The following is a 72,089-nucleotide window of genomic DNA, read 5'->3' as shown; positions in this document are numbered from 1 at the left end:
GTCAATGGGCTGCAGATTCCTCTTCATTCTCAGTCAATGGGCTGCAGATTCCCTTCATTCTCAGTCAGTGGGCTGCAGATTCCTCTTCATTCTCGGTCAGTGGGCTGCAGATTCCTCTTCATTCTCAGTCAATGGGCTGCAGATTCCCTTCATTCTCAGTCAATGGGCTGCAGATTCCTCTTCATTCTCATTCAATGGGCTGCAGATTCCCCTTCATTCTCAGTCAATGGGCTGCAGATTCCCTTCATTCTCAGTCAATGGGCTGCAGATTCCTCTTCATTCTCAGTCAATGGGCTGCAGATTCCCCTCATTCTCAGTCAATGGGCTGCAGATTCCCTTCATTCTCAGTCAATGGGCTGCAGATTCCCCTTCATTCTCAGTCAATGGGCTGCAGATTCCCCTCATTCTCAGTCAGTGGGCTGCAGATTCATCTTCATTCTCCGTCAATGGGCTGCAGATTCCCCTCATTCTCAGTCAATGGGCTGCAGATTCCTCTTCATTCTCAGTCAATGGGCTGCAGATTCCCCTTCATTCTCAGTCAATGGGCTGCAGATTCCCCTCATTCTCAGTCAATGGGCTGCAGATTCCCCTCATTCTCAGTCAATGGGCTGCAGATTCCCCTCATTCTCAGTCAATGGGCTGCAGATTCCTCTTCATTCTCAGTCAGTGGGCTGCAGATTCCTCTTCATTCTCAGTCAATGGGCTGCAGGTTCCTCTTCATTCTTGGTCAATGGGCTGCAGATTCCTCTTCATTCTCAGTCAATGGGCTGCAGATTTCCCTCATTCTCAGTCAATGGGCTACAGATTCCTCTTCATTCTCAGTCAATGGGCTGCAGATTCCTCTTCATTCTCAGTCAATGGGCTGCAGATTCCCCTCATTCTGAGTCAATGGGCTGCAGATTCCTCTTCATTCTCAGTCAATGGGCTGCAGATTCCCCTCATTCTCAGTCAATGGGCTGCAGATTCCCTTCATTCTCAGTCAATGGGCTACAGATTCCCTTCATTCTCAGTCAGTGGGCTGCAGATTCCCCTCATTCTCAGTCAATGGGCTGCAGATTCCTCTTCAATCTCAGTCAATGGGCTGCAGATTCCCCTTCATTCTCAGTCAGTGGGCTGCAGATTCCTCTTCATTCTCAGTCAATGGGCTGCAGATTCCCCTCATTCTCAGTCAATGGGCTGCAGATTCCTCTTCATTCTCAGTCAATGGGCTGCAGATTCCCTTCATTCTCAGTCAATGGGCTGCAGATTCCCCTTCATTCTCAGTCAGTGGGCTGCAGATTTCCCTCATTCTCAGTCAATGGGCTGCAGATTCCCTTCATTCTCAGTCAATGGGCTGCAGATTCCTCTTCATTCTCAGTCAATGGGCTGCAGATTCCCCTTCATTCTCAGTCAATGGGCTGCAGATTCCCCTCATTCTCAGTCAATGGGCTGCAGATTCCCCTCATTCTCAGTCAATGGGCTGCAGATTCCCCTCATTCTCAGTCAATGGGCTGCAGATTCCCTTCATTCTCAGTCAATGGGCTGCAGATTCCCCTCATTCTCAGTCAATGGGCTGCAGATTCCCCTTCATTCTCAGTCAATGGGCTGCAGATTCCCCTCATTCTCAGTCAGTGGGCTGCAGATTCATCTTCATTCTCCGTCAATGGGCTGCAGATTCCCCTCATTCTCAGTCAATGGGCTGCAGATTCCTCTTCATTCTCAGTCAATGGGCTGCAGATTCCCCTCATTCTCAGTCAATGGGCTGCAGATTCCCCTCATTCTCAGTCAATGGGCTGCAGATTCCTCTTCGTTCTCAGTCAATGGGCTGCAGGTTCCTCTTCATTCTCGGTCAATGGGCTGCAGATTCCTCTTCATTCTCAGTCAATGGGCTGCAGATTCCTCTTCATTCTCAGTCAATGGGCTGCAGATTTCCCTCATTCTCAGTCAATGGGCTACAGATTCCTCTTCATTCTCAGTCAATGGGCTGCAGATTCCCCTCATTCTCAGTTAATGGGCTACAGATTCCTCTTCATTCTCAGTCAATGGGCTACAGATTCCTCTTCATTCTCAGTCAATGGGCTGCAGATTCCCCTCATTCTCAGTCAATGGGCTGCAGATTCCTCTTCATTCTCAGTCAGTGGGCTACAGATTCCTCTTCATTCTCAGTCAATGGGCTGCAGATTTCCCTCATTCTCAGTCAATGGGCTGCAGATTCCTCTTCATTCTCAGTCAATGGGCTGCAGATTCCCCTCATTCTCAGTCAATGGGCTGCAGATTCCCTTCATTCTCAGTCAATGGGCTGCAGATTCCTCTTCATTCTCAGTCAATGGGCTGCAGATTCCCCTTCATTCTCAGTCAGTGGGCTGCAGACTTCCCTCATTCTCAGTCAATGGGCTGCAGATTCCCTTCATTCTCAGTCAATGGGCTGCAGATTCCTCTTCATTCTCAGTCAATGGGCTGCAGATTCCCCTTCATTCTCAGTCAATGGGCTGCAGATTCCCCTCATTCTCAGTCAATGGGCTGCAGATTCCCCTCATTCTCAGTCAATGGGCTGCAGATTCCCCTCATTCTCAGTCAATGGGCTGCAGATTCCCTTCATTCTCAGTCAATGGGCTGCAGATTCCCCTCATTCTCAGTCAATGGGCTGCAGATTCCCCTTCATTCTCAGTCAATGGGCTGCAGATTCCCCTCATTCTCAGTCAGTGGGCTGCAGATTCATCTTCATTCTCCGTCAATGGGCTGCAGATTCCCCTCATTCTCAGTCAATGGGCTGCAGATTCCTCTTCATTCTCAGTCAATGGGCTGCAGATTCCCCTTCATTCTCAGTCAATGGGCTGCAGATTCCCCTCATTCTCAGTCAATGGGCTGCAGATTCCCCTCATTCTCAGTCAATGGGCTGCAGATTCCCCTCATTCTCAGTCAATGGGCTGCAGATTCCTCTTCATTCTCAGTCAATGGGCTGCAGGTTCCTCTTCATTCTCGGTCAATGGGCTGCAGATTCCTCTTCATTCTCAGTCAATGGGCTGCAGATTCCTCTTCATTCTCAGTCAATGGGCTGCAGATTTCCCTCATTCTCAGTCAATGGGCTACAGATTCCTCTTCATTCTCAGTCAATGGGCTGCAGATTCCCCTCATTCTCAGTTAATGGGCTACAGATTCCTCTTCATTCTCAGTCAATGGGCTACAGATTCCTCTTCATTCTCAGTCAATGGGCTGCAGATTCCCCTCATTCTCAGTCAATGGGCTGCAGATTCCTCTTCATTCTCAGTCAGTGGGCTACAGATTCCTCTTCATTCTCAGTCAATGGGCTGCAGATTTCCCTCATTCTCAGTCAATGGGCTGCAGATTCCTCTTCATTCTCAGTCAATGGGCTGCAGATTCCCCTCATTCTCAGTCAATGGGCTGCAGATTCCCTTCATTCTCAGTCAATGGGCTGCAGATTCCTCTTCATTCTCAGTCAATGGGCTGCAGATTCCTCTTCATTCTCAGTCAATGGGCTGCAGATTCCCTTCATTCTCAGTCAATGGGCTGCAGATTCCCCTTCATTCTCAGTCAGTGGGCTGCAGATTTCCCTCATTCTCAGTCAATGGGCTGCAGATTCCTCTTCATTCTCAGTCAATGGGCTGCAGATTCCTCTTCATTCTCAGTCAATGGGCTGCAGATTCCCTTCATTCTCAGTCAATGGGCTGCAGATTCCCCTCATTCTCAGTCAATGGACTGCAGATTCTGATTCAATCTCAGTCATTGGGCTGCAGATTACCCTTCATTTTCAGTCAATGGGCTGCAGTTTCTCAGCGTGCCAAAGTTATCAGACAAGGTCAAATTTATCAATCCTTTCATTAAATGCCTTATACACAAGTGCACAACAGCTATTTTCGTATGTGCTTAATATCCTTGCCAAATAGATTTTTGCCCAACCATATCCTTGAATCCCACATCTTCTCTCCCCAATAATGTTAATCTGCCTCATACCAAAAGAACTTCTAGTATCAGTCAACCCAACTTCTATTAACCTTCATAGTGTGTGGTATGGGTGTGTTCATAGTGTATTTAGCCCTGGCACACCCTTAGTGACAGTGCATGGTGTGTGTTCTACATCCTAACTCTGTGCTTCTTCCAAGTGAGAAGCTGTTCAGTCTCACTATTCTCCTCACACCTGTGACCCAAAACTGAGAGCAGGTAAGGCAGAGGTATTTTTGGTTGAACTTTGACAGGGTCTCTAGCCGCGCTGAGAGATGACAGATAGGTCTTTGTTTTCCTGAGGATTCTCATTCTGCTTCTGTACCTGTAAGTAGTCTGACATTTCAGCCAACTGTCTATTTTTATTAATCTAACACTTTGTGTAGGTGACATATTACTGATGCAGCGCTACTGGGAGCTCTTTTATCAGTCCTGTCAAGATCTCAATGGTAGAAAAAATATATATAAATCAGGGAGAACATGTCAGCCAACAGAATTGCAGCTTTGGCCTCATGAATCTGTCTCTTGCTATTTCTACGGAGCATCGCGCGCTCCACTTCATTGTTCAGTTATATCCCATTCCAATTTCAATTTGAATGATTATTTGCCCTGTTGCAGCATCAGCCCGTGGCTCAGTGGATAGCACACTCACCACCAAGTCAGATAAGCCGTGGATTCAAGTCCCACTCCAGAGACTCGAGCGCACAAAATCCTGGCCAGCACTCCCGGTGCCAGTGCTGAGGGAGTGCTGCACTGTCGGAGGTGCCGTCTTTCGGATGAGTCGTTAAACCGAGGCCCCCCCCCCCCGTCTGCCCTCTCAGGTGGACAGGAAAGATCCCGCGGCCACTATTTCGATAGAAGAGCAGAGGAGTTCTCCCTGGTGTCGTGGGCCAACATTTATCCCTCAACCAACACCTAAAAACAGATTATGGGATGTTTGCCCTGTGGCTAAACTCTGCCCTGTGTGAGGGATTAGCCTTCTCCTGTCCCTCCCAGTTCTATGGCACCAAAATTGACACCGTTATCCATGGGAAAGGTCGGTTTCCATGGGAATTACAGAATTACATAAATACATATAAACCTTGAGATTATAAGAAGTATTTAGGCACCAGCAAGAACTGATAAAGATGTGTTTATTGACAAAATCCCATTGAAAGGATGTCTGCCTGCTAAATAATTTCCATCTGCTCCACTTAATGATTTTACCTTGCAATTTATTCCACTTAAGAGACTCCCAAATGAGGGTGAATATACCAAGTGAAACTCTCGATTAATATCCAGCACAAAGTGCAGTGCTGTCTTTAATAGAGTTTCCTACACTGCGTTTATTTAATTCTTTACACTGGTGCATAGGTTTGTATTAAGGTCACAAGAAATTGGAGCGAGTGCAGCGCAGATTCACCAGAATAATACCGGGGGATAAAAGGGTTAAATTAGGAGGACAAGTTGCATAGACGAGGCTTGTATTCCCTCCAGTATAGAAGATTAAGGGGTGATCTAATTGAGGTGTTTAAGATGATTAAAGGAGTTGATGAAGTAGATAGAGAGAAACTATTTCCTCTGGTGGGGGGAGTCCAGAACAAGTAGGGCATTACCTTAAAATTAGAGCCAGGCTGTTCAGGGGTGATGTCAGGAAGCACTTCCTCACACAAAGGGTAGTGGAAATCGGGAACTCTCTCTCCTCGCAAAAAGCTGTTGAGGCTGGGGGTCAATTGGAAAATTCCAAACTAAGATTGTTAGATTTTTGTTAGGCCAAAAAAAAAAAAGAGGCCTGGATCAATTTAGCAGTGGCCTGAACTCCCGTGCAGGTCAGGCGCGGGTCTCCGCCCTGCTAAATTTGTTGTCACTGTGCCTGTTTTGGGCCCATAAAACCGCCCCGGTACTGCTGGCACCTGTGGGTCTGCGCCAGAGTTTTAAAAAAAGTGACCTCCCTCCTGGCAGCTTGCACCTCTAACTTCACCGTTCCCAAGATGGCACCCTCCCCCTTGGTGCATCTCTTGCAGCAGAACCTCCAAGGCATCACCATCAAAAGAGGGAGTTACATAGAATGAACAGCGCAGAAACAGCTCATTTGGTCCAACTGGTCGATCCTGGTGTTTATTCTCCGCGCGAGCCTCCTCCCACCCTTCTTCATCTCACCCTATCAACATATCCTGCTATTCCTTTTGCCCTTGTGTTTATCTAGCTTCCCCTTAAACGAATCTATGCCATTTGCCTCAACTACTCCCTGTGGTAGCGAGTTCCACATTCTAACCACTCTCCGGGTAAAGAAGTTTCTGCTGAATTCCCTATTAGATTTATTAGTGACTACCTTATATTTATGGCCCCTAGTTTTGTTCTTCTCTACGTCTACCTTATCAAACCCCTTCATAATTTTAAAGGCCTCTATCAGATCACCCCTCAGCCTTCTCTTTTCTAGAGAAAAGAGTCCCGGCCTCTTCAGTCTTTCCTGCTAGTTATAACCTCTCAGTTCTGGTATCATCCTTGTAAATCTTTTTTGCACCTTCTCCAGTACCTCTATATCCTTTTTATAATATGGAGACCAGAACTGTGCACAGATCGCCAAGCGTGGTCTAACCAAGGTTTGATACGAGTTTAACATAACTTCTCTGCTTTTCAATTCTACCCGTCCTTTGGATGAGAGGTTAAACCGAGGCCCCATCTGCTCTCTCAGGTGGACGTAAAAGATCCCATGGCACTACTTCGAAGAAGAGCAGGGGAGTTATTCCCGGTGTCCTGGCCAATATTTATCCCTCAACCAACATAACAAAACAGATTATCTGGTCATTATCACATTGCTGTCTTGTGGGATCTTGCTGTGTGCAAATTGGCTGCCGCGTTTCCCACATTACGACAGTGACTCCACTTCAAAAGTACTTCATTGGCTGTAAAGTGCTTTGAGACTGTGCTGTGCTTTGAGCTGTGCAGAGCGCTGGTGAGGCCACAGCTGGAGTACTGTGTGCAGTTCTGGTCGCCTCACTGTAGGAAGGATGTGATTGCTTTGGAGAGGGTGCAGAGAAGATTCGCCAGGATGTTACCTGGGATGGAGCGCCTCAGCTATGAAGAAAGACTAAACAGGCTGGGGTTGTTTTCCTTGGAGCAAAGAAGGCTGAGGGGGGACCTGATTGAGGTGTACAAAATGATGAGGGGCATAGAGAGGGTAGGTAAAGAGGAACTTTTCCCCTTGGTAGGGGGGTCAATAACAAGGGGGCATAGATTCAAGGTAAGGGGCAGGAGGTTTAGGGGGGATTTGAGGAGGAACTTTTTCACCCAGAGGGTGGTTGGAGTCTGGGACTCACTGCCTGTGGGGGTGGTGGAGGCAGGAACCCTCACAACGTTCAAGAAGCATTTGGATGAGCACTTGAAATGCCATAGCATACAAGGCTACGGACCAAATGCTGGAAAATGGGATTAGATTGGACAAGGCCTGATGGACGGCGCAGACATGATGGGCCGAAGGGCCTCTTTCTGTGCTGTATAACTTTATGACTCTATGAGACGTCCGGTGGTCATGAAAGGCGGTTTAAAAATGAACCTCAGTGCTTTGTTGGTTTTTTATTAACCTGTGTCGCTACTTTTACTGATTTGTGTATTTGTATCCCTGGATCCCTTTGCTCCTCTACCCCATTTAGACATATATCTCCACATCTCAGCTTCCAGACTTTATTCAGCACTGCACAGTTCTTAAACCTTTCACCCAGCAATCACAGCTTATTGCATTGCAAAGAAAACTTTCTCCGCATTAAAAAAAATCTCTTCCTCTTCACTAGCAAGCGGTGGCCCTTTAAGAGCTGCTGCCTCTCCAGATTTCCCACCCGTCTGCCTAACCTGTGCCACCTGCTCTCCCTGGACACAATTATTGGAGAGCCTATTAAAATTAGGAGGTGGAGCTAACCTTGCAAGACTGGACAAGGTAGTTCTCTTTACTCCTCGCCCAAGCTTGGCCTGTTTGCATTTGTAACTGATCTTAAAAACCTCACACCTAAACAGATTCTGCTTCTCAGGCAAAATGCAAAATAAATAATTTACAGTAATTGGAATATATTGAACACTCTGCACCATTGCAGTGCGCAGTGACTATGACTTGTCACTCTTTACCTCAGTTTCATCAACTGGGCACTGCTTTATCCAACTGTGTGGTCGGCCGTTGTTGTTTATGTTTTTGTCTGGCGTTCCACAGTATTATCTCTGGGTGCAGTGCGACAGGGAGGACGAGAAACATTCTGCACTTTGCTGCAGTAGAACTCAGGAACTGCACCTCCGTGCTTGCGTATGCCCAAAGACAGCCAATGTGCAGGTGAGAAACCTCTCCCCGCCCCTCGGCATTAGGTGTCAGCCGCGGCTCAGTGGATAACACTCTTGCTTCTGAGTCAGGAGGTTGTGGGTTCAAGTCCGACTCCAAGGATGTGAACACATAATCCAGGTTGACACTCCCACTGCAGCACTGAGAGAGTGCTCCACTGTCAGAGGGTACGGTCTTACAGATAAGACGTTAAACCGAGGCCCCGTCTGCTCTCTCAGGTGGACGTAAAAGATCCCATGGCAGTATTTCGAAGAAGAGCAGGGGAGTTATCCCCGGTGTCCTGGCCAATATTTATTCCTCAGTCAACATTACTAAAAAAACAGATTATCACATTGCTGTTTGTGGGACCTTGCTGTGTGCAAATTGGCTGCCACGTTTCCTACATTTACAACAGTGACTACACTTCAAAAGTACTTCATTGGCTGTAAAGCGCTTTGGGACGTCGTGAGGTCATGGAAGGCGCTGTATAAATGCAAATGTTTACTTAGTTTGCTGAAGTAGTATTCAGGGAATCATATTACTGTGCTTGCATATTGCCAAAGGTAGCCACTGTGCAGGTGAGAAACCCCCATTGAGTACAAAATTCGGATGAAACTGGACTTTGCCGGGAGAATGGCCAGGTGCAGAACATCAGGTGGATGTCTCACCGGGTCGCGGTTCTTAAAAATGTATTAGCGGGATGTGAGCGTTGCTGGCAAGGCCAGCATTTATTGTCCAACCCTAGTTGCCCTTGAGAAAGTGGTGGTGAGCAAGGTTCCCTCTAAATTTTTTTTTGTGTGCGTGATAGCTTTAAATTTGCTGCATGGTCGCACATGCGTGGTATCTTACAGGGAACAGCTTGTGCGCGGCCTGCGTGGTACCTTCCCGCTTGCTGCGTGGCCGCGCATGCATGCAGCTTATAGGGAACATTGGTGGTGGGCTTTCCTCTAGAACCTCTGCAGTCAAATGTGGAGGTGTTGCCCATCCCAGCAGCATCCGTTCCGAAATCTTTACGCATCAAACAGGATGACAACCAACAGGTAAGCTTTAGTAACATTAATTGAGTAGAATTCGCCAATATTCTCTGGAATTCAGAAGAATGAGAGGTGATCTCATTGAAACATCTTAAGATTCTGAGGGGGATTGACAGGGTAAATGCTGAGAGGCTGTTTCCCCTGGCTGGAGAGTCTAGAACTAGGAGTCATAGTCTCAGGATAAGGGGTCGAGGGAGATGAGGAGAAATGTCTTCACTCAGAGGGTTGTGGATCTTTGGAATTCTCTACCCCTGAGGGCTGTGGATGCTCAGTCGTTGAGTATAATCAAGATAGAGATCGATAGATTTTTGGATATTGAGGGAATCAAGGGATATGGGGATCGGGCAGGAAAGCGGAGTTGAGGTAGAAGATCAGCCATGATCTTATTGAATGGCGGAGCAGGCTCGAAGGGCCGAATGGTCTATTCCTGCTCCTATTTCTTATGTTCTTTAAAACGATCAGTAAATAGTTACTTGGTACTATCAAAGATCAGATAGGTTGGTCTCTGCTTCTCCCTGTCAGGCAGTAATTTTTGTATGTTCCATCCCATAAATGATATTTTAGCTGCCCTGCCAGCAGAAGCTAATAACCTAATACTTCCTGAGGAGACTCTCAGCTGCATTAGTTGCAGATGTCTGATTGATTTTAAGCAAAGAGCCTGACCATCAGATCTCCCCAGACAGCCTCCTGGCCTGTCACTTACGTGAAGGATTATCTTGGAACTGAAAAAGTGCTCCGGAGTGCATTGAGATTACTAATGCAGATAATTCCACAGCCACTATCCAGAGCTACTGGAGGTAACACACATGGCTGCAAAAGAAAGAACTTGCATTTTTATCGCGCCTCAGAATGGCCCCAAACACTTTGCCGCCAATGAAGTACTTTTTGAAGTGCAGTCACTGTTGTAATGTAGGGAAATGCGGCATTCAATTTGCGCACAGCAAGGTCCCACAAACAGCAATGTGATAATGACCAAATAATCTGTTTTAGGTGTTGGTTGAAGGATAACTATTAGCCAGGTTACCAGGGATAACTCCTCTGCTCTTCTATCTTCTACCATGGGATCTTTCTTTTACTTCCACCCAAGAGGGCAGACGGGACCTCAATTTAACGTCTCATCCAAAAGACAGCATCCCTGACAATGCAGCACCCCCTCAGTACTGCACTGGGTGTGTCAGCCTAGATTTTATGCTCAAGTCTCTGGAGTGGGACTTGAACCCACAACCTTCTGACTTCAGAGTGCTACCCACTGAGCCACAGCTGACACCTACTGTATAAGGATTCACAAGTGTGGGAATAGCAACTAAAAACAGTGATCAGAAAACCATGGCCCCAATATTTCCTGGTCCAATCTGGCTGTAACCTGGGCAGGAGTTTGGGGGCGGAGCACAGTTATGCTGAGTCTCCGCCCCCTTTTCCACTTGTCAAAATTTCCAGCGGATTCGGAGGCGGTCGCATAGCGTATTTTCCACCATTGGGGCCCTAGCAACACTGGGTGCAAGGGATGGTGTTCAGTGTTGCCAAGGGCCTCGCGGGCGGTCTCACACGGAGAGTGATTGACTGCATTACCAAAACCCGCTTAACAGAACATGGCAATTTAACAATAAAAGGTTGAGAATGTTCCCTCGACCATCGGGCAATGAGTCCCAGTTACTCCGGGGCCCACAAACGTAATTCGACACTTACCTTTGGCCGGGCCTCTTCGGTTCCATCGCCTGTGGGACTGGACGGAGTGAACATGGCGCAGGCTCTGACCTCAAATGGCGATCAGGGTCCTATTTATGTCGTAGGACCCCTGATTTCTGTATTAAATAGGGAGCCTGAAACAGGCGGGCGCTTCGGACACCCTGCGGGAGGCCCCTTTCAAGATGGCGCCGGCCGCGTTGCGGGTGGTAATGAGGCGGTGACGCTCCCGACTCCCATTTTGAGGCTGTTACACCGCCCCATTAACAGCAGGTGAAGGGGAGTCACAATCGATGCGGTCTATCCAGGCTTGGTGTAGGGTTGCCAGCTCTGGTTGGATATAATCCTGGAGGTTCCATCACATGACTGCCTCCCTCCAATTGCCCCGCCCCCACACCCCCGCCATTGGTTGTCCATTGACACGGTGCCCCGCCTTCCCATGGCCAACTGGAAAGTGAACACTCTTTTGTTACCCAATTGGAGGGTTCTTGACTATCAATCATACAGCATTTTTAGAACTAATAACCAAAAGTGTTGAAAGAAAAGGATTTTTTTTTTTTAAATACCGCTATTATTTTTCTCCTGGGTTGCCCAAGAGATTAATCTCCAATTCCTGGAGACTCCAGGACATTGCTGGAGGGTTGACAACCCTTAGGTTGGTGCTAGGGAAGAGGGAAAGTGAGTGATGGTGTGCGCTGGCGAGGCTGAAGGCAGCAGGCTCCACTTCCCCTTCCCGTGGAACATCCAGCTGAACGGACAATGCTAAGGCAGAAGGAAGTTAATGCAGGACACGCCAAGGGTCTGCTCTCTCAATCCCTGCATCCATTCTGCGCCTGCACCTGCAGAGGACCCTGAATGTGCACCCTTTACATTTCCAAATGTAAATGTCTGATGCAACTGAGAGGAGAGGGGAGAGGAAGTTGGCAGAAAGAAACAGTAATGTAGAAGAGCAGAAACCTGAGTGAAATTGGAATTAAATGAATGAGGGCAACTAAAATGGTAGGAGATAAAGAATAATTGCATTACAATATGATTGGTTAAAGTGGGAATGGGAAATGATATTAAGTCAATGCGTTTTCGATTTGAAAAGCAATAATCTTTATGGGAGACATTACCTCTAACACCTTTATTGTCTCAGAAACTAAAATGCAACTAAAATGATATGAATTTACAATTTGAAGCAAAACTTTGCAATGAAGATATATGGCTCTTCCATTGGTCTATGAATGTGATTAGAAATTCCAAATATTAATCCGTGTATAATATTTTAGTGATCATATTACTACTTAAATCTGGAAAACTATTTTCGCCTTTTTGTTGTGGGGGATATTACATTGCATGTCAGTGAAGTATAACCCTTCATTTTTTTTCAAAATAATATTTTCACCATATCAAAAATATTTAATCAGAGTTGAGCTTTTCAATAAGTAGCTCTGTTCAGGGCCACACATTTAGCCTTGGCACAGAAAACCAAATGCCCAGCACTAAACAAACCTCGGAATCTGACACGAGATCTAATGGTAGTTTGGCTCCAGCACAGATTCAGATACACGTTCACCTTCTTAAAAACCTTCGATGGGGCTGGGATTCTGTTTTGCAGGAGAGTGAAGATAGACAGCCTTCATCTCGAGGGGGCTGGATTGCAAAGGGGTGGAAGTTATGATACAGTTGCATAAAGCTCTGGTCAGACCCTATCTGGAGCACCGCGTTCAGCTCTGGGCCCCGCACCTCAGGAAGGATATATTGGCCTTGGCGGGGGTGCAGCGCAGGTTCACCAGAATGATACCAGGGCTAGGGGTAAATTATGAGGATAGGTTGCATAGACTGGGCTTGTATTCCCTTGAATACAGAAGATTAAGGGGCGATCTAATTGAGGTGTTTAAGATGATTAAAGGAGTTGATAGGGTAGATAGAGAGAAACTATTTCCTCTGGTGGGAGTTCAGAACAAGGGGGCATAACCTTAAAATTAGAGCTAGGCCGCTCAGGGGCGATGTCAGGAAGCACTTCTTCACACAAAGGGTAGTGGAAATCTATTGAGGCTGGGGGTTAATTGACAATTTCAAAACTGAGATTGATAGATTTTTGTTAGCCAAAAAAAAGGCCTGGACCAATTTAGCAGTGGCCTGAACTCTCGTGCAGATCGGGCGCGGGTCTCCGCCCTGCTAAATTTGTTATCACTGCGCCTGTTTTGGGCCCATAAAACGGGCGCAGTGATGTTAAATTTAGACCCCCCCCCCCCACCCCTCCGCCAAAACTGAAATTGATAGATTTTTGTTAGGTAAGGGCATTAAGGGCTACGGAACCAAGGCGAGTAGATGGAGTTAAGATACAGGTCAGCCATGATCTAACTGAATGGCGGAACAGGTTCAAGGGGTTGAATGGCCCACTCCTGTTCCTATAAGAGGGATCAGAATAGTGGTGGGCCAGGCCACTTTATTCTGGGCTCCATTGTTTGGAACCAAAAGGCCAACTGCATGAATACCAGGCTGGGATTCTAATTCAGAACGGGTGATTGTCAACAATGAGAGAGGTTGTGGGCTCAAAACAGATACAGACACAGAGCGCTCCACGGAGGGGTTTAAATACAAATATGAAGAACGTATTGAACTGCCCGAAATAGCTGGGGTGCTTAACATATTGACTCCTATGGTACTGGTAAAAAGACTTGCATTTAGATAGCGTCTTTCACAACCTCAGGACATCCCAAAGTGCTTTACCGCCAATGAAGTACTTTTGAAGTGTAGTCACTGTTGCAATGTAGGAAACGCGGCAACCAATTTGCACATAGTAAAGCCCCACAGACAGCAATGTGATAATGACCAGATCATCTGTTTTAGTGATATTGGTTGAGGGATAAATATTGGCCCCAGGATGAACTCTCCTGCTCTTCTTGGAAATAGTGGATAGAATCTTTTACGCTCAACCGGAGAGAGCAGACGAGGCCTCGGTTTAACGTCTCATCCGAAAGATGGCACCTCCGACAGTGCAGCACTCCCTCAGTGCTCCACTGGAGTGTCAGGCTAGATTTTGTGCTCAAGTCTCTGGAGTGGGGCTTTGAACCCACGAGCTTCTGACTCAGAGGCAAGTGCGCTACCTACTGAGCCACAGCTGACACTGGTAGATGGTTAGTGCTATTTACCCGATGTAGGCGAGGGCTCGTGATAAGCGTGGACAGTGTAAGTAGTGCGGACTGTGTTTTAGCACTGGACATCGGTAAACATCCTGTCAGTTTTTGCTTCCTCTATAAGTGTTCCATTAAAAGAGGCTTCTACTGCATTAAGTATTCCAAGATTTTTAAAAAGCCCATGATTGTCACATGGAGCCATATGTTCAGCCTCTCTTAGCTGCGATGCACTGCATGCAGTCAATGGAAGTTGCTTCAACTCAAAAGGGTCAACTGAATGACCAGCTCAGTTTATGCCAGCCCTGAATATGACAGCATGTTTGAGTGAAGCACAGATGGCAGTAACTACCTCCCATTGGAAACAACAGGAAGAATAATGCGGATGAACGAAGAAAGGTGAAAAGAAAAAGAATAAAGAAAAAATTGGAAATGCTAGAAATCAACAAAAACAAAAGAAAGCAGAGATTAGTGTGTAAAGTTAAAGCACATGGGATTGGGGGCAAGGTACTGTCTTGGATAGAGAACTGGTTGGCAGACAGGAAGCAAAGGGTTGGAATAAACGGGTCTTTTTCCGAGTGGCAGGCAGTGACTAGTGGGGTACTGCAGGGGTCGGTGCTAGGACCCCAGCTATTCACAATATATATTAATGATCTAGACGAGGGAACTAGATGTAATATCTCCAAGTTTGCAGATGACACAAAGCTGGGTGGGCGTGTGTGCTGTGAGGAGGATGCAGAGAAACTCCAGTACGATTTGGACAGGTTGGGTGATTGGGCAGATGCATAGCAAATGCAGTATAATGTGGATAAATGCAAGGTTATCCACTTTGGTGGCAAAAACAGGAAGACAGATTATTATCTGAACGGCAATAGATTGGGAAAAGGGGAAGTGCAACGAGACCTGGGCATCCTTGTGCACCAGTCGCTGAAGGTAAGCATGCAAGTGCAGCAGGCAGTTAAGAAGGCAAATGGTATGTTGGCCTTCATAGCGAGAGGATTTGAGTACAGGAGCAAGGATGTCTTGCTACAGTTGTACAGTGCCTTGGTGAGACCACACCTTGAGTATTGTGTGCAGTTTTGGTCGCCTTATCTGAGGAAGGATGTTCTTGCCATGGAGAGAGTGCAGCGAAGATTCACCAGACTGATACCTGGGATGGCAGGAATGACATATGAGGAGAGATTGGGTCGATTAGGCTTATATTCACTAGAGTTTAGAAGAATGAGAGGGGATCTCATTGAAACATAAAATTCTAACAGGACTAGACAGACTAGATGCAGGAAGGATGTTCCTGATGGCAGGGGTGTCCAGAACCAGGGGTCACAGTCTAAGGATAAGGGGTAAGCCATTTAGGACTGAGATGAGGAGGAATTTCTTCACCCAGAGAGTGGTGAACCTGTGGAATTCTCTGCCACACAGGGCAGTTGAGGCCAATTCATTAAATATATTCAAGAAGGAGTTAGATATATTTATTGAGGCTAAAGGGATCAAGGGATTATGGGGAGAAAGCAGGGACAGGGTACTGAATTTGGATGATCAGCCATGATCTCATTAAATGACGGAGCAGGCTCGAGGGGCCGAATGGCCTACTCCTGCTCCTATCTTCTATGTTTCTATGCTTGAAATGCTCCACGGGTCACTCAGTATCTGTAGACAGGTTAACATTTCAGATGCAACCCTTTATCAGAACTGAAAACAAATAAGCAAACGTTGGGACCATGGGAACAGGAGTAGGCCATTCAGCCCCTCGAGCCTGTTCCGCCATTCAATTAGATCATGGGTGATCTGTATCTTAACTCCATTTACCCGCCTTTGATTTATATCCTTTGATACCCTTACCCAACAAAAATCTTATCAATCTGAGTCTTGAAAGCTCCAATTGTCCCAATAGTTCTGAGCGTGCCCAGAGACAGAGCAGCCCAGAGACAGATGAAAAGTCAGTTTACAAAAGTCTTCTATAATTTAAGAATTTCTAAGTCACTGGAGTGACATCCTTATTTACTGACTTTGGCATCTTTACTGAAAGATGTACAGGTAATGCAGAACGCTCCTCTTCTCAAATCCCATGCCTGACTTGAGGATTTCAATTTGAAGTTTCTGGAGTTGGTTTATTGTTTTTTAAGTTGACATTATTAAAGTGACAAGAACAACGAAAAGAAATAAAACACTAGAGTTATAATAATTTATATTTTATTTGTGGAATCAGAAAAGTAGAAAAAAATGGTAATTTGAGAAGAATTTTCAATCTGATACATCATTCCCAAATCAACATACATAACTGTTAAAGCTACAGAGAAGCAATTTGATTGTCTCATGGATTTTTCCATTGAAAGGATTGTGTTCTGCAATGTTCTAATGGATTGCTTGTGCCAACTGCATGGGTGCAATAGCAATGTTCAAATTTCAGAGTCCATGGGGGAAAAATTCAGTCTCGCCCTGTTTGGGGCGCCATTATCGGCCGTGCGCAAAGTTTAGTGCCTGGCGCTAATTATCGCCTCCGACAGCAAACTTGGCTTTTATTGCCCCTGGAGGTGATTGGAGCGCTAAATCAGGCGCTTCACACCTGTCTTAAGGCGCAAAGGCCGAGGAGCGAGGCGCTATCTCAGAGCGCTGGCGAAGCAAGGGCAAATCAAAATGAACCTGCAAAGTGCTGCTCAGTACTCAAAACTCCTTCACACAGCGTTGAATCTCTCCAGAAGTCTCTCTCTCTCTCAGAATACGTGGTGCCAAAATGTCACCAACAAAAAAAGGCAGGAAGCAGTCGCCTTTAAATAGCGCTCCCCCAGTCCCTTCCTGACTGCAAAACGCTCCCCTCAACCTGTCGTTGCTAGAGGCAGGCGGTAAGGCAGGGGGCGCCACTCAATATCTGGTCCGGGCGTTGCGCACTCGACTGACGTCACGATCTGCCGGCGCAGGAGGTCGTGGCGGTAGTGTTTAGCGCCGCCGCAAAATGTCTAGTTAATTTCGCGAGCGGCGCAAACATTGCCGCGCCAGGGCGCTAGTTGCTTTGCGGCTCATTAGCGCCCTCTTAAGGCGCTAACGGGAGTCGCAAGCAACTGAATTTTCCCCCCCAAATCTTCTACTGGGTCTTGGTGAGAGCAAATTCAGACATCAACCTTTAAGTTCAGGAACAGACCTGCAAATTCAGATGTTGGCCTACAAATTCAGGCATGAAACTCCGCATTCAGGATTGGTTCTGCAAATTCAAGCATGGTCTCAATTACAGACATCTCCGACCACTTCCTTGTGTCCCTCACCATCCTCCTACCCACTTCTAAACCCATTTCCTTCTACACCCGCTCCTGGATAAAGCTCTCTTCCAAATCCCTTCAACTGCACTTTCAAACTACTAATTTGTTCCCTGTTCCTGGGACGAGGGACAGGGTCACTGGCAAGGCTTGAAAGCTAAGCAGAGCCAGGCCTGGTTAGTACCTAGAGGGGTAACCATCAGGGAAGACGAGGTGCCAGAAGGTCACGGAAGGAGCCCCGAGGAGGGGCGGTTGGTGAAAAGGTCACGGAAGGAGGAGCGGCTGGTGAGCAGGCCCGGGCGTTGGGCTGAAGATTGTCGGACAGGAGGAATGGTGGAAATGGAATGGCGGCGCGCACCGACGCAGCGGCTTTGCTTCTCCCAGTCATGGGAGCTTGCAAGATCACATTTCGTTGTTCATGTACTTGTGCAATGACAATAAAGTTGAATTATTAATTGTCCAGCCTTTGGGTTTCGATTTGCCACAACACTCCTGCAGCTGTCAATTGACTCAACCATTCCCTCACCTCCATCTTTGATGCCCTTGCCGCCAGTAAAACCATTACCCTCCCCCATCCTGGTCATTCTCTCCAATCTTTGCTCCGTCAAGTCCAAGAGGCCACAGACTTCAGCGTATCTGGTGCACAATTGGTTTAGCCGTCCATGAGCAGATCTGCTGAATCATCTCAAGCACTATCAGGCCTCACTCTCCTCTGCCAAAATCACCCACCGATGCTCCCTTATAAGCTGCGTGGCCACGTAGCGCTCTGTAGCTCCCAGCGCAGCCAGCTTACCGGCTTTTAAATAGGAAAATGGGCCGTGCACCCAAAAAAATGTTAAAGAGAACATTGTCACCCACTACTCCAGAATCAACCTGAGAAGCAAAGACATCTCCCGTACCTTTCTTGTTTCTTTCCTATCTTCCCTCATGCCCCCTTCCAGCTGATCTTGTCCGTGAGATCCAACTCCTGTTCCCTTGACCCTTTTCCCTGCTGACCACCCAACTTCCTTTCCTGGCACCCATGCAAGCTAACATTGTAAATGGTTCCCTCTCTTCAAGTACTGTTCCCCTTCCTTTCAGAACTGCTGCCATCACACCCCTCTTCAAAGACCCATCCTCAACCCTCTGTCCTTATGCTTTGTGCCCGTTTTTGCATCCCATCTCCAACCTCCCTTTCCTCTCCAATGCCCTTGAACGTGTTATCACCTTCCAAATCCATACCTATCTTTCCCACAACTCATTTGAATCTCTCCAATTAGGATTCCGCCCCTGCCACAGCACTTAAACGGCCCTATCAAAGGCTCAAATGACATCCTCTGTGACTGTGGTGCATTTTCCCTCCTCATCCTCTGCAGCTTTTGACATGGTCGACCACATCATCCTCCTCTAACACCTGCACTCTATTGTCCAGCTCCGTGGGGCTTCCTTGCTTCCACTCTTACCTATCCAATCGTAGCCACAGCACCTGCAGCAATGGTTTCTCTTCCCACCCCGCCCCCCCTCCCTCTCCAGAATCCCCCAAGGATCTATCCTTGATCCTCTCCCTCATTTACAGGCTGCCCCTTGGCGGCATCATCTGTAGACATGGGGTCAGCTTCTACATTTACGCTGATGACAGGCAGCTCCATCACCTCTCTTGAACCTTCTACTGCCTCTTTGCCCCACCATTGGCGACCATGCCTTCATCCACTCAGGCCCTGAGCACTGGAATTCCCTCCCTAAACCTCCCCTCCTTTAAGGCACTCCTTAAAACCTACCTCTTTGACCAAGCTTTTAATCACCATTCCTAATATCTCCTCTGTGACTCAGCATCGGGATGTTTTTCTTTGTTAAAAGCGCTGTAGAGCGCAAGTTGATGCTGTTGGACCTGCAAATTTTGAAGTGGATTTCAAAATTCGGGCATAGAACTGTAATTTCCACTGCCAGGTTTCCCATTGGGAATCACATGAACAAAATAATGATCAGTAATTTCAAGGTACAGGTACCCCCGTAATTGTTTTAAATCGAGCACTACTTTAAAAGTTCAAAAATGACAAAACATCAATCAGCCTGCGATTTCTCCCAGCTCAGAAGTGAAGACCTCCTTTAACGAATAAAGAAACACTGCTTCACAGTCTCTTGGGGGCATAGTCAAAGAGGGATAGAGCGCAGGTGCTAAGAACCGATAATGAATTTGTACAGAGCATTGATCTAGAGTTCTGGTTGCTATACAATAGTAGGCAAATCTTGGGGTAGAAATCGGCATGCGCTGCACCGGTTTTTCGGGCGCAAAGCATACCAATTTAGCAGCGGGACAGCCTACGTCTAAGCTGCGCAGATGTTGGCCCCACTGCTAAATTGGCAGACCCATAAAACAGGCTTTAGGCCACTTAAATATGTTAATGTGGGGCCTAACGCCTGTGGAAAGATCACTCTACAAAATGTGATACCAATGAGCAGGGCAGTGCTCAGGATTCAGTGGGCGCCAACTAACGGCGAGTTTTTAAAATAAAAGAAAATACCAATAAACCTTTCTATGGAGCCAGGAGGAACAGGAGTTTCTTCCCCATCGCACCGACACCCTACCGCCCCCACAATCCTGCTGACTGACCCCTTCATTTCCTACATGACAACATTCAAAAGTACTTCATTGGCTGTAAAACGCTTTGGGACGTCCCATGGTCGTGAAAAGCGCTATATAAATGCAAGTCTTTCTTTCTTCTTTCTTTCATTGTTCAATCCAACTCACCCTCCCGGAGCTTACCTGAGGGCCGTTGCCTGAAATTAATTTTTCTTGTGGGCCGAGCTGCCTGTGGAGGTCAGACCAGCCCCGGCAGCTTGCCCCAAAGATGCAGATGAGGCCCCAGGCCCAATTGTGGGACTGCCTCAGACCTCTCTGTACAGGCCCAGACTAAGGACGGGGAAGAAAGAGAGCGAGGGGGTGGGGGAAGAGAGCGAGGGGGAGAGGGTGGGGGAAGAGAGCGAGGGGGAGAGGGTGGGGGAAGAGAGCGAGGGGGAGAGGGTGGGGGAAGAGAGCGAGGGGGAGAGGGAGGGGGAAGAGAGCGAGGGGGAGGGGGAGGGGGAAGAGAGCGAGGGGGAGGGGGAAGAGAGCGAGGGGGAGGGGGAGGGGGAGGGGGAAGAGAGCGAGGGGGAGGGGGAGGGGGAAGAGAGCGAGGGGGAGGGGGAGGGGGAAGAGAGCGAGGGGGAGGGGGAGGGGGAAGAGAGCGAGGGGGAGGGGGAGGGGGAAGAGAGCGAGGGGGAGGGGGTGGGGGAAGAGAGCGAGGGGGAGGGGGTGGGGGAAGAGAGCGAGGGGGAGGGGGTGGGGGAAGAGAGCGAGGGGGAGGGGGAAGAGAGCGAGGGGGAGGGGGTGGGGGAAGAGAGCGAGGGGGAGGGGGTGGGGGAAGAGAGCGAGGGGGAGGGGGTGGGGGAAGAGAGCGAGGGGGAGGGGGTGGGGGAAGAGAGCGAGGGGGAGGGGGTGGGGGAAGAGAGCGAGGGGGAGGGGGTGGGGGAAGAGGGGGAGGGGGAAGAGGGGGAGGGGGAAGAGGGTGGGGGAAGAGGGGGAGGGGGTGGGGGAAGAGGGGGAGGGGGTGGGGGAAGAGGAAGAGAGCGAGGGGGAGGGGGAAGAGAGCGAGGGGGAGGGGGTGGGGGAAGAGAGCGAGGGGGAGGGGGTGGGGGAAGAGAGCGAGGGGGAGGGGGTGGGGGAAGAGAGCGAGGGGGAGGGGGTGGGGGAAGAGAGCGAGGGGGAGGGGGTGGGGGAAGAGAGCGAGGGGGAGGCGGTGGGGGAAGAGAGCGAGGGGGAGGGGGTGGGGGAAGAGAGCGAGGGGGAGGGGGTGGGGGAAGAGAGCGAGGGGGAGGGGGAAGAGAGCGAGGGGGAGAGGGTGGGGGAAGAGAGCGAGGGGGAGAGGGTGGTGGAAGAGAGCGAGGGGGAGAGGGTGGGGGAAGAGAGCGAGGGGGAGGGGGTGGGGGAAGAGAGCGAGGGGGTGGGGGAAGAGAGCGAGGGGGAGGGGGTGGGGGAAGAGAGCGAGGGCGAGGGGGTGGGGGAAGAGAGCGAGGGGGAGGGGGTGGGGGAAGAGAGCGAGGGCGAGGGGGTGGGGGAAGAGAGCGAGGGGGAGGGGGTGGGGTAAGAGAGTGAGGGGGAGGGGGAAGAGAGCGAGGGGGAGGGGGAAGAGAGCGAGGGGGAGGGGTGGGGGAAGAGAGCGAGGGGGAGGGGGTGGGGGAAGAGAGCGAGGGGGAGGGGGTGGGGGAAGAGAGCGAGGGGGAGGGGGTGGGGGAAGAGAGCGAGGGGGAGGGGGTGGGGGAAGAGAGCGAGGGGGAGAGGGTGGGGGAAGAGAGCGAGGGGAGAGGGAAGAGAGCGAGGGGGAGAGGGTGGGCGAAGAGAGCGAGGGGGAGAGGGTGGGGGAAGAGAGCGAGGGGGAGGGGGTGGGGGAAGAGAGCGAGGGGGAGGGGGTGGGGAAAGAGAGCGAGGGCGAGGGGGAAGAGAGCGAGGGGGAGGGGGTGGGGGAAGAGAGCGAGGGGGGAGGGGGTGGGGGAAGAGAGCGAGGGGGAGGGGGTGGGGGAAGAGAGCGAGGGGGAGGGGTGGGGGAAGAGAGCGAGGGGGAGGGGGTGGGGGAAGAGAGCGAGGGGGAGGGGGTGGGGGAAGGGAGCGAGGGGGAGGGGGTGGGGGAAGAGAGCGAGGGGGAGGGGGAAGAGAGCGAGGGGGAGGGGGTGGGGGAAGAGAGCGAGGGGGAGGGGGTGGGGGAAGAGAGCGAGGGGGAGGGGGTGGGGGAAGAGAGCGAGGGCGAGGGGGTGGGGTAAGAGAGCGAGGGGGAGGGGGTGGGGTAAGAGAGCGAGGGGGAGGGGGTGGGGTAAGAGAGCGAGGGGGAGGGGGTGGGGTAAGAGAGCGAGGGGGAGGGGGTGGGGTAAGAGAGCGAGGGGGAGGGGTAAGAGAGCGAGGGGGAGAGGGTGGGGGAAGAGAGCGAGGGGGAGGGGGTGGGGTATGAGAGCGAGGGGGAGGGGGTGGGGGAAGAGAGCGAGGGGGGGTGGGGGAAGAGAGCGAGGGGGGGTGGGGGAAGAGAGCGAGGGGGAGGGGGTCGGGTATGAGAGCGAGGTGGAGGGGGTGGAGGAAGAGAGCGAGGGGGAGGGGGTGGGGTAAGAGAGCGAGGGGGAGGGGGTGGGGTAAGAGAGCGAGGGGGTGGGGTAAGAGAGCGAGGGGGAGGGGGTGGGGGAAGAGAGCGAGGGGGAGGGGGTGGGGGAAGAGAGCGAGGGGGTGGGGGAAGAGAGCGAGGGGGTGGGGGAAGAGAGCGAGGGGGAGAGGGTGGGGGAAGAGAGCGAGGGGAGGGGGTGGGGGAAGAGCGAGGGGGAGAGGGTGGGGTAAGAGAGCGAGGGGGAGAGGAGAGCGAGGGGGTGGGGTAAGAGAGCGAGGGGGAGAGGGCGGGGGAAGAGCGAGGGGGGGGTGGGGAAGAGAGCGAGGGGGAGGGGGTGGGGAAGAGAGCGAGGGGGAGGGGGTGGGGAAGAGAGCGAGGGGGAGGGGGAAGAGGGGAGGGGGTAGAGAGCGAGGGGGAAGAGGAAGAGGGGAGGGGGAAGAGGGGGAGAGGAAGTGGGGGAGGGGAAGAGTGGGAGGGGAAGAGGGAGGAGGGGGAGGGGGAAGAGGGGGAGGGGGAAGAGGGAAGGAAGAGGAAGAGGGGGAAGACGGGGAGGGGGAAGAAAGCGAGGGAGTGGGGGAAGAGAGCGAGGGGGTGGGGGAAGAGAGCGAGGGAGAGAAAGGGGGAAGAGAGCGAGGGAGGGGGAAGCGAGGGGGAGGGAGGGGGAAGCGAGGGGGAGGGAGGGGGAAGCGAGGGAGGGGAAAGCGAGGGAGGGGGAAGCAAGGGGGGGAGGGGGAAGTGAGGGGGAGAGAGAGAGAAAAGGGGGAGGGGGATGGGGTGAGGGAGGAGGGAGAGAGGGGAAGAGAGAAAGAGAGCGAAATGGGCGGGGGGGGGGGGAGTTTCACATTCTCACCACTTTCCATTTCTAAAATGACACTATAGGGAAGAATCCATCCTGACATCTCTGCAAATATACATTTTTTAATGTGCGTGACGCGCTTCAACAGAGTATCCCCACAACATGATCAATATTTACACTTGAAGTTTGGTGCCTCAACTAAAAACTTCCAAAACACGTCCAGCTGATCCGACCTGTCAATCACCTTAATAACAACAGAAAATGCTGGAAAAACTCAGCAGACCAGGGCAGCATCCGTGGAGAGAGAAACAGAGTCAACATTTCAGGTCGGTGACCTTTCGTCAGAACTGGAAAAAAGGCTGGAAATGGAAAGCAAGTTTAGGGGCTGGGAAAAGGGGGAGGGGATGAAAGAAGAAAAGGGAAGGTCAGTGATAGGATAGAAAGCACGGAGAGATAAAGAGACATTGAGAGACATGAAGAGATATTCAAGGCGAGAGGAGATGGTAATGGGACAGGTTAAGAGACAAAGGATGGCTCTGGATGGGGTGTGAATTGCGCTGGCAGAATGAAGGACAGCTGCCACGTGGGAGAGAAGAAAAAGACAAACAAAAATTGTGGATTTATGCATCGCCCATCACAAATCCCATTGGCTACCCTTCAAGACAAGCCCGCACTGGATTGGCTGCTGTGGCTGTCACTCACCGGCGGCATAAAGTTCACCGTTAAAATCCACTCGCCCCGGTTCACAGAGCAGCTGCCGGCGTTTCAGACTGTGACTGAAGTGAGACAGCTTGGTGATATTCAACAGAAATCACCACTACTGTTGTTGCATTTTAATGCATTTTCTTACCCACCTGCTGCCCGACTGTTTAAAAAAATATATTTAACTTTTTAAAAAAAGTTTTTGGGGGGAATTTATAAACAATCTTTTCACCTCACTGCAAAAATCAGAAGTCAATTGAAACCCTCCAACATTTAAATCAGGTGAAAATTGAAGGGAGTTTTAAAGTCTGATATTGGGAGCTGGGCTTGCTGTGGAGGAGCAGCCTGAGACTCACTGCCGGCAGCAGTGTTCTCACTGGTAGCTCTCAGTAAAAGCACCCGGCTTTTTTTCCCTCGCTTCCTTCGCTCTCCATTTCTTACATTTGTTCTGAACCCGCGCTGACAGAGAAACATAGAAGATAGGTGCAGGAGTAGGCCATTCGGCCCCTTGAGCCTGTTCTGCCATTTAATGAGATCATGGCTGATCATCCAAATTCAGTACCCTGTCCCTGCCTTCTCCCCAAATCCCTTGATCCCCTTAGCCTTAAGAAATATATCTAACTCCTTCTTGAATATATTTAATGAATTGGCCTCAACTGCCTTCTGTGGTAGAGAATTCCACAGGTTCACCACTCTCTGGGTGAAGAAATTCCTCCTCATCTCAGTCCTAAATGGCATACTCCTTATCCTTAGACTGTGACCCCCGGTTCTGGACTCCCCCGCCATCAGGAACATCCTTCCTGCATCTAGTCTGTCTAGTCCTGTTAGAATTTTATAAGTTTCAATGAGAGCCTCTCTCATTCTTCTAAGCTCCAGCGAATATAAGCCTAATCGACCCAATCTCTCTTCATACGTCATTCCTGCCATCCCAGGTATCAGTCTGGTGAATCTTCGCTGCACTCCCTCCATGGCAAGAACATCCTTCCTCAGATAAGGTGAACAAAACTGCACACAATACTCAAGGTGTGGTCTCACCAAGGCCCTGTACAACTGCAGCAAGGCATCCTTGCTCCTGTACTCGAACCCTCTCGCTACGAAGGCCAACATACCATTTGCCTTCTTAACCGCCTGCTGCACCTGCATGCTTACCTTCAGCGACTGGTGCACAAGGACACCCAGGTCTCGTTGCACTTCCCCTTATCCCAATCTATTGCCGTTCAGATAATAATCTGTCTTCCTGTTTTTGCCACCAAAGTGAATAACCTCGCATTTATCCACATTATACTGCATCTGCCATATCACCCAACCTGTCCAAATCATACTGGAGTTTCTCTGCATCCTCCTCACAGCACACACGCCCAACCAGCTTTGTGTCATCTGCAAATTTGGAGATATTACATCTAGTTCCCTCGTCTAGATCATTAATATATATTGTGAATAGCTGGGGTCCTAGCACCGACCCCTGCGGTACCCCACTAGTCACTGCCTGCCACTCGGAAAAAGACCTGTTTATTCCAACTCTTTGCTTCCTGTCTGCCAACCAGTTCTCTATCCAAGTCAGTACCTTACCCCCAATCCCATGTGCTTTAACTTTACAAGCCAATCTCTTATGCGGGACCTTATCGAAAGCCTTCTGAAAGTCCAAATGCACCACATCCACTGGTTCTCCCTTATCTATTCTAACAGTCACATCCTCAAAAAATTCCAGTAGATTAGTCAAGCATGATTTACCTTTTGTAAATCCATGTTGACTTTGTCTGATCCTGTCACTGTTTCCCAAGTGCTCTGCTATTACATCTTTTATAATGGACTCTAGCATTTTCCCCACTACCGATGTCAGGCTTACCGGTCGACAATTCCCCATTTTCTCTCTACCACCTTTTTTAAATAGTGGGGTTACATTAGCTACCCTCCAATCCATGGGAACTGTTCCAGTGTCTATAGAATTTTAGAAGATGACCAGCAATGCATCTACTATTTCTAGGGCCACTTCCTTAAGTACCCTAGGATGCAGATTATCAGGCCCTGGGGATTTATCGGCCTTCAATTTCCCTAATACCATTTCCATACAAATATTGAACTCCTACCTGGCCGTGGCCCAGAGCGAGTGTGCTCATCTCCTCCAATCCACACACACTGACAGCACTGCGTAGGAGCTGACAGCCGATCAAATGAAGTCTCCGCCCCCAATCCCACTGAGTCCCGTGCTCTCTGCAGCCACTCGCGCTCTGGCCATTGGCCCCCCCCCCCCCCCCCCCCCCAAGCAGCTTTCCACTGTGCGCGGCCTGGCAATTTGACTGCGCGGCACCGGACAGATCACTGCGCGGCCGCGCACCTTAAAGAAAGTTCTGATGAAAGGTCATCGACCTGAAACGTTAACTCTGTTTCTCTCTTCACAGATGCTGCCTGACCTGCTGAGTTTCTCCAGCATTTTCTGCTTTTATTAAAGACTTGCATTTATCTAACGCCTTTCACGACCACCAGACGTCTCAAAGCACTTTACAACCACTCAAGTACTTTTGAAGTGTAGTCACCGTTGTAATGTGGGAAACGTGGCAGCCAATTTGCTCACAGCAAACTCCCACAACCAGCAATGTGATAATGACCAGATTAATCTGTTTTTGTTATGTTGGTTGAGGGATAAATATTGGCCAAGATACCAGGGATAACTCCCCTGCTCTTCTTCAAAATTGTGCCGTGGGATCTTTTACGTCCACCTGAGAAAGCAGACGGGGCCTCGGTTTAACGTCTCATCCCATAGACGGTACCTCCGACAGTGCAGCACTCCCTCAGCACTGCATTGAGAGTGTCAGCCTAGCTTTATGTGCTCAAGTCCCTGGAGTGGGGCTTGAACCCACAACCTTCGGACTCAGAGGCGAGTGCGCTGCCAACTGAGCCACGGCTGAGGGAACATTGCACCCAACCCCTACCCCAGGTTTTAGAAACAAAATGACACTTAATCTTAAAAGAACAAAGTGGTGGATAAAAATATTGGGCTAGAAATTTCCGTTGCACTCCAAGTGGGAAGTGGAGCGCTAAATCAAGCGCTAACCAGTTATCTTAGGGTGCTAAAGTGCGTGAGGGGGCGGTAGTGGCAGAGCACTGAAGAACGTGCAGTGCTACTGCCATCAGAGGCTCCTTCCCTCGTTTAAAGGGAAGGGCCAATGATGGTTTACAACATTCTTCTTCTTGGTTCCTTGGGGCCAGGGGGGCCTGCATGACTTCCATTACAGCCCCAATCACTCTCAGAGTGTGGTGGGCTTAGGCATCGCGCAGCAATGAGTCTTTGGCCTACCTGACCACCACTGCCTTTAATTATCGCTGCCCAAGTGGCCGGACGAGGTGACAACACCTCCTGTTGCTGCCGTTGTTGACGCCCGGCGATGCAGCAGGGGGGCGGGAGCGAATTTCACATCCGGGGGTGGTAATGGGGCGCTGCACAGTTGATGACGTCGTGATCTACGGGGTGCTGGAGACCGAGGCGGTAAGTGTTAGCGCCAGCGTAAATCTGCCAGGGAAGTTCGCGGGTGTCGCTGAATTCGCCGTGCCCAGTCGGTAACCCCTTAGTGCTCCGTTACCATCCCCCCCCCCCCCCCGCAGGTGCTAACGGGAGGTGCAAAGCAGCCAAATTTCTAGCCCATTATCTCTTGAAATTGGAACTGCAATAATATGAGTTAACATTTCAAAGTGATAGCCGGATCCTGAGCAGGTTAACAAGGAGTTGCGGATTCCCTGCAAAACTTCAAATCTGTTGAGCAAATGTCTTTGCAGGTTTAACAGGGAACGTGTCTAAAACGGTTGTCTAAGCATTTGTAGAGATGATGGATCCGCAGTAGAATGAAGTCTCTTCCCTAAGAGTTCCATTCTCCGTCACTGAATCTCGTACAATTTGGGGTGTGTCCCCTTTATGAAAACACATGCACCTACGAGGGTTAGAATAATACAATTAATATCTGCATATCTCAAAATACTTTGCACAATGCATTACCTTTTGAAGTGACTATTATGCAGACCAACACAAGTCATTGTGAACCCTTTTGTTAAATTTAAGAGCTGGTTTACAAGCTACAGGACTTAATTGGGGCCTGTAGGTCTCTTTCCAACCCCGCCTTGCCATGCCCATGCTGTGGCAATGTGTCCCCGTGGTCCCAATCAGCTAAGAGCAATGACTGAGAGAAAGCAGTGTTACCACTAATCATTGCCTATGGATTAGCTTGCGGCAATACGAGTAAAATGTGTCTCTGAGCTGAGAAATACTGCTACTGAAGATGTCACTCAGTCTATCTTCATTTTCCATGTTATACTAAGGTGCTGTGCATTGCTGCAATTCTTGTATCATTTAATGCTCTGTTCTGATTATTGATCCAGTGCTAAAATATCGATAAACTCTCAATTACAAACACAGCAAATCAAAGCACTGATCCAAATTATTTCTTGCTGTGACTTCTCTGGGGGGGGGGGGGACTTAGCAGCAATGGGTAACTACAATTCTAGAAAGACCTGCACTGACATAGCAATTCATCACATCGCTCAGAAACACCTGAGTGTTTCACACATGAAATTACTTTTTGGCGTGTAGTGACCATAATTATGTGAGCAAACATGGAGAAAATTTACAGAACACTCGTCCAAAACGATCTTTTAAAATAATCAGTCATCTAAGGTGTAATTAAGTGCCAATTTAAAGTAACATTTTTTCAACAGCATTTACATTTTAAATTAGAACAAAAAATTTTGTTCATAATCATTTTGAAGTAAAATGATACAAACATCATATTAAATAGATGTTGTGACATATTGGTATTAATATTCCACAATTAAATACTTTTATGGTAGAGGTAATCAAAAATAAAACTTGGTATAGTAATACTAAAAAGGATCACAGAAATTTTTAACAAAGATAGAAGGTATTGACATAAGTCTTATCTTGGATGGCTAAGTTTCAGAAAGAGAGTCCTCATTAAATTTGGCTTCTGGTGCTAAACTAATGTAGTTTATATTGACTTCCTTGTTTGCATTTATTACATTTTGAATTAAAAATGCAGAAGTTAGTTGATAGCACTGCAGATATCCTGTATTGTTTGATTGTTAATCTACAGTACTGCTGATTCCCAGTATTATCGGATTGTTAATGTACAGTATTGCTGATTCCTAGTATTGTTTGATTGTTAATCTACAGTACTGCTGATTCCCAGTATTATCGGATTGTTAATGTACAGTATTGCTGATTCCTAGTATTGTTTGATTGTTAATCTACAGTACTGCTGATTCCTAGTATTGTTTGATTGTTAATCTACAGTACTGCTGATTCCCAGTATTGTCGGATTATTAGTCTCCAGTACTGCTGATTCCCAGTATTATTGGATTATTAGTCTCCAGTACTGCTGATTCCCAGTATTATTGGATTATTAGTCTCCAGTACTGCTGATTCCCAGTATTATTGGATTATTAGTCTCCAGTACTGCTGATTCCCAGTATTATTGGATTATTAGTCTCCAGTACTGCTGATTCCCAGTATTATTGGATTATTAGTCTCCAGTACTGCTGATTCCCAGTATTGTCGGATTATTAATCTACAGTACTGCTGATTCCCAGTATTGTCGGATTATTAATCTACAGTACTGCTGATTCCCAGTATTGTCGGATTATTAATCTCCAGTACTGCTGATTCCCAGTATTGTCGGATTATTAGTCTCCAGTACTGCTGATTCCCAGTATTATTGGATTATTAGTCTCCAGTACTGCTGATTCCCAGTATTGTCGGATTATTAATCTACAGTACTGCTGATTCCCAGTATTGTCGGATTATTAATCTCCAGTACTGCTGATTCCCAGTATTGTCGGATTATTAATCTCCAGTACTGCTGATTCCCAGTATTATTGGATTATTAGTCTCCAGTACTGCTGATTACCAGTATTATTGGATTATTAGTCTCCAGTACTGCTGATTCCCAGTATTGTCGGATTATTAATCTACAGTACTGCTGATTCCCAGTATTATCGGATTATTAGTCTCCAGTACTGCTGATTCCCAGTATTGTCGGATTATTAATCTCCAGTACTGCTGATTCCCAGTATTATTGGATTATTAGTCTCCAGTACTGCTGATTCCCAGTATTATTGGATTATTAGTCTCCAGTACTGCTGATTCCCAGTATTGTCGGATTGTTAATCTCCAGTACTGCTGATTCCCAATAGTCGGATTATTAATCTACAGTACTGCTGATTCCCAGTATTATCGGATTGTTAATCTCCAGTACTGCTGATTCCCAGTATTGTCGGATTGTTAATCTCCAGTACTACTGATTCCCAGTATTATTGGATTATTAGTCTCCAGTACTGCTGATTCCCAGTATTGTCGGATTAATCTACAGTACTGCTGATTCCCAGTATTGTCGGATTGTTAATCTCAAGCACTGCTGATTCCCAGTATTATCGGATTGTTAATCTCAAGTACTGCTGATTCCCAGTATTGTCAGATTAATCTACAGTACTGCTGATTCCCAGTATTATCGGATTGTTAATCTACAGTACTGCTGATTCCCAGTATTATCGGATTGTTAATCTCAAGCACTGCTGATTCCCAGTATTGTCAGATTAATCTACAGTACTGCTGATTCCCAGTATTATCGGATTGTTAATCTCAAGCACTGCTGATTCCCAGTATTATCGGATTGTTAATCTCAAGTACTGCTGATTCCCAGTATTGTCAGATTAATCTACAGTACTGCTGATTCCCAGTATTATCGGATTGTTAATCTACAGTACTGCTGATTCCCAGTATTATCGGATTGTTAATCTACAGTACTGCTGATTCCCAGTATTATCGGATTGTTAATCTCAAGTACTGCTGATTCCCAGTATTGTCGGATTAATCTACAGTACTGCTGATTCCCAGTATTATCGGATTATTAGTCTCCAGTACTGCTGATTCCCAGTATTATCGGATTGTTAATCTACAGTACTGCTGATTCCCAGGATTATCGGATTATTAGTCTCCAGTATTGCTGATTCCCAGTATCGTCGGATTATTAGTCTCCAGTATTGCAGGTTCCCAGTACAGTTGGATTGTTAATGTACAGTACGGCAGATTCCCAGTAATGTCGGATTATTAGTCTACAGTACTGCAGGCGCCTAGTACTGTTTGGTTGAAGTCTTCTGGTTGATCAGCATACACATAATGGCCAGCACCACGAATCGCCTATAAAGCAAAGCAAAAAAAAAAGTACAAATGTGTTAATGTTGACAAAGCATGTTGAACATATAAACATACAAGAAATAGGAGCAGGAGTAGGCCATATGGCCCCTCGAGCCTGCTGTTGAACAATTTGTAGTTTTCACGCTTAATACAATTTTACATAAAAGTTATTATTATGTTTTTTAAAATATTCTTGCCCTAGATTATTTGGTGCTTGAATCTTAGATCATTCTCATGGGTGATTCTCAACCCTCCACACTTTCGAGAGTGTCTATCTTTCCTTTGAGATCTAGGTAAGCTTTTGTAGCAGGACAGATAAACAATCAGCAAGCCCTGTTTGTTAATTGCTTTTGGATACTGGACTGTCTTATTCCTCGAGAAGATTACATTTCAGTCTTCAAAAGAGATAAAGTGTCCCAGAAGACCTCATTTTAAGTATTAAAAAGCAAAGCAAATAATCTAACAGTGACCAAATACAGTTATATATTTACAGTAAAACATCTTTCATCTAACTCCTTGAGTAGATAAGATCAAAGATCCCAACTCTAAGAGCCAAACTATGTTTTCGTAGATAACCTTTAAATACACACAATATTTCTCTTTTCTTTTTGGAATATCAACCTGTCTGTTCTGAGACTTTCAAACAAACAACCTCTTGACTCTCGTGATTTTTAAACGGTCTTCTCATGAGATTTTCCATTTGCTCTCTATAAAGAAAGACTTGCATTTCTATAGCGCCTTTCACAGCCTCAGGGCATCCCAAAGCGTTTTACAGCCAATTGAGTACTTTTTTAAGTGTAGTCACTGTTGTAATCTAGGGAACGGTGGCAACCAATTTGCGCACAGCAAGCTCCCACAAACAGCATACGATAATGACCAGATCATCTGTTTTTAGTGATGTTGTTTGAGGGGTAAATATTAGTCAGGGCACTGGGGAGAACTCCCCTGCTCTGCTTCAAAAAATGCCATGGGATCTTTTACATCCACCCGAGAGGGCAGACGGGGCCTCAGTTTAACGTCTCATCCGAAAGACGGCACCTCCGACAGTGCAGCGCTCCCTCAGTAGTGCACTGGGAATGTCAGCCTAGATCCTATGCTCAAGACTGGGACTTGAATCCACCACCTTCTGACTCAAGAGGCGAGAGTGCTACCCACTGAGCCACAACTGACATAGTGTAAGAAATTCAATAAAAAGAAACACGTAATTATTTAAAAGTGATTTACAGAGGGCTAGTTTAGTTCTTAGAGTTGCAATCATTATATTATTTTGTCCACTCAAGAAGTTAGATAGAAGAATGTCTACTGTAAGTATGACCTTACTTTGTCAGATTAAGTTTATTTAAAAAACTGGCTTTTTCACACCTAAAAAGAGCAGGTTGAGAAATAGAAGTTACAGAAGACAATGAAGAGAAGTTAGAGTCATAGAGTTTTACAGCGCAGAAAGAGGCCCTTCGGCCCATCGTGGAAGAGATCACAAGAAATCTGACAAAATCCAGATTAGCCTACAAAGCAAGTATTCTAAGTGAGAAAGTGTCAAGAGTGAGACTTTAAAAAGTTTAAGAAGTTCAGTCCAATGTTTATCACTTATATGTAAGAGTGAGGTCTCTGAGAACAGAGAGACTGAGGTCAGCACCCTCATGTGTACAGGGAAGGGCGAGATTAGATGAACAGATCAGAGAACTGGGTGTAGAGGTCAGTCTTTTCATTAAAGAAGTCACACAAATAGACATAAAGGCCCTGTTTTAACTCCAGGTGGATTCCCCGCTCAGGCCGGAGTTTAAAATTAGTCAGGTCTCAATTATGTCATTGGGCTGCAACATGCACAAGTAAAGAAAGACCCTGGAAAAACTCAGCAGGCCAGGCAACATCCGTGGAGAGAGAAACAGAGTTAACGTTTCAGGTCGAAAACCCTTCGTCAGAACGTCTTCGACCTGAAATGTTAACTCTGTTTCTCTTTCCACGGATGTTGCCTGGCCTGCTGAGTTTTTCCAGCGTTTTCTGTTGTTATTTCGGATTTCCAGCATCCGCAGTATTTTGCTATCGTAAAGAAGGACCCTGTGTTGGCTCCGGGTGCGTGTCCTTGCTGCCTGCTCAGGAGAGCAGGTTAAAATTGCAGATGTTGCGATCATGGCAACTTTCGGACAGGTAAGAGCCAGGGGCGATTTTAACTGCCCAGCTGCCAGGTTTCTGCTGAGCGAGTAGGGTTAAAATCGCCACCCAAATTTCTACACGGTAATTTTGCAAGGGTAATTCCTGGCAGAGTACCAAACAACCCAGTTCCCGCAGAAAAAAATAAAAGAAATGAAGAAAAATGTGCCAGAGATGGCCTAAAAAGTCTACCATGACATGAATTCCCACTTATTTCCCAATCCTTGGACGCCTAGTTGTCAAGAACGTAATTAAGAATGAACACTCTGCAAGCAAGAACATTAGAAAGTGGCGTGCTGGACGACTCTCCCACATTTTACTATTTTAATGAAGCTCTTGCCGGTTTCAGGTGGGAGCTTTCCGTGCTTGCCTCACCTCCCCCACACAACCCCCTACCTCTCCCCCCACCCACACACGGAAGTGCGATGCTTGCTGACTCCGGAGAATTACTCTACAGCAGGCCGGATCAAATTACACATTCCAGACAAACTGTTGGGTGTGTCCCGTCCTCCAAGGGGACAAATCAGAAATCTGGTACAGCTCACTTGTGGTGCAAATAGACATAGCCATGAACTGGTGCACACAGGCCTAATGGGCTCTCAAACTGACCCCAGTCTGTGTAGATCTCGAGAGAAAATCCAGTATCATTTACTTACTACTATGTTGACTGAGGAATTTGGTCTTAGTGCTTTGATCTGTTTTCCGGAGATGCCATCTATGCAAGAGCGTGCTCCATAAATCACTGTGATGGAGATGTCCTCTTGTATCTGATTAATCCTCAAAAGCATTGGCTGTTTAGCCCAACCATAAGGTATGGTCATGTTCTTGAAAGCAGTTTCACCACTAAAAATATGGGGAAAAAGCAAATGTTTTAGGATGTTCCTACAATTTTCTTTCCATTCCCTCATATACATTCCTTTATGTAACCCCATTCAACTGGGGTGGATGGCAAAGTCTACAACACTTTATAATAGCCAGCGTGTGATTGACTATCAAAAGGAATTTGAATGGAGTGTTAAGTTCTACAGATTTACCCCACTTCTGAGATAGAACAACTTAATGTGGAGAGAGCGTTAACGGCTCAATCCGTATTTGAACAAAGAATTGTCAAAACTTAATACCAACACCTCCAAGTCACACACCATCCTGACTTGGAAGTATATCGGCATTCCTTCATCGTTGCTGGGGCAAAATCCTGGAACGCCCTACCTAACAGCACTGTGGGAGTACCGTCACCACATGGACTGCAGCGGTTCAAGAAGGCAGCTCACCACCACCTTCTCAAGGGTAACTAGGGATGGGCAATAAAATGCCTGCATCCCAAGAATGAATTTTTTTTTAATTGAGGAAAGCATATCAGAGCGATAGAGTTTCCTGAGTCACTACTGTAATGGCACTAGAACTCAATTCCATGATTTTCTGTATGTCATCTTTTTACTTGAGATCCAAGCAACAAATTTCAGCATTATCAAGTTAAAACACTGCGAGTGTGACCTATTACGATGGTAGCTATTTGAAGAGTTGCTTTTGAAGTTCATCAGAAAAGCATAAATGGAGCTTCGCACAACAGCGAGCCCTTTTATTTACAATGCTACTGTAAAAGTCAGCTAACCGGGTGGTGAAGGATAGAACACTAAAGCCTAGTCTGACAAAGGGTCATCGACCTGAAACGTTAACTCTGTTTCTCTCTCCACAGGTGCTGCCTGACCTGCTGAGTATTTCCAGCATTTTCTGTTTTTATTTCAGATTTCCAGCATCCGCAGTATTTTGCTTTTGTATTACTATTAACAGCTACTTCTTTAAGACACAAAAGATTCTAATATGCTTTACACAGCCACAAAAGTGGTGTGTGTCTTCATCGTGTTTAGCGAAATTTATCTAGTCTAAAGAACAGGGTAGTAGTAAACATCAACTCAAAGACAAGTGAAAATGACAACAGTTCATCCTTAAAAACAAAATCTGAATCAACCTAAATTCCTTTCTATAGTAAATGGTGTCAGCCTCAGCTCATTGGTGGCACTTTCGCCTTGGAGTCAGAAGAGTTCCACTCCAGGGACTTGAGCACAAAATCTAAACTGATACTCCAGTACTGAGGGAGTGCTGCACTGCCAGAGGCACTATCTTTCGGATGAGATGTTAAAACGAGGACCCGTCTGTCCTCACAGGTGGACATAAAGTATCCCATGGCAGTACTCCAAGAGGAGTTCTCCCCTGTGTCCTGGCCAATATTTATCCCTCAACCAACATCACTAAAACAGATTATCTGGTCATTATCTCATTGCAATTTGTGGGATCTAGCTGTGCGCAAAATTAGCTGCCGCATGTCCTCCATTACAACAGTGACTGCATTTCTAAAGTACTTCATTGACTGTAAAGCGCTTTGGGAGGTCCTGAGGTCGGCAAAAGCACTACAGAAATGCAAGTTCTTTCTTTGTTTAATATATATTCAAGCTTAATGCATATACTTTAGAAGTGAATTTATTGTCCATTTCAATTTCAAATAATGTGTAACTACAGTACAAGGAAAGTTGTTTTAATACATCGCATTGGATACCAGAGAGTTCCATATTTTCAAAGATTTAGCTTTGAACATTTTGTAAACGAACTAAAGCACAACAGCAGTGTTACTGTGAAATACAAAGCTGGAATGTGGTACTACAGAGAAATATCTTACGGTTTGTATGCTCATTTGAATAGCCGTCATTATCCGTCAAAAGCTTTGCTTAAAAATGGCCAACACGTCATTATGTTTTAGTTGTCTGTACGAAAATAATGATGTATTTTTCCAGTTAAATTAAAGCGATGGGTATGAGTTTTAAGTAAACATAACATTGACTGTATTAGCTAGGGTCTGATTTCAAAATACAAGAAACTCTTTGGTATCCGGCACCGACAGGACCGCCGTGTTGCCGGTTGATTAAAAATTCCAGATGACGGAGCGGGTTATCTACCGAGGCTATTTTTAACAAAGAAAAATAAAAAAATCAAGAAATGTGCAGTATACAGTAATTGGGTACTCACCTACAGAATGTTGTGTTAAATGGATGGTGGAAGATGCTTGATTAAGTACAGTACTGCCAGTTGAGGGTAATGCAATGCAATGACTACCAGCAGCGTGGGAGACACACAGTACCCCTGTAAAATGGCGGATCAGAAGAGACTACCGGCAGCGCGGGAGAGTCAGACTCCTGTTATTGAGGTGTTCCGACTTCCGACAGCGCCAAGAAGCCGAGTAGTGGCAGTTTGGAGAACTACCCCCACTGACTAACTCGGCCACCACGGGAGACTCGGACTCGGCAACATTGCCGGTTATTGAGATGTTGTTTTCGGAGTGAGAATTTTGCCGGTTAATAGAGAGTTCCGGATATTTAGGTGCCGTTTAAACGAGAGTTTCCTGTAAGATGACCTTTTGGTTCAGAGCTGAAGATGGGAGGAGACCAATGTTCCCGGTCCGGAGGTCCCATGCAGACCGCTCACCGGCTTTTACATGGGAGAAACTGCGCATGTGCGAAAATTTGAATGGGCCCCGCAGCCAGTTAAAGGGGCCGCGAACCAAAAAAAAAATTACAGGGAACATTGGAGGAGATCATGGCCTAGAAATTGGGTTTTGGCTTAGCCAGGGCTTTAGCGCCGGAAGTTAGTGCCGGCGCTAAGTCCCCCTGCGCGCGCCAAAAATTCAGCAGGGCCGCGCCCAAACGGCTGCCGGCGCTACTGAAGGGTCTTTGCGGCGGTAAATCGGCGCTAACTGCCGTTTCGCGCCGCAATTCCGGCGCTGCGGCACCCGATGCGGTGCGGCAGGCTCGGGAAGTGCAGGCCTCCTCCTTCCGTTAAGGAGGAGCTGCCTGCACCCGGCCGCGGCCCGCGCAAATCTGTCTAAAAATGAGCCCGGCACCTCGGACAAGTGCCGGGCTTGCATCTGTTCCGGGGGATGGGGGGGAGAAGTCCGGGGAGGGAGCTGCGGGCAGGCGGCCGGCGGGAAAGCGGCCGGCCGCCGCGGGGCCTTTAATGCGCCGGCGCAAACTCATGCAAGACTCTGTTGCCAGAGTCTTAGTTGCGGCTGCCACGGGCGAGGCGGCCGCAACTGAATTTCGGCGCTAGGGCCCGTCGGCATGGCAACCGGGACGCTGCGCACACCGATGACGTCATCGGTGCCGGCGCAGCGCTACCGGTGCAACGCCGATTTAGGGCCCCAGGGAATTTTTAAACTGGCCATAACTCTGGCGCTAGTCCCTCTAGCGCCTCAAAAGCGGCGCTAAGGCAACTGAATTTCTAGGCCGTTGACTATTTTAGTGCAGATAAATCACAGTAAGAAATAATTTGCAGAATTTTCTGTAAGTATATGGATGTTTAACGTCCCCTCTTGCCTATTTTATGTTGGATACTTTATCGTCGATTGGCAACACTTGTATTGTGAGTTGCATATAAAAGGGATTGTTCATCAAACGCTTGGATACCAAGCTATAAAGTTTGTTCTTGTGGCGCCTGAACTCAAACAACAATAATGGATCCTATCTGAAAATTTCAATGAGTTAATCAGGAAGTGTTCAGGTCAAATCTCGGAAATATGTTAAGCACTTTTTTTAGGAGGATGAATTAACGCAATACTGTTCACGTGGGTTGAAATCGGAATTGATGTCGCAAACACTGGTCACTGCATGACAGTTTCTTAGAGTTTCATCACATATATTTTAGAATACAGTTTCTTAGGGAGTTTCATCACATATATTTTGAGCTTAACCATAAATGACAGCAATTGCTGTACCATTATGGGGTGATTAGTCAGTTCAAATCACCTTCACCACAGCAACGTCCCCTCTTGCCAGAAGACAAAGTTCACGGCGACGTCCTCAATCTCAGGGAAATCTAGGCCACAATAGTTTTAGTCGCAGGTAGAAATGGCAAAGAGAAATTGATGCTGATGGAGGTGCAGTTGGGAGGGGGAGGGGGAGGGTGAAAGATGCTGCTGGGAGGGAGGAATCATATACTGTACCAGCATAGTGTCAGCCATGGCTCAGTTGGTAGCACTCTCATCTCTGAGTCAGAAGGTTGTGGGTTCAAGTCCCACTCCAGAGATTTGAGCACAAGAATCTAGGCAGACACTCCAGTGCAGTGCTGAGGGAGCGCTGCACTGTCGGAGGTGCTGTCGTTCAGGGGGTGGACGTAAAAGATCCTATGGCACTATTTTGAAGATCAGGGGAGTTCTCCCAGGTGTCCTGGCCAATATTTATCCCTCAACCAACATCACTAGAAAAACAGATTATCTGGTCATTATCACATTGCTGTTAGTGGGAGCTTGCTGTGTGCAAATGGCTGCCACGTTTCCTACATTACAACAGTGACTACGCTTCAAAAGTACTTCATTGGCTGTAAAGCGCGTTGGGGCGTCCAGTGGTGGTGAAAGGTGCTATATAAATGCAAGTATTTCTTTTTTTTAAAGGGATACTTCAATTTAATTCAATTCAATTTTATTTGTCATATATGCAGCAGACGTGATTTTTATGAGTCCTCCCAACATTGGAATAAATACACCATAACAATGATAAAAATACTAATAGAAATACAGTATTATAAATAAAACAACAGTAATAAATAATAATAAATTATTCGTTCATGAGTCTTATGGCCTGGGGGTAGAAGCTGTTTCGAAACCTGCTGGTACGAGACCGTATGCTTCGGGAGCAGGGCGAAGAGGTTGTGGCTGGGGTGGCTAGCGTCTTTAATGATTCTCAGGGCCTTCCCCCTTAAACCACATTTTATGATTTCTCAGCAATACAACCTTCCTGAGCCATTATATACGACAGCTAATGAAGGAAAGATTGAAGTATTGTGAAAATAATGGTAACAACCACGAATGCTATTTTCATAACCCTAAACTAGCCTCGGGACATACAAGTAGTTCTGGATTGCAAGTCAGAAATTCCTGACCACAATATCACTTTAAAAAATTGAGGTCGTCACGACTAACTCTAACTGCACACATCTGTCAATGTTTCATTTTAACTCGGTTTAACTGTAGTGAAGGTGATTTGAACTGACTAAATCACCTCACATTGGTACAGCAACTGCTGTCATTTACGGATAACCTCAAAATATATGTGATGAAACACTAGGAAACTGTCACGCTGAAGAAAAAATTAACTAAAGAAAAAAGTAGCATAGTTACTTTCAGTGCTTACCTGGGAGTTTGTGCATTGCAGTGATAAATGTATTCTGTGACAGTATTTTCATCTTCACACACAGAGGAGAACTTTTGCTTGAAGTCAGGCCTTAATCGCTGCACTAGACTTGGGCCTGTGATAAATATAAGAAACATTTCACCACTGAAAGAAGTTTCATTTCCACAGTCTGGTTTCTACATTTTTGCAGCTAAATAAAATCAGTTGATTGTCAGTTTCTAATGTTGTGGTTGCTAATCAAAGGGGATTTTACAATTCATAGAATTTTTATAGAAAGAAAAACAACCTGCATTTCTATAGCACCTTACGACCCAAAGCGCTTTACAGTCAATGAACTACTTAATGAAGTGTAGTCACTGTTGTAATGTATTAAACGTGGCGGCCAATTTGTGCACAGCAAACAGCAATGAATTAAATGACCAGATGATCTCTTTTTTCGTGATGTTGGTTGTGGCATAAATATTGATCAGGACACTGCGGAGAACTCTCCTGCTCCTCTCTGAAACAGTGGCCTTGGGATCTTTTACGTCCAACTGAGAGAGCAGACGGGGCCTCAGTATAACCTCTCATCTGAAAGAGGGCACCTCCGACAGTGTAGCGCTCCCTCGGTACTGACACTGGGAGTGTCAGCCTAGATTTTCTGCTCAAGTCTCTGGAGTGGAACTTGAGCCCACGAACCTTCTGACTCAGAGGCGAGAGTGCTACCCACTGAGCCACGGCTGACACCTATACAGCAGATTAACTGGTCATTCGTGCCATTGGGGCTAGCACATTTGCCTACAAAAACCAGTGACTACACTTCAAAAAAAGTAACTGATTGGCTGTGAAGCATTTTAGGACACCCTGAAGGTTGCGAACGGCACTATATAAAGGCAAGTTCTTTCTTGCCATGATCCTATGAACTGTGAAGGCCTTTGAATAACAACAGTCCAATTAGTAACTGAGGGGGTGAAATTGGTGTCTGCCAGTAGCCTGATTGCTCTTGGCAAATCGGCACAGGATCGCAGGATGTGCCAGGATGATGAGGGGCAGGCCAGAGCCAGCACTAGCAGGCAGCAGTTGCTGGTCTGATGCTAGACCACTGCGGAAGGGTAGGAGCTAAGCGGGCAAAATGTCACTTTGCTTGGTTAGAGGCCCTTGGGGGGGGGGGGGGGGGGGGAGGGGGGATTAAACAGTGGAGTATATGCTACAAGCGTGGGAATGCCCAAATCATACATACTTAGATACTTACAGCACAGAAGGAGGCCATTCGGCCCATCGTGCCCGTGCTGGCTCTTTGAAAGAGCGACGATCTTTCTCGTAAGTAAAAAGGCACACGGAATAGATTTGGGGGGAGACAGTAGGGCAGGCACCAGGGATCCCCACAGACATAAAGACACACGTTGGGGGCGGGGGGGAAGAGAAGCCAGCAGCAAGATCTCAAAGAGCAGCGCTGTAGCAGGAGAATCCACAGGATGAGAAAACCTGGACAGTTGGGACATAGCAACTCTGCCATAGTCGACAGATGAGGCCTCAACGCAGCACGGGAATGCATGGGGCAGGCAGAGGATGGATTACACATCTGCCGACATCCCATAGCAACACTGGGGGAGATCTACTGAAACAGTCGGGTGTCTCTCCCCATCACACTTCATTTGTCCAACCTTTGTCACACATGCAAATTCTTGCACCAGACTGGCTCACATTCATAAAACAGCAACAAATTGCAACAGAACAGGTAGAGAACAGACCAATGAAGACTGCAACGGAAAATTATGAATTAAGAGGTAGCAAAACAAAGGTATAAAAACTACCAAGATTAATTAACAATCTTGTTGTGCGAGGCCCCTTGGGACGGAGCGATCATAATATGATAGAATTCTTCATTAAGATGGAGAGTGAAGCATTTGACTCAGAGACTTGGGTCCTGAATTTAAATAAAGGAAAGTACGATGGTATGAGGCGCGAGTTGGGTAGGATGGATTGGGGAACGTTACTCAAAGGGTTGACGGTGGATAGGCAATGGCAAACATTTAAAGATCGCATGGATGAACTACAGAATTTGTTCATCCCTGTCTGGCATAAAAATAAAACAAAAAAGGTGACTCAACCGTGACTAACAAGGGAAATTAGGGATAGCATAAGATCCAAGGAGAGGACATATAAATTGGCCAGAAAAAGCAGCAAACCTGAGGATTGGGAACAGTTTAGGATTCAGCAAAGGGGGACAAAGGGATTAATTCAGAGGGGGAAAATAGAGTATGAGAAAAAGCTTGCATGGAACATAAAAACTGACTGCAAAAGCTTCTATAGATATGTGAAGAGAAAAAGATTGGTGAAGTCAAGCGTAGGTCCCTTGCAGTCAGAATCAGGGGAATTTATAATGGGGAACAAAGAAATGGCAGACCAATTAAATACATACTCTGGTTCTGTCTTCACAAAGGAGGACACAAATAACCTCCCAGAGATGTCGGGGAACATAGGGTCTAATGAGAGGGAGGAATTGAATGAAATCAGTATTTGTAGGGAAATGGTGTTAGGGAAATTGACGGATTGAAGGCCGATAAATCCCCAGGGCCTCATAATCGGTAGTGGGGAAAATGCTAGAGTCCATTATAAAAGATGTAATAGCAGAGCACTTGGAAAACAGTGACAGGATCGGACAAAGTCAACATGGATTTACAAAAGAAAATCATGCTTGACTAATCTACTGGAATTTTTTGAGGATGTAACTGGTAGAATAGATAAGGGAGAACCAGTGGATGTGGTGTATTTGGACTTTCAAAAGGCTTTCGATAAGGTCCCGCATAAGAGATTAGCATGCAAAGTTAAAGCACATGAGATTGGGGGTAAGGTACTGACTTGGATAGAGAACTGGTTGGCAGACAGGAAGCAAAGAGTTGGAATAAACGGGTCTTTTTCCGAGTGGCAGGCAGTGACTAGTGGGGTACCGCAGGGATCGGTCCTAGGACCCCAGCTATTCACAATATATATTAATGATCTAGACGAGGGAACTAGATGTAATATCTCCAAGTTTGCAGATGATACAAAGCTGGGTGGGCGTGTGTGCTGTGAGGAGGATGCAGAGAAACTCCAGTATGATTTGGACAGGTTGGGTGATTGGGCAGATGCATGGCAGATGCAGTATAATGTGGATAAATGCGAGGTTATCCGCTTTGGTGGCAAAAACAGGAAGGCAGATTATTATCTGAATGGCAATAGATTGGGAAAAGGGGAAGTGCAACGAGACCTGGGTGTCCTTGTGCACCAGTCGCTGAAGGTAAGCATGCAGGTGCAGCAGGCGGTTAAGAAGGCAAATGGTATGTTGGCCTTCATAGCGAGAAGATTCGAGTACAGGAGCAAGGATGTCTTGCTGCAGGTGTACAGGGCCTTGGTGAGGCCACACCTTGAGTATTGAGTGCAGTTTTGGTCGCCTTATCTGAGGAAGGATGTTCTTGCCATGGAGGGAGTGCAGCGAAGATTCACCAGACTGTTACCTGGGATGGCAGGAATGACGTATGAAGAGAGATTGGGTCGATTAGGCTTATATTCGCTAGAGTTTAGAAGAATGAGAGGGGATCTCATTGAAACTTATAAAATTCTAACAAGACTAGACAGACTAGATGCAGGAAGGATGTTCCTAATGGCGGGGGAGTCCAGAACCAGAGGTCACAGTCTAAGGATAAGGGGTAAGCCATTTAGGACAGAGATGAGGAGGAATTTCTTCACCCAGAGAGTGGTGAACCTGTGGAATTCTCTACCACAGAAGGCAGTTGCGGCCAATTCATTAAATATATTCAAGAAGGAGTTAGATATATTTCTTAAGGCTAAAGGGATCAAGGGATATGGGGAGAAGGCAGGGACAGGGTACTGAGTTTGGATGATCAGCCATGATCTCATTAAATGGCGGAACAGGCTCGAGGGGCCGAATGGCCTTCTCCTGCTCCTATCTTCTATGTTTCTATGTTACTCGTGCCCAAATGCACATGTTGCTAAAACATTGTGCACCAGTACCATTGTATGGCTGAGAGAGGAATTTTTTTTAGAAATAGGAGCAGGAGTAGGCCATACGGCCCCTCGAGCCTGCTCCGCCATTCAATAAGATCATGGCTTATCTTCTACCTCAACTCCACTTTCCCGCACTCTCCCCGTATCCCTTGATTCCCTTCGTATCCAAAAATCTATCTATCTTGGCCTTGAATATACTCAACGACTGAGCATCCACAGCCCTCTGAGGTAGAGAATTCCAAAAGATTCACAACCCTCTGAGTGAAGAAATTTCTCCTCACCTCAGTCCTAAATGGCCGACCCCTTATTCTGAGACTATGACCCCTAGTTCTAGACTCTCCCGCCAGGGGAAACGGCCTTTCAGAATCTACCCTGTCAGAATCTTATATGTTTCAATGAGATCACCTCTTATTCTTCTAAATTCCAGAGAGTATAGGCCCAATCTACTCAATCTCTCCTCATAGGACAACTCTCTCATCCCAGCAAACAATCGAGTGAACCTTCGTTGCACCACCTCTAAGGCAAGTATATCCTTCCTTATATACAGAACCAAAACTGGATTTGTTGCTGTAATATACTATTGACTGAAACAGAATATAGCACAGTAAGTTTTCCTTACCAAAGGGCCCAGCCAATCTAACACTTGCCAATGGGTTGAACATGCTCAGCATTGCACCCACGGCTTTTATCCAGATCGGCATTGGTCGCTCCCGGTCTGTGTGGTCAAGTCGCTCTGGAAATCCCCATGGCTCAACCAGAATGAGGTGCTTCACCCTGCACAAACCACATAAAGTAAATGTATTCACTGTTATATGTCACTACGACAGCCACTTACAAACGGATTTTACTTAAGGTAACTGGGGTGTGATTTTCTGATAAAAGACGTGCATTTATATAGCGCCTTTCATGACCTCAGGACACCCCAAAGCGCTTTACAGCGAATGATATACTTCTGAAGTGTAGTCAGTGTTGCAATGTAGGAACTTGCGCACAGCAAGCTCCAACAAACAGCAATGTGATAATGACCAGATAATCTGATTTTTTTTAAGTGCTGTTGAGAGATAAATATCGGCCGGGACATAGGATGAACGCCCCTGCTCTTCTTTGAAATAGTGCCGTTAGATCTTTTACGTTCACGAGAGAGGGCAGGCGGCGTCTCGGTTTAATGTCTCATCCGAAAGACGGCACTTCTGACAGTGCAGCTCTACCTCAGTATTGCACTGGGAGTGTCAGCATAGATTTTTGTGCTCAAGTCTCGAGTGGGACTTGAACCCACAACCTTCTGACTCACAGGCGAGAGTGCCACCCACTGAGCCATGGCTACCTAAGGGCAGCAGTGGGGTTTGTGAAGCCCTGTGTCATCATGGCTCTCTCCGGCCGATCCCACAGGACACTGAAGCCTCTATAGCAGCAGTGTGAAAATTCAGACGAGATAATCCCACAGCTGCAGATGTAGAGAAAGAGGAAGAAAAGAATGAGGAAATTTAAAGAAAATAAAAATTAATAATGGCAGAAATTAAAAATGCTTTTTTGAACAGTATGTTGAAGATAAATTTTGTCAGATCATTTCAAGCTGCATCATCCGAAGTTGAACTTTGAAATACAGATCTTTATCAGTGTAGAAAAACGTGGCTAAAAACTGTTGGATAAATGGGTGGAGGCTCCAACCGGTAACGTCCATAAGTTCAATGTGATGTCACTGTTTATTGACATTTCAGTTTCAGTGTGCTTGCTACAATTAGAATCCTAGAATAGTACAGCACAGAAGGAGGCCATTCCGCCCATCGAGTCTGCGCCGGCTCTTTCGAAGAGCAATCCAGTCAGTCCCACTCCCTCGCTCTTTCCCTATATCCCTGCAATTTTTTCTCCTTCAAGTATTTATCCAATTCCCTTTTGAAGGCTACTATTGAATCTGTATCCACCACCCTATCAGGCAGTGCATTCCAAATCCTAACCAGTCACTGCGTAAAAAAGATTTTCCTCATGTCGCCTGATTTTTTTGCCAATCACCTGAAATCTCTCGTCATCGACCCTTCAACCATTGAAAACAGTTTCTCCTTATTTACTCTATCTAAACCCTTCATGATTTTAAACACCTCTATCAAATCTCCTCTTCGCCTTCTCTGTTCCAAGGAGAACAACCCCAGCTTCTCCAGTCTATCCACGTAACTGTAATCCCCATCACTGGAACTATTCTAGTAAAACTCTTCTGTACCCTCTCTAAAGCCTTCACATCCTCCCTAAAGTGTGGTGCCCAGAACTGGACACATTTCTCCAGCTGGAGCCGAACTAGTGTTTTATATAAGTTTAGCACAATTTCCTGGCTTTTGTACTCTATGGGCTCGAATTTCCAAGCCCCGTGGAGGCGGGTTTGGAGGCGGGAGTGGGGGGAAAATTGCAGAATCGGGGGGCACGAACTCTTCCCGCCCCAACCCGCCTCCATGCCCGTTTCCCAGGAAGCGGGTACCCGACCTCTGCTGGGAGCCGCCTCCCCGAGGTGGGAAGGGGATTAGTGCCAATTAACTGCCTGTTAACAGGTAGTTAACAGGCAGTTTTTGGCCTAATCCCTATTTTTAGCCCTATAGTGTGGGCTGCCCGACGGCTCCAAACCACGCCAAGTTAGTGAGGCGGGCCGTCGGGCTGAAGGGCTTGGAGGGTTCGAGATGTCCGGTGTTCAGGTGAGTGATGGGTGCATGAGTGCAGAGGTAAGTGTGTTTGGTGTGTGTAAAGTGTTTAAATAAGTTTTACTTACCTTTACTTACTAATGCAGGCTTCCTTCCTTCAGGTCTCGGGAGTCTCTCATCTCACCGGCACAGAAAGCAAAACAGCTGCGAGCTGTCAAAAGTTGCAGCCTCTGCTTTCTGTTCTGGAGAGATTTCTAACTGAGTCTGTGGAGAAGGACTCAAGTTAGAAGTCAGGTTGTCAGTGTTTGACAGCTTCACAGAGCTGTCAAACGCTGATATTTCATCTGTCAAAAGCTCTTGACAGATGAAATGTCAATCCCTGACGTTACCTGTAACCGGGTGTCCCTTAATTGGCCTGCTGGGCGGGCTCAACAAGGTCAATCAAGGGAAAATCGCGTGGGTTGGCCACAACTCGATGGAGGCGGGACTACAACCCAAAAAGTGGGAGCCCCGCCTCCATCACGTCCCCATTGACAAAATCCAGCCCTATGTCTCTAGTTATAAAGCCCAGGACCCAGCACCCAGGGAGAAACATAGGAAGATCAGAGTGAGAAACATAGAAAGAGGATACACAAAGAAGAATGAGCGAAACATGCAGAAAGAGTGAGAAATACAAGGAACAGAGTGAGACACAGAAAGTGAAACACAAATAAAAATTAGCAAAACAGGAAAGAAGGAAAAAAAACCAGAAAGAGGGAGAAACAAAGAACATGGAAAGAACCGGGAAAGAGGGAGAGAAACACAGAAACAATGGTGAGGGAGATACAGAAAGATTAGGGAGTAATAGATACAGGGGCAGAAAGAGAGAGAGAGGGAGAGAAACTACGAGAAAAGCACAAAGGGGGCGGATAAAAGTAAAGAGTAAGAAAGACAGAAAGCTCTATTGATGCTCTAAGAATTGGATTTTGAGATACAGTCTCATTAGATCATCTCACAGCCAATAGCTAGTCTTTACCAACCTCCCACCACCGTCCGCCCCGCCCTTTTTTTTTGATTGGGGCGAATCTCTGACAGGTTGGGATAACCAGCAAGAACATGGATTTTCTTTCTTCGCTATTAAATATCTTATTGTGTTTATTATGTTCGAAGTTTTATTTCTAGGGGCATACGAGGTGTCAGTGAGAAAGGAAGCCGAGTGTTGAAAGCAGCTTGAGAAATGTTTCCCATGATTAAATTGGTCGGTCTTGTACCACTTGCTGATGCGTCACTGGTGCTCGTTCATTAGTACATCTTTTTTGACTGCCTGCAGTATAACTATGGCAGTAATCAGCACTACTCAGAGATCATTCCATTAAAACAGGATTTTTTTGGTCACAATACTTTTTCCAGGTAATCCATGAATGTGATGGACGTTTTGCCGTTATAATGAAGTGTGACACTTGACACCCTTGCCTAACAAAAATCTATCTATCTCAGTCTTGAAAGCTCCAATGTCCCAGCAACCACGGCCGCTTGGGATAGATTCCAGATTTCTACCACACATTGCGTGAAAAACTGCTTCCTGATTTTGCTCCTGCATTGCTCCCTCTAATTTTAATTGGGAAATGTTGCAGAGGCAGAAGTTGGTAATGGATAGGATGTGTGTTTTAAAGCTTAGCTCAGGGTTGAACAGGGAGTCAAGATCGCGACTAGTCGGGTTCACCCTGAAAGAATGGTTAGGGTGGGGGTTGGAGTCAAAGGGAGGGGGGTGGAGTTTATGGTGGGGACCAAAGATGGCGACTTTGATCTTCCCAATGTTCAGCTGGAGGAAGTTGTGGCTCACCCAGAACTTGATGCCAGACAAGCCATCTGACAGCACTGAAGCAGTCAAGAGACATGGTGGAGAGGTAGAGCTGGGTATCATCAATGTACATGTGGACCTGTGCCTGCTGTTGCTGAAGGGCATCAAGTGGATGAGTAAGAGGAGGCCAAGGATAGAAACTTGGCGGACCTCGGTGGTGACAGTGAGGGAGAGGGAAAAGAAGCCATTGCTGAAGATGCACTGGATGCATTTGATAGGTAGGATCAATATTTGTAATACTATTCACCTACCACTTTACAAAACTTTCTTAAGATGCAAGTAACTTTATTCTTCCCTCCCCCAAGCCTCTCATTCTCAGTTATTTACACTATAACTTTTTTTTGATCTACCTCCCATGGTGAATTGCAAGATTTGGTTAATATGCAAGTAAATACTTGTTTATTCTTACCTTCTCCCTCCTCTAAGCTTCTCTTTTTACAGTTATTTACCATGATTATATAAGATATTATTCTCTGCCTTATTTCCCACAGTGGATTTGTAATTCCTCCTGAAGCTGTCATTGCCCACTACGTTTCCAATGGCAATATACAGAGCCTTGAGCAGATAGAGTGGTCATTCAGTGTGTCCAGGTCTGGCTAACTGACCGATTGCAGTTGCAATGTCTAACATCAGCATCAAAACACCCTGTAAACATCGCCCTCCAGCCTCACGTTACTTCCCCCTCTGTGAAACAACAGCATTATTATTTAGGATTAAACTTTACAAAAAAGGCTGAATAACATTTTTTTTTAAACGCACTTTTCTAACCCTCACAGCTCGCGATTGTTATTTGAGAATCTTCTCTCACGCACAAAGAATTTGTCAGCCAGAGGTGTAACTCGGGTCCTTTTCTACGTGCATTTTACGTGACATGGATTATCATGGTGCCCTCTTGAATATTGTACTTCCACAGGAGCAGGGTGAGGACATTAACACCCACGACGCACTTTTCTCTTGCACACGCATGCGTGCGCACACAACAACAACTTGCATTTATACAGCGCCTTTAACGTAATAAAATGTCCCTAGGCGCTTCACAGGAGCGTTATCAAAACAGAGTTTAACACTGAGCCACATAAGGAGATATTAGGACAGGTGATCAAGAGCTTGGTCAAAGAGGTAGGTTTTAAGGAGGGTCTTAAAGGAGGAGAGAGAGAGGTAGCGAGCAATGTTCCCTTTAAGCTACGTGGCTGCGCAGCTCTCTGGACCTCCCGCACAGCCGGGTCGCCGGATTTTCTTAAAGGAGCTGCGCACCCAAAAAAAACTAATGAGAACATTGGTAGCGAGCTGGAGAGGGTTAGGGAGGGAATTCCAGAGCTCGGGGCCCAGGCAGCTGAAGGCGCGGCCGCCAATGGTGGAGCGATTAAAATCGGGGATGTGCAAGAGGCCAGAATTGGAGGAGCGCAGAGATCTCGGGAGGGTTGTAGGGCCGGAGGAGGTTACGGAGATAGGGAGGGGCGAGGCCATGGAGGGATTTGAAAACAAGGATGAGAATTTTAAATTCACAGAATTTGTCCCCAACATCCAAGGCTCAGGTGAAAATCCCAACTCAAGCCCCAGGCCCCAAAAGGACAGGCACCCAAAACATCTTACAGGCAATTCTAACATTAGTTGATCAATTTTATAGGTAGGTCGAGTGATATTTTTCAGAAATTGTGTAATTTTTTGTTTTGTTACATCAGAAACATTATCATTAGCTGTATATCTTAGTGAAGAATGCAGCCAAAAACAGTGTGACAAAATAATTTCAATTATTTGATAATTCTGTAATTTTTTTTAGTAACTTGATTGGATGATTTTGTGTTATCACGTGGGAATTTTAGCATGGGTGAGCGGGTGTGAGTGGGTACAGGTGGGCAAACATTCCGAGTGTGTAGGAAAGCCGGCTCCAACCCGCCGACTTCTGGGTTTTACTGAGACGGGACAAGGTGCAGGAAGCCAACCCGCTCCTGGGAGGCCTCCAGCGTTTTCTGTTGTTATTTCAGATTTCCAGCATCCGCAGTATTTTGCTATTGCTTTAAATATGTTAATGAGGCTGCAAGCCTTGGGTTTAACCTGCTTTGCAGCTTTTATTGTGGCCGGCCGGGTTTCCCGATCGGCGGCTGCAGCGAGGACAGCCTCAGAGAGCATTCCTCGTGGGCCAGGAGGAACAGGAGTGCTACCTCCCAGCCCCCGCCCCCCCACAAAGCTACCACACCATCAGAACCCCCGTACAAATCCTCCCCCCGAACTCCGGGGTGGGGGATTGGACCCTCCTTCTGGATCGGACACACACCCCCTCCCCAGGGTCTGGGATCGGACTGACATGATCCTGCGGTCTCCTACGGAGCGTTCCCCAGGAAACTACTCTTGTCAATCAGGCTGACTTCTGGGCGGGGAACCTGTCAGGATCAAAAGAGTTAAATCTCCACAGTATGTGGGGAAACCCAGACTTTCCCGATCAAAGCTCCAACCCACCCGCCTACGGAACCCACCCCAGTAAATAGCCAGCCCATAATCTGCAGCACATAAACGGGCCATTTAGCCCAACAGGTCTATGCAGATCCTTACACTGCACACGAGCCTCCGCCCACCCTATCAGCATATCCTCCTAATCCTTTATTCCTCATGTGTTTATCTAGCTTTCCCCTTAAATGCATCTATGCTATTTGCCTCAACTACTCCTTATTCCATATTCTCACCAGTCTAAGTAAAGAAGTTTCTCCTGAATTCCTCACTGATTTATTAGTGACTATCTTATATTTACGGCCCCTAGTTTTGGAATCCCCCCAACAATTAGAAACATCTTCTCCACGTCTCCCTATCAAACATGTTCATAATCTGTAAGATCTCTATCAGGTCACCCCTCAGCCTTCTCTTTTCTGGAGTAAAGAGCCCCATGCCTGTTCAATCTTTCCTGATAAGTATATCCTCTCAGTTCTGGTATCATCCTTGTGAACCTTTTTTGCACCTATTAAAAGTTGTTAACTATGGAGAGCCTGGCAGATTTGTCTCTCAACTCAGGTTTGAATCTCAGTTCCAGGCTCACCTGTCTCTCTTGAACAAGTTTGTCAGGTTATCAACAGAGGGAGTTCCAGTGATGGAACTTCACAAGTAGATGGAAAACTGGCAATTGAATAAAAACCATTTAAAGCTCATCATGAACAACATTAACTGAAAATGAAGAGAAATCTGCAGCCCATTGACTGAGAATCAAGGGGAATCTGCAGCCCATTGACTGAGAATGAGGGGAATCTGCAGCCCATTGACTGAGAATGAAGGGAATCTGCAGCCCATTGACTGAGAATGAAGGGAATCTGCAGCCCATTGACTGAGAATGAGGGGAATCTGCAGCCCACTGACTGAGAATGAGGGGAATCTGCAGCCCACTGACTGAGAATGAGGGGAATCTGCAGCCCACTGACTGAGAATGAGGGGAATCTGCAGCCCACTGACTGAGAATGAAGGGAATCTGCAGCCCATTGACTGAGAATGAGGGGAATCTGCAGCCCATTGACTGAGAATGAGGGGACTCTGCAGCCCATTGACTGAGAATGAGGGGAATCTGCAGCCCATTGACTGAGAATGAAGGGAATCTGCAGCCCACTGACTGAGAATGAGGGGAATCTGCAGCCCATTGACTGAGAATGAGGGGAATCTGCAGCCCATTGACTGAGAATGAGGGGAATCTGCAGCCCATTGACTGAGAATGAGGGGAATCTGCAGCCCATTGACTGAGAATGAGGGGAATCTGCAGCCCATTGACTGAGAATGAAGGGAATCTGCAGCCCACTGACTGAGAATGAAGGGGAATCTGCAGCCCACTGACTGAGAATGAAGGGAATCTGTAGCCCATTGATTGAGAATGAAGGGAATCTGCAGCTCAGTGGCTGAGAATGAATCAGAATCGGCAGCCCACTGACTGAGAATGAAGGGGAATCTGCAAGGCTAGAATACTCGATGAGTACTTTGTATCGGTGTTTACTAAGGAGGTGGATGCTGACAAAATATCGGTAGAAGTGGAAAAGGTAGAAGCAATGAAAGGGGTGAAAATTGATAGACAGGATGTACTAGAAAGTTTGGGTATGCTTAGAGTGGATAAGTCGCCTGGTTCAGATGGCTTGCACTCCAGGATGCTAAGGGAATTCGGGGAGGAGATAGCGGAAGGGCTTGCCATAATTTTCCAATCTTCCCTAGATGCGGGGGAGGTGCCTGAGGATTGGAAAGTGGCAAATGTGACTCCATTGTTCAAGAAAGGGTGCAAGGACAATCCTCGAAACTACAGGCCGGTCAGTTTAACATCAGTGGTGATTATTGTTTCTAAAACTTTAACCAAGGAAAAAATTAATGGGCACGTGGGAGAGGTTTAAGCTAATTAAGGAGAGCCAACACAGATTTGTAAAAGGCAGATCGTCTTTGACTAATCTAATTGAATTTTTTGATAAAGTAACAGGGAGGATTGATGAAGGGAATGCAATGGATGTTGTCTACATAGATTTTCGGAAGGCATTTGATAAAGTACCACATAGAAGGCTGGTTAACAAAATTGAGGCTCATGGAATAGGTGGTCAGTGGCAGCTTGGATAAGGAATTGGCTTAAGGACAAGGAATTGGCTTAAGGACAGAAAACAGCGAGTTGTGGTAAATGGCTGTTTTTCAGACTGGAGGATGGTAGACAGTGGTGTTCCCCAAGGGTCAGTGCTGGGGCCACTGCTTTTTTTGATATATATAAATGACCTGGATATTGGAATACAGAGTAGAATTTCTAAATTTGCCGATGACACCAAACTTGGGGGTGTGGCAAACAGTGATGTTGATACCAATCGACTGCAACAGGACATAGAAAGGCTAGCAGAATGGGCAGACAAGTGGCAGATGGAATTTAATACAGAGAACTGTGAGGTGATGCATTTTGGCAGACGGAACAGGGAGAGGCAATATACACTTAATGGCAGTTGAGTGTGCAGGGGCAGAGGGACCTGGGAGTCAATGTACATAGGTCCCTGAAGGTGGCAGGACATATTGAGAGAGTGGTTAACAAAGCATATGGGGTCTTGGGGTAGAGGTATTGAGTACAAAAGTAGAGAAGTTATGACGAACCTTTAAAAAGTGCTGATTAGGCCACAACTGGAGTATTGCGTCCAGTTCTGGTCACCACACTTTAGGAAGGATGTGAAGGCCCTTGAGAGGGTGCAGAGGAGATTTACCAGAATGGTTCTGGGGATGGGGGATCTTAGCTACAAGGACAGGTTGGAGAAGCTGGATTTGTTTTCATTAGAGCAAAGGAGGTTGCGGGGTGATTTGATAGAGGTGTACAAGATTATGACGGGTTTGGATAGGCTAGACGGGGAAAGGCTGTTCCCACTAGTTGATGGTACAAGGACTAGGGGACACAGATTTAAGGTTTTGAGCAAGAGATACAGGGGGGGATGTGAGGAAAAACTTTTTTACGCAGCGAGTGGTGATGACCTGGAATTCGCTGCCGACGGAAGTGGTGGAAGTGGAGACGCTCAATGTTTTCAAGGGGAGACTGGATAGGCACTTGAGGGAAATAAACTTGCAGGGCTACAGGGATAGAGCGGGGGAATGGGACTGACTGGATTGCTCTACAGAGAGCCGGCTTGGACTTGATGGGCCGAATGGCCTCCTTCTGTGCTGTTATGACTCAATGAGTCCATTGACTGAGAATGAATCAGAATCTGCTGTCCACTGACTGAGAACAAGGGTTATCTACAGTCCAGACTCTTGGCAGAAGTAACCTGTCAGGCGATTAGTGGCAATCATTAGCAGAAAATATAATCAAACAAGAAATTGTTACTTCAAGTTTTGGAGTGGTAGAGATAAATAGAAACTTGTGATTTATCAAAACTACTTGCTGAAACCTTCCAAATTTGCCTCTTCCTGCTAATTCTTCAAACCTGTTACTTGTACAAAATGTTTTCTACCTACCTTTGTGGGTATTTAATTGTGTACGATGCAGCCAAATAGCCTCCAAGGTTATGTCCCAATAAAATCATTTGCTCCATTCCCACCTTTGCCCTCCATTCCTCTATAGACTCCACAAACTGTGTTTCTGCCAGTTCTGAATCACTGCTGAAATGTGGCCTACTACTTTGGCCAAATCCCACAAGGTCAAAAGCATACACCGTGCGTTGGAGGCTAAATGCATCAAAGTTCAAAGTCCAAAGTCCAACTCCCCCTCCAAATCCATGAATCAAAACAAGTGGAGTTTTGTTAGGCGTATCCTGACTGAATATTAGTGTCCATATCTTGTTGCCACTTGGTACCGAAACATACTCTTTCGTAAATTTACTTCTGACACCTGCAAAATATAAAGTAGTTACAATCAATTTGATCTGCTTTTTTCAACACTTTCTGAACTTAGCACATTAGCCAAACGATAGGCTGATGAATCAGCAATCCAACTAGGATTTGGAGATTCAGCTTAATCTAATTTAGTCCATTCAAAACCCATTAAGCCCAAAGCTCTTTCACAGACTGGATTGTTCAATCATTCCTGCTCCGTCATTCAATAAGATCATGGCTGATCTTCTACCTCAACTCCACTTTCCCACCCTATTCCCATATCCCTTGATTCCCTTCGTGCCCAATTTGTGCCGATGGATACATTTTACCCAGTGCATCCAATATGCAGCCATCCTTTTTTGCAAAGTGCCCTGGAAGTATAACTCCCTACCCTTTGCATCTAATACTTCTGTTTTTTTTTTGTGCAGGAGACATTTAATTCCTTCATGTACAGGGAATTTCCTGCATCTGAATTTGGGACATAACTGAGGAATCTGCAACTACCTTGATGTTTCTGAAACTCCCAAAGCTTATTTAAATTGAGTGAGAGTAGGAATAAAACAAACTAAACAAGTTAACGAAGGAAAATCCAGCAACCTATGGAGCTCGTAAACTCAAGGAAGTGCAAAGCAGCACCGTAGCCTAGAACTTCATGCGTAGCAGGCTAAGAGTGTAAGAAATAGGAGCAGGAGTAGGCCACATGGCCCATCGAGCCTGCTCCGCCATTCAATAAGATCATGGCTGAACCTCTACCTCAACATCACTTTCTCGCCCTGTTCCCACATCCCTTGATTCCCTTAGTGTCCAAGAATCTATCAATCTCAGTCCTGAATATACTCATCGACTGAGCATCCAGCCATTTGGGGCAGAGAATTCCAAAGATTCGCAACCTTCTGAGTGAAGGAATTTCTCCTCATCTCAGTCCTAAATGGCCAACCCCTAATCCTGAGTCTATGACCCCTAGTTCTAGACTCTCCAGCCAGGGGAAACATCCCCTCAGCATCTACCCTGTCAAGCTCTCTAAGAATTTTATACGTTTCAGTGAGATCGCTTCTCATTCTTCTAAACTAAAGAGAATATAGGCCCATTCTACTCAATAGGTTACAGTACAATGACGTTGTTTGAATGGTAAACTAATCGAAGATAACTTTTGAGGTTTAGCTGCCACAAGATAATTTGTCCTTGTCCTTCTTCCCTTTTGGAATAAAATACAGTTTTCAGTGTAGGTAGAACTGGATGGTGTGCAGCAGGGACAATCAAACAAGGTCAGGGACCATTTTCAACAGTGGAATGGTTTAGTTGCTCAACCAATACAATGTCCTCTTGCTCCAGGTAAACTCAACAACATGAGAAAGCACGGGAGCCTGCTGAGTACTGAGCCCATCAAACAAAACTAACCAAGCAAAACTCCAATATAGCCATCCATTCCTATGTCTCCACCACTTGACCATACTTGGCATAGATGACATTTCCATTGGCGTATCAGCACAGTAACCGTTATGTACCGTTATGTACCTACTTCAACCAAATACTTCCAACCCTTTGTGCAAAGAAGATTTCCCAGATTCAATGCTAACCAGTTTAGCTCAAATTCCAACATTACGTCCCCTTCTTGTGGATTCCCCTACTGGAGAGGAGTCATTTCCCATCTATTCCATCATTTTTTTTAAAAACACCTCACTCATATCACTCTTAACCTGCTCATCTGCAGGGAGTTTAAGCCAAGTTTGCCTAGTCCCTCATCATAGCTCAGACCCTTTCATTCCGCTCTGTGCGATCTGCACAGAGCGGAATTAAACAGAGTGCACATAAACACCGTGTTTCATTTGGGATTTCGGAGAAGAGGGGGAAGGAGTTGCTGCTTTTTGCCTGCACTACTTGCAGTGCTTTGTGTTACAGGTAGATATTTAATTTCATTACCCATAACTTAATCTAGATCAATTAAGGTAGTCAAGAAACGAAACTGTAATCTAAGTTACTTAAATACAAATTTAATTAAACAGAACAAGGTCATATAGGGATGGCAGTGCAGGCGGCGTGCCACAACTGCAGCCTGTGGGAGTTTGTGGAGAGCATTGTGATCCCAGACAACCACGTTTGCGGTAAGTGCCTGCATCTTGAGGAACTTCAGCTCAGAGTTGTTGAGCTGGAGTCTGAGGTGCAGACATTGCAGGGCATCAGGGATGGGGAGAGTTACCTGGAAACTTTGATTCAGGAGGCAGTCACACCCCTTAGGTTAGGTAGTGGTACAGGTCTGGTTAGTGGTCAGGGACAGGAGGATGTGACTGCAACTCAGGCAGGTAAGGGGACCCCAGGCGAATTGCTGGAGGAGCCTCGGCGTTTGTCCTTATCCAAAAGGTATGAGGTTCTTGCTGCCTGTGTGGATGAGGGAAAAGCCTGCAGGATGGATGAGCAAGCTGACCATGGCACCATGGTGCAGGAGGCCATTCAAGTGGGGGGAGTGAAAGGGAATGTAGTTGTGGTAGGGGACAGTATAGGCAGAGGGATAGATACTGTTCTCTGCAGGCACGACCGAGAGTTCCGAAGGTTGTGTTGCCTGCCCGGTGCCAGGGTTAAAGACATCTCCTTGTGGCTGGAGAAGAACTTGGGAGTGGGAAGGGGAGGATCCGGTTGTCGTGGTCCACGTAGGAACCAATGACATAGGTAGAACTAGGAATGAGGTTCTGCTGAGAGAGTTTGAGGAGTTGGGGTCCAAATTAAAAAGCAGAAGCTCAAAGGTAATAATCTCTGGATTGTTACCTGAGCCACGCGCAAATTGGCTTAGGGATAAGCAGATTAGACGATTAAGTGCATGGCTCAAAGAGTGGTGTGGGAGTGGCACCAGTGCTGGGGAAAGAAGGAGCTGTTCCACTGGGACGGGCTCCACTTAAACCGGGCTGGGACCAGTGTCCTGGCGAATCGAATAACTAGGGCAGTAGACAGGGCTTTAAATTAATGAAGTGGGTGTGGGAGGATGCAGGAAAGAGTAAATTTAAAAGCAGCAAGAGAAATGTCAAGGCTCTAGAGCAGAGTTTTGGGTAAAAAAAAGCAGAGTGGGTCAGAAAGGTAATAGGGCATCAGTGACTAAGGTGACATCAAGAAAAAATAGAAAAAATTCAAAGTTAAAGGCACTATATCTGAATGAGCGAAGCATTTGCAACAAAACAGATGAATTAATAGCGGAGGTAGAAATTAATAGGTTTGATCTAATAGCCATTACGGAGACATAATTGCAAAGTGGCCAAGGTTGGGAACTAAATATTCCAGGATACAGGAAACTTTGGTTTATCCGGAGGTTAACTGTCCAGAATGCTCGAGCCATCGGCAAAAATCAGGAGCCGTTTCGTTAGGTTTTTTTCTTTTCGTTGCTTTTTTTTTCACAAGTCAGGCTCTGCAAGGTCTCGCTGAAGCTGTTGCTAAGCTACAGAGACACCTGCAAGGTACGGCCGACTGTTTAGAAGTTGTTGCTAAGCAACAGGGTTTGTTGCCAGATACGGAGCTCAAAATCTCTGTATGTTTCAACATGAGCGCTGGTTTGTCCGGCAGTTTTGATGGGACGGCAACAGCTCGGTCCCGTCGGTGCCGGATAGCACAAAGTTTCCTGTATTTAACTTTTAGAAGAGATAGGCCAAATGGGATTGGAGGAGGGGTAGCCCTGATAATAAAGGATGGGATAAAGACAGTAGAGAGAAAGGATCTTGGCTCCGAAAATCAAGAAGTAGAATCAGTTTGGGTGGAGCTAAGAAACAGCGAGGGGCAAAAAACATTGGTGGGAATTGTTTATAGGGCCCCAAACAGTAGTTGTAATGTAGGGCAGAGTATAAATCAGGAAATTAGAGGTGCATGTAACAAGGGTAATACAGTAATTATGGGGGGCTTTAATCTACATATAGACTGGGCAAATCAAATTTGCAGCAATAGTGTGGAGGACGAATTCATGGATGTATACAAAATAGTTTTCTAGATCAGTATGTTGAGGAAACAACTAGGGAACAGGTTATTTTAGATCTAGTATTGTGCAATGATAAAGGGTTAATGAATAACTTTGTAGTAAAGGGGCCCTTAGAGATGAGTGACCATAATATGATAGGATTTTATACTGAGTTTGAAAGTGATTTAGTTAAATCAGAAACTAGGGTCTTAAATCTAAACAAAGCAAACTACGTAGATATGAGGGGCGAGTTGGCTAAGGTAGATTGGGAAACGACAATAAAAGGTATGACGGTAGACAAGCAATGGCTAGCATTTAAAGAATTAATACATAATTTACAACAAATATACATTCCTTTAAGGCACAAAAACCCCACAGGAAAAGTGGTCCAACTGTAGTTAACAAGAGACGTTAAAGATGGTATTAGATCAAAGGAAGAGGCTTATAATGTTGCCAAAAAGAGTAGTAAGCTTGAGGATTGGGAGGATTTTAGAATTCAGCAAAGGAGGACCAGAAATTGATAAAGGGAAAATAGAATATGAGAGTAAACTATCGAGAGACATAAAAACAGACTGTAAAAGCTTCTATAGGTACGTAAAAAGGAAAAGATTAGCAAAAGTAAATGTGGCTCCCTTACAGGCTGAGACAGGAGAAATTATAATGGGGAATAATAAGGAAATGGCAGAGAAATTAAATAAATACTTTGTGTCTGTCTTCACGGAAGAAGACACAAAAAACCTCCTGGAAATAGTGGAGAACCAAGGGTCTAGCGAGAATGAGGAACTGAAAGAAGTTAGTATTAGTAAAAAAAATAGTACTCGAGAAATTAATGGGACTGAAAGCCAATAAATCCCTTGGGCTGGATTGCCTATATCCTAGGGTTTTGAAAGAGGTGGCTATAGAGATAGTGGATGCATTGGTTGTCATTTTCCAAAATTCCACTGATTCTGGAACGGTTCCCATGGATTGGAAGGTGGCAAATGTAACCCCACTATTTAAGAAAGCAGGGAGAGAGAAAATGGGGAACTACAGACCAGTTAGCCTGACATCAGTAGTAGGGAAAATGCTAGAATCTATTATTAAAGATGTGGTAACAGGACACTTAGAAAATAATAATAGGATTGGGCAGTGTCAGCACGGATTTATGAAAGGGAAATTGTGTTTGATGAATCTGTTTTTTGACTTACTTTTTGAGGTTGTAACTAGCAGAATAGATAAGGGGGAACCAGTGGATGTGGTGTATTTGGATTTTCAGAAGGCATTCGATAAGGTGCCACACAAGAGGTTATTAAACAAAATTAGGGCTCATGAGATTGGGGGTTATATACTAGCATGGATTGAGGATTAGTTAACGGACAGAAAACAGAGAGTAGGAATAAATGGGGTACCGCAACGATCAGTGCTTGGGTCTCAGCTATTCACAATCTACATCAATGAATTGGATGAGGAGACCAAATGTAATATATCCAAGTTTGCTGATGATACAAAGCTGGGTGGGAATGTAAGTTGTGAGGAGGATGCAAAGAGGCTTCAAGGGGATATAGACAGGCTAAGTGAGTGGGCAAGAACATGGCAAATGGAATATAATGTGGAGAAATGTGAAGTTATCCACTTTGGTAGGAAAAATAGAAAAGCAGAGTATTTTTTAAATGGTGAGAGATTGGGAAATGTTGGTGTTCAGAGGGACCTGGGTGTCCTTGTACACGAATCACTGAAAGTTAACCTGCAGGTACAGCAAGCAATTAGGAAAGCAAATGGTATCTTGGCCTTTATTACAAGAGGATTTGAGTATAAGAGTAAAGACGTCTTACTGCAATTATATAGGGCCCTGGTGAGACCACACCTGGAGTATTGTGTACAGTTTTGGTCTCCTTACCTAAGGAAGGATATACTTTCCATAGAGGGAGTGCAACAAAGGTTCACCAGACTGGTTCCTGGGATGGGGGGATTGTCCTATGAGGAGAGATTGAGTAGACTAGGCCTATATTCTCTGGAGTTTAGAAGAATGAGAGGTGATCTCATTGAAACATACAAAATTCTTACAGGGCTTGACAGGGTAGATGCAGGGAGGATGTTTCCCTTGGCTGGGGAGTCTAGAACCAGGGATCACAGTCTCAGAATAAGGGGTCAGCCATTTAGGACTGAGATGAGGAGAAATTTCTTCACTCAGAGGGTGGTGAATCTTTGGAATTCAGAGGGCTGTGGAGGCTCAGTCGTTGAGTATATTCAAGACAGAGATTGATAGATTTTTGGATATTAAGGGGATCAAGGGATATGGGGATAGTGCAGGAAGGTGGAGTTGAGGTAGAAGATCAGCCATGATCTTATTGAATAGCGGAGCAGGCTCGAAGGGGCCAAATGGCCGACTCCTGCTCCTATTTCTTATATTCTTATGTCCTTTGCCCCAAGTATCACCCTGGTGAACGGATGCTCAACTAAACCCCTCCGTCAGCATCTCCATCCTAAGGTAGTGTGCCCAAAACTGAACACAGCACTCCAAATGAGGTCTGACCAGCACTCTGTATAAATGCAGTAGCACTTTTAAATTCTAGCACTTCTGTGATGTATATCCAGGACGGAGCAACAAATCTAAAGAAAATCCAATAGACAGGGGTGCTAAACAATCTCTCCTTACCCTGTAACATCTTATTCTCAGCATCCTTGAGAAGGGACAAAGACGTGGGACACCAAGCAGGCAGCCAACTAAGGAGCCATCCTGGCCTGTCAAAAGAAAAGTTAAGCATTGAGAAATATGTGCTCATCATACATGCAACAGCAATTCTGCAAGATAACAACATTTACCACCGAGCAAAATGCTTCTTACAAAGACACACCTATTTCAAGTGATACTAATCACATCATTGCTGTATCTCAGATGAATGGAATATAGAACATTATCGGCCGACACTGACTGTTATGTCACAGAATCACAGAAACCCCACAGTGCAGATAGAGGCCATTTCGGCCCATCGAGCCTGCACCGACACATATCCCACCCGATCCCCGTAACCCCGACACCAACACATATCCCACCCTATCCCCGTAACCCCACGTATTTAATCCCCCTAACACTAAGGGTCAATTTATCATAGCCAATCAACCTAACCTGCACCTCTTTGGACTGTGGGAGGAAACCGGAGCACCCAGAGGAAACCCACGCAGACACGGGGAGAATGTGCAAACTCCACACAGACAGTCACCCGAGGCCGGATTTGAACCCGGGTCACTGGCGCTGTGAGGCAACAGTGCTAACCACTATGCCACCGTGCTGCCCATGTCTTCCAATGTTTACTCAAAACACTGCAATTACAAACTCTGACACAGGTGCATCTCCAGGTTCCTCTGAGCAGACAAGAACCTGTGAATGCCTCAAACACTTGCAGTTCCATAAGCACAAAGGCCTTGGTGTTCTCAATTTCTGTCACTACGACTGAGCGGCCCAGCTCCCAGGACTCGTGGCCTGGAATCTGGTCTCCTGCATAACCCTATTCATTCCCCTTCGTAGCAATTTATCAGATCCCCACAAAACAGTAACATTCACGCCGCACAAGTGCCAGGCAATGACCATCTCCAACAAGAGAGAGTCCTGCTACTTCCCCATGACATTCAACGGCATTACCATCGCCAAATCCCCCACCATCAACATCCTGGGGGGTCACCATTGACCAGAAACTTAACTGGACCAGCCACATAAATACTGTGGTTACAAGAGCAGGTCAGAGGCTGGGTATTCTGCGGCGAGTGTCTCACCTCCTGACTCCCCAAAGCCTTTCTACCATCTACAAGGCACAAGTCAGGAGTGTGATGGAATACTCTCCACTTGTCTGGATGAGTGCAGCTCCAACAACACTCAAGAAGCTCGACACCATCCAGGACAAAGCAGCCCGCTTGATTGGCACCCCATCCACCACCTTAAAGATTCACTCCCTCCACCACCGGTGCACCGTGGCTGCAGTGTGTACCACCTACAAGATGCACTGCAGCAACTCGTCAAGGCTTCTGCGGCAGCACCTCCCAAACCCGTGCCCTCTACCAGCTAGAAGGACAAGGGCAGCAGGCGCATGGGAACACCACCACCTCCAAGTTTCCCTCCACCTCACACACCATCCTGACTTAGAAATATATCAGCCGATCCTTCATCATTGCCTGGTCAAAATCCTGGAATTCCCTCCCTAACAGCACTGTGGGAGCACATTCACCACACGGACTGCAGCGGTTCAAGAAGGGAAATTAGGGATGGGCAAAACTGCTGGCCTTGCCAGCGACACCCACATCCCAGGAATGAGTAAAAAAAATCCAAAGCATTCCAGAAACTCATCAAATTCAGCCGAGAAGGCATGAGTCTATCGGAAAATCCCTCAGGGCTTGTTGGCACTCTATGCAAACTGGTGCAGCAAGGAACTCAAAAGTACATTCACAACAAGCACAAGAAAGGTATCAGGGGCTGGGCCAACTTCATTGAGCTGGAGTGCAAGTTGGAGACACTCCGACACATTGCGGGGGGCGGGGGCGGGAGTATCTGGACAGTTCGCTCCAGACCTCGGTCGCATCTCGTAGAGGTGCAGGTTCAGAACGGGGTTGGTATGACCGACAGTGCGCAGAGTAAGGGGAACCCAGGTGAGATAGAGAACGAGGGTCCGCAGAAACGGATCCTATTCAACAGGTACCTATGAGGATAAGGATAAAGACCGCCGGAAGGACAACCAGAATGCGGACCATGGCACCTTGGAGCAGGAGGCTGTCCAAAGGCGGGGGGGAGGGGAAGCATAATGTGGTAGCGAGAATCATAGAATGGTTACGGCACAGTAGGAGGCCATTTGGCCCGTTGAGCCCATGCCGGCTCTCTGCAAACGCACTTCAGCCAGTCCCAATTCCTCGCCCTTTCCCCGTAGCCCTGCAATTTTTTTTCCTTCCGGTACTTAGCTAATTCCCTTTTGAAAGCCATAATTGAATAGTTTCTCTCTATCTACTCTGTCTAGACCCCTCATGATCTTGAACACCTCTATCAACTCTCCTCCCAACCTTCTCTGTTCTAAGAAGAACAACCCCAGCTTCTCCAGTCTATCCAAGTAACTGAAATCCCTCATCCCTGGAATCATTCTTGTAAATCTTTTCTGCATCCTCTCTAAGGCCTTCACATCCTTCCGAAGGTGCAGTGCCCAGAATTGGACACAATATTCTAGTTGAGGCCGAACCAGTGTTTTATAATTGTTCATCATAACTTCCTTGCTTTTGTACTCTATGCCTCTATTTAGAAAGCCCACGAACCCGTATACTTCTTTAACCACTTTCTCAGTCCCAGTCCCGGGGGTATTACTGTACATTATATATGGGTGTTCACTCAGTCCCAGTCCCGGGGGGTATTACTGTACATTATATATGGGTGTTCACTCAGTCCCGGTCCCGGGGGTATTACTGTACATTATATATGGGTGTTCACTCAGTCCCAGTCCCGGGGGTATTACTGTACATTATATATGGGTGTTCACTCAGTCCCGGTCCCGGGGGTATTACTGTACATTATATACGGGTGTTCACTCAGTCCCGGTCCCGGGGGTATTACTGTACATTATATATGGGTGTTCACTCAGTCCCAGTCCCGGGTGTATTACTGTACATTATATATGGGTGTTCACTCAGTCCCGGTCCCGGGGGTATTACTGTACATTATATATGGGTGTTCACTCAGTCCCAGTCCCGGGGGTATTACTGTACATTATATATGGGTGTTCACTCAGTCCCAGTCCCCGGGGTATTACTGTACATTATATATGGGTGTTCACTCAGTCCCAGTCCCCGGGGTATTACTGTACATTATATATGGGTGTTCACTCAGTCCCGGTCCCGGGGGTATTACTGTACATTATATATGGGTGTTCACTCAGTCCCAGTCCCGGGGGTATTACTGTACATTATATATGGGTGTTCACTCAGTCCCAGTCCCCGGGGTATTACTGTACATTATATATGGGTGTTCACTCAGTCCCAGTCCCCGGGGTATTACTGTACATTATATATGGGTGTTCACTCAGTCCCAGTCCCGGGGGTATTACTGTACATTATATATGGGTGTTCACTCAGTCCCAGTCCCGGGTGTATTACTGTACATTATATATGGGTGTTCACTCAGTCCCGGTCCCCGGGGGTATTACTGTACATTATATATGGGTGTTCACTCAGTCCCGGTCCCGGGGGTATTACTGTACATTATATATGGGTGTTCACTCAGTCCCGGTCCCCGGGGGTATTACTGTACATTATATATGGGTGTTCACTCAGTCCCGGGGGTATTACTGTACATTATATATGGGTGTTCACTAAGTCCCAGTCCCGGGGGTATTACTGTACATTATATATGGGTGTTCACTCAGTCCCAGTCCGGGGGTTTTACTGTACATTATATATGGGTGTTCACTCAGTCCCAGTCCCGGGGGGTATTACTGTACATTATATATGGGTGTTCACTCAGTCCCGGTCCCGGGGGTATTACTGTACATTATATATGGGTGTTCACTCAGTCCCAGTCCCGGGGGTATTACTGTACATTATATATGGGTGTTCACTCAGTCCCGGTCCCGGGGGTATTACTGTACATTATATATGGGTGTTCACTCAGTCCCGGTCCCGGGGGTATTACTGTACATTATATATGGGTGTTCACTCAGTCCCGGTCCCGGGGGGTATTACTGTACATTATATATGGGTGTTCACTCAGTCCCAGTCCCGGGGGGTATTACTGTACATTATATATGGGTGTTCACTCAGTCCCAGTCCCGGGGGTATTACTGTACATTATATATGGGTGTTCACTCAGTCCCAGTCCCGGGGGTATTACTGTACATTATATATGGGTGTTCACTCAGTCCCGGTCCCGGGGGTATTACTGTACATTATATATGGGTGTTCACTCAGTCCCGGTCCCGGGGGTATTACTGTACATTATATACGGGTGTTCACCCAGTCCCAGTCCCGGGGGTATTACTGTACATTATATATGGGTGTTCACTCAGTCCCAGTCCCGGGGGTATTACTGTATATTATATATGGGTGTTCACTCAGTCCCGGTCCCGGGGGTATTACTGTACATTATATATGGGTGTTCACTCAGTCCCAGTCCCCGGGGGGTATTACTGTACATTATATATGGGTGTTCACTCAGTCCCGGTCCCGGGGTATTACTGTACATTATATATGGGTGTTCACTCAGGCCGAGTCCCGGGGTATTACTGTACATTATATATGGGTGTTCACTCAGTCCCAGTCCCGGGGGTATTACTGTACATTATATATGGGTGTTCACTCAGTCCCGGTCCCGGGGGTATTACTGTACATTATATATGGGTGTTCACTCAGTCCCAGTCCCGGGGGTATTACTGTACATTATATATGGGTGTTCACTCAGTCCCAGTCCCGGGGGGTATTACTGTACATTATATATGGGTGTTCACTCAGTCCCGGGGTATTACTGTACATCATATATGGGTGTTCACTCAGTCCCGGTCCCGGGGGTATTACTGTACATTATATATGGGTGTTCACTCAGTCCCAGTCCCCGGGGGTATTACTGTACATTATATATGGGTGTTCACTCAGTCCCGGTCCCGGGGGTATTACTGTACATTATATATGGGTGTTCACTCAGTCCCAGTCCCGGGGGTATTACTGTACATTATATATGGGTGTTCACTCAGTCCCAGTCCCGGGGTATTACTGTACATTATATATGGGTGTTCACTCAGTCCCGGGGGTATTACTGTACATTATATATGGGTGTTCACTCAGTCCCAGTCCCGGGGGGTATTACTGTGCATTATATATGGGTGTTCACTCAGTCCCAGTCCCCGGGGTATTACTGTACATTATATATGGGTGTTCACTCAGTCCCGGTCCCGGGGGTATTACTGTACATTATATATGGGTGTTCACTCAGTCCCGGTCCCGGGGGTATTACTGTACATTATATATGGGTGTTCACTCAGTCCCGGTCCCGGGGGTATTACTGTACATTATATATGGGTGTTCACTCAGTCCCAGTCCCGGGGGTATTACTGTACATTATATATGGGTGTTCACTCAGTCCCGGTCCCGGGGGTATTACTGTACATTATATATGGGTGTTCACTCAGTCCCAGTCCCGGGGGTATTACTGTACATTATATATGGGTGTTCACTCAGTCCCGGTCCCGGGGGTATTACTGTACATTATATATGGGTGTTCACTCAGTCCCAGTCCCGGGGGGTATTACTGTACATTATATATGGGTGTTCACTCAGTCCCGGTCCCGGGGGTATTACTGTCCATTATATATGGGTGTTCACTCAGTCCCAGTCCCGGGGGTATTACTGTACATTATATATGGGTGTTCACTCAGTCCCAGTCCCCGGGGTATTACTGTACATTATATATGGGTGTTCACTCAGTCCCGGTCCCGGGGGTATTACTGTACATTATATATGGGTGTTCACTCAGTCCCAGTCCCGGGGGGTATTACTGTACATTATATATGGGTGTTCACTCAGTCCCGGTCCCGGGGGTATTACTGTACATTATATATGGGTGTTCACTCAGTCCCAGTCCCCGGGGTATTACTGTACATTATATATGGGTGTTCACTCAGTCCCGGTCCCGGGGGTATTACTGTACATTATATATGGGTGTTCACTCAGTCCCAGTCCCGGGGGTATTACTGTACATTATATATGGGTGTTCACTCAGTCCCGGTCCCGGGGGTATTACTGTACATTATATATGGGTGTTCACTCAGTCCCGGTCCCGGGGGTATTACTGTACATTATATATGGGTGTTCACTCAGTCCCAGTCCCGGGGGTATTACTGTACATTATATATGGGTGTTCACTCAGTCCCAGTCCCGGGGGTATTACTGTACATTATATATGGGTGTTCACTCAGTCCCAGTCCCGGGGGTATTACTGTACATTATATATGGGTGTTCACTCAGTCCCGGTCCCGGGGGTATTACTGTACATTATATATGGGTGTTCACTCATTCCCAGTCCCGGGGTATTACTGTACATCATATATGGGTGTTCACTCAGTCCCGGTCCCGGGGGTATTACTGTACATTATATATGGGTGTTCACTCAGTCCCAGTCCCCGGGGGTATTACTGTACATTATATATGGGTGTTCACTCAGTCCCGGTCCCGGGGGTATTACTGTACATTATATATGGGTGTTCACTCAGTCCCGGGGGTATTACTGTACATTATATATGGGTGTTCACTCAGTCCCAGTCCCGGGGTATTACTGTACATTATATATGGGTGTTCACTCAGTCCCGGTCCCGGGGGTATTACTGTACATTATATATGGGTGTTCACTCAGTCCCAGTCCCGGGGGTATTACTGTACATTATATATGGGTGTTCACTCAGTCCCGGTCCCGGGGGTATTACTGTACATTATATATGGGTGTTCACTCAGTCCCAGTCCCGGGGGGTATTACTGTACATTATATATGGGTGTTCATTCAGTCCCAGTCCCCGGGGTATTACTGTACATTATATATGGGTGTTCACTCAGTCCCGGTCCCGGGGGTATTACTGTACATTATATATGGGTGTTCACTCAGTCCCGGTCCCGGGGGTATTACTGTACATTATATATGGGTGTTCACTCAGTCCCAGTCCCGGGGGTATTACTGTACATTATATATGGGTGTTCACTCAGTCCCAGTCCCGGGGGTATTACTGTACATTATATATGGGTGTTCACTCAGTCCCGGTCCCGGGGGTATTACTGTACATTATATATGGGTGTTCACTCAGTCCCAGTCCCGGGGGTATTACTGTACATTATATATGGGTGTTCACTCAGTCCCGGTCCCGGGGGTATTACTGTACATTATATATGGGTGTTCACTCAGTCCCAGTCCCGGGGGGTATTACTGTACATTATATATGGGTGTTCACTCAGTCCCGGTCCCGGGGTTATTACTGTCCATTATATATGGGTGTTCACTCAGTCCCAGTCCCGGGGGTATTACTGTACATTATATATGGGTGTTCACTCAGTCCCGGTCCCGGGGTATTACTGTACATTATATATGGGTGTTCACTCAGTCCCGGTCCCGGGGGTATTACTGTACATTATATATGGGTGTTCACTCAGTCCCAGTCCCGGGGGGTATTACTGTACATTATATATGGGTGTTCACTCAGTCCCGGTCCCGGGGGTATTACTGTACATTATATATGGGTGTTCACTCAGTCCCGGTCCCGGGGGTATTACTGTACATTATATATGGGTGTTCACTCAGTCCCAGTCCCCGGGGTATTACTGTACATTATATATGGGTGTTCACTCAGTCCCAGTCCCGGGGGGTATTACTGTACATTATATATGGGTGTTCACTCAGTCCCGGTCCCGGGGGTATTACTGTACATTATATATGGGTGTTCACTCAGTCCCAGTCCCGGGGGTATTACTGTACATTATATATGGGTGTTCACTCAGTCCCAGTCCCGGGGGTATTACTGTACATTATATATGGGTGTTCACTCAGTCCCGGTCCCGGGGGTATTACTGTACATTATATATGGGTGTTCACTCAGTCCCAGTCCCGGGGGTATTACTGTACATTATATATGGGTGTTCACTCAGTCCCGGTCCCGGGGGTATTACTGTACATTATATATGGGTGTTCACTCAGTCCCAGTCCCGGGGGGTATTACTGTACATTATATATGGGTGTTCACTCAGTCCCGGTCCCGGGGGTATTACTGTCCATTATATATGGGTGTTCACTCAGTCCCAGTCCCGGGGGTATTACTGTACATTATATATGGGTGTTCACTCAGTCCCGGTCCCGGGGTATTACTGTACATTATATATGGGTGTTCACTCAGTCCCGGTCCCGGGGGTATTACTGTACATTATATATGGGTGTTCACTCAGTCCCAGTCCCGGGGGGTATTACTGTACATTATATATGGGTGTTCACTCAGTCCCGTTCCCGGGGGTATTACTGTACATTATATATGGGTGTTCACTCAGTCCCAGTCCCCGGGGTATTACTGTACATTATATATGGGTGTTCACTCAGTCCCGGTCCCGGGGGTATTACTGTACATTATATATGGGTGTTCACTCAGTCCCGGTCCCGGTGGTATTACTGTACATTATATATGGGTGTTCACTCAGTCCCAGTCCCGGGGGTATTACTGTACATTATATATGGGTGTTCACTCAGTCCCGGTCCCCGGGGGTATTACTGTACATTATATATGGGTGTTCACTCAGTCCCGGTCCCGGGGGTATTACTGTACATTATATATGGGTGTTCACTCAGTCCCGGTCCCGGGGGTATTACTGTACATTATATATGGGTGTTCACTCAGTCCCAGTCCCCGGGGTATTACTGTACATTATATATGGGTGTTCACTCAGTCCCAGTCCCGGGGGGTATTACTGTACATTATATATGGGTGTTCACTCAGTCCCGGTCCCGGGGGTATTACTGTACATTATATATGGGTGTTCACTCAGTCCCAGTCCCGGGGGTATTACTGTACATTATATATGGGTGTTCACTCAGTCCCAGTCCCCGGGGTATTACTGTACATTATATACGGGTGTTCACTCAGTCCCAGTCCCGGGGTATTACTGTACATTATATATGGGTGTTCACTCAGTCCCAGTCCCGGGGGTATTACTGTACATTATATATGGGTGTTCACTCAGTCCCAGTCCCGGGGGTATTACTGTACATTATATATGGGTGTTCACTCAGTCCCGGTCCCGGGGGTATTACTGTACATTATATATGGGTGTTCACTCAGTCCCGGTCCCGGGGGTATTACTGTACATTATATATGGGTATTCACTCAGTCCCAGTCCCGGGGGGTATTACTGTACATTATATATGGGTGTTCACTCAGTCCCAGTCCCGGGGGTATTACTGTACATTATATATGGGTGTTCACTCAGTCCCAGTCCCGGGGGTATTACTGTACATTATATATGGGTGTTCACTCAGTCCCAGTCCCCGGGGTATTACTGTACATTATATATGGGTGTTCACTCAGTCCCGGTCCCGGGGGTATTACTGTACATTATATATGGGTGTTCACTCAGTCCCAGTCCCGGGGGGTATTACTGTACATTATATATGGGTGTTCACTCAGTCCCGGTCCCGGGGGTATTACTGTACATTATATATGGGTGTTCACTCAGTCCCAGTCCCCGGGGTATTACTGTACATTATATATGGGTGTTCACTCAGTCCCGGTCCCGGGGGTATTACTGTACATTATATATGGGTGTTCACTCAGTCCCAGTCCCCGGGGGTATTACTGTACATTATATATGGGTGTTCACTCAGTCCCGGTCCCGGGGGTATTACTGTACATTATATATGGGTGTTCACTCAGTCCCAGTCCCGGGGGTATTACTGTACATTATATATGGGTGTTCACTCAGTCCCAGTCCCGGGGTATTACTGTACATTATATATGGGTGTTCACTCAGTCCCGGTCCCGGGGGTATTACTGTACATTATATATGGGTGTTCACTCAGTCCCAGTCCCGGGGGTATTACTGTACATTATATATGGGTGTTCACTCAGTCCCGGTCCCGGGGGTATTACTGTACATTATATATGGGTGTTCACTCAGTCCCAGTCCCGGGGGGTATTACTGTACATTATATATGGGTGTTCACTCAGTCCCAGTCCCCGGGGTATTACTGTACATTATATATGGGTGTTCACTCAGTCCCGGTCCCGGGGGTATTACTGTACATTATATATGGGTGTTCACTCAGTCCCGGTCCCGGGGGTATTACTGTACATTATATATGGGTGTTCACTCAGTCCCAGTCCCGGGGGTATTACTGTACATTATATATGGGTGTTCACTCAGTCCCAGTCCCGGGGGTATTACTGTCCATTATATATGGGTGTTCACTCAGTCCCGGTCGTATTACTGTACATTATATATGGGTGTTCACTCAGTCCCAGTCCCAGGGTATTACTGTACATTATATATGGTGTTTAGTCAGTCTTGTCCCGGGTTATTAGTGTAAATTATATTTGGGTGTTTGCTCAGTCCCGGGGGTATTGCTGTACATTATATATGGCGTTTCGTCAGTCTTGTCCCGGGTTATTAGTGTAAATTATGTTTGGGTGTTCGCTCAGTCCCGGGGGTATTATTGTAAATTATATTTGGTGTTTAGTCAGTCTTGTCCCGGCTTATTAGTGTAAATTATATTTGGGTGTTTGCTCAGTCCCGGGGGTATTACTGTACATTATATATGGTGTTTCGTCAGTCTTGTCCCGGGTTATTGGTGTAAATTATATTTGGGTGTTTACTAAGTCCCGGGGGTATTATTGTAAATTATATTTGGTGTTTAGTCAGTCTTGTCCCGGGTTATTAGTGTAAATTATATTTGGCTGTTTACTCAGTCCCGGGGGTATTATTGTAAATTATATTTGGTGTTTAGTCAGTCTTGTCCCGGGTTATTAGTGTAAATTATATTTGGCTGTTTACTCACAATCCCGCTCCCGAGGATTCCGCCGCCATATTGACCCGGACATAACGTCACCGCCGCACGCGTCCTCGCCAAGGAGACGCTATCTGGACAAGAGGGGCTCGGCGGGCCCTGGGAGGAGTGGGCGGCCATTTTGATAAAGGAGGCCGAAGGTTCTCGGCTGCGCGGGAGTTGTAGCAACTCCGGACAGATTTTAAGTTTAAACGCCAAGTAGATTTTTGTGACTGCTCCATTTTTCCCTCCGTGAAGGGAATTGATAAATGAAACGGATCAGGGAGCCATAGTCGCCGCTTTTGGCTCAACGTCAGGCACTCGCTTTATTATTGTCGTCACCAAATGCCACCATGCTCCAAACGGTACCTGTTATTATGTATTAACAACAGAAAATGCTGGAAAAACTCAGCAGGCCAGACAACATCCGTGGAGAGAAATTAGATTCGACGTTTCGGGTCTAACCTTTTTTCAAAACTGGAAAGGAAATG

The 72,089-nt window shown here is 46.7% G+C and overlaps 1 protein-coding gene across 1 annotated transcript; it reads right to left on the bottom strand.

Annotated features, from left to right (window-relative positions):
• Window positions 1-28,572: 28,572 nt before the first annotated feature.
• On the bottom strand, window positions 28,573-71,688 carry LOC147115290 (1-acylglycerol-3-phosphate O-acyltransferase ABHD5-like). Its single transcript, XM_085993706.1, has 7 exons — window positions 71,611-71,688; window positions 60,733-60,818; window positions 53,810-54,182; window positions 44,037-44,191; window positions 39,431-39,545; window positions 33,911-34,097; window positions 28,573-31,109 (listed from the first exon to the last, which is right to left on the bottom strand). Exons 1-7 carry the CDS (start codon window positions 71,637-71,639, stop codon window positions 31,020-31,022), a joined length of 1,035 nt encoding a protein of 344 aa, XP_085849832.1. The 5' UTR covers window positions 71,640-71,688; the 3' UTR covers window positions 28,573-31,019.
• Window positions 71,689-72,089: the final 401 nt, after the last annotated feature.

The sequence above is a fragment of the Somniosus microcephalus genome, chromosome 7 (genome assembly GCF_052327205.1).
Source record: "Somniosus microcephalus isolate GS21.2 chromosome 7, FLI_Smic_1.0, whole genome shotgun sequence".
In the NCBI taxonomy this organism is placed as follows: domain Eukaryota; kingdom Metazoa; phylum Chordata; class Chondrichthyes; order Squaliformes; family Somniosidae; genus Somniosus; species Somniosus microcephalus.
The sequence above is the reverse complement of the archived record's forward strand: the minus strand, read 5'-3'. Positions and strand labels throughout refer to the sequence as shown.

Excerpts from the sequence above, each read along its gene's own strand:
- LOC147115290 (XM_085993706.1), bottom strand. The coding sequence starts at position 71,639 with ATGGCGGCGGAATCCTCGGGAGCGGGATT. Across the intron at positions 44,192-53,809 it reads ACAATTAAATACCCACAAAG|GGTGAAGCACCTCATTCTGG; the intron begins GTAGGTAGAAAA and ends TGGTTTGTGCAG. Across the intron at positions 39,546-44,036 it reads TAGATTGGCTGGGCCCTTTG|GCCCAAGTCTAGTGCAGCGA; the intron begins GTAAGGAAAACT and ends TATTTATCACAG.